The sequence below is a fragment of the Hyperolius riggenbachi genome, chromosome 12 (genome assembly GCF_040937935.1).
Source record: "Hyperolius riggenbachi isolate aHypRig1 chromosome 12, aHypRig1.pri, whole genome shotgun sequence".
Classification (NCBI taxonomy): domain Eukaryota; kingdom Metazoa; phylum Chordata; class Amphibia; order Anura; family Hyperoliidae; genus Hyperolius; species Hyperolius riggenbachi.
The window spans coordinates 12756242-12828330 of record NC_090657.1 but is presented as its reverse complement, the minus strand read 5'-3'; the positions used below and the strand labels follow the sequence as shown (position 1 = coordinate 12828330).

Below are 72089 nucleotides of genomic sequence, written 5' to 3'. Positions count from 1 at the left end.
AATTTTAGTAATGCGAAATTACGAAAATTTCGGCTCAACTCTAGGCAGGAGCTTTTGCAGGTGTGAGGGCTGGGTTATAGGTCAGTCATATGGCCATACAAAAGTTTTTTTTACACTTGCGCTCAACAGTATAGTGTTGGCCCTTTAAATGTACCCTCGGTGCAGCTCTCTTGTGCTGGATGGAGCCAGTCACTGGTAAAAACAGAAGGGTAAGGGGAGACAGAGAGCGCTCCGATGGTGCATTACCACAAATATATGTATTAAGCACGCAACAATATATGCACTTACAATATGTAAAATAATACTGCGCCTTGTATAGCCCGTCAGTCGGTCGCCTCAGTACATTCCAGCCTGGCCAGGGCTGGAGGTGTGGATGGAATCACACAGGAGCGTCCTTCTGCGGGGAACGGTGCGCAGTGACTGCTGTCTGACGTCACTACCGGTTTCGGCGTAAGTCCATCACCTGAGGAAGGCGTGGACTTACGCCGAAACCGGTAGTGACGTCAGACAGCAGTCACTGCGCACCGTTCCCCGCATATGGCCATACAGTCTGACTCACAGCAGGTGACCAGACAAGCCTGACACTTGCCTAGGGCACCATTTCATCTTAATCCATTTCTGGATCCAGTAGCAATTAAAATCGCATTACAAAAACGCATGCAGTGCAAAACAGCCTTTATTGAAACACAACGCATTACGCCGGACACACCTGTCTTCCTCAGATGACTTCAAAAAAGGTACCAATAAGGCAAATAAATATCACTTTCTTGCTATTAAAACTACTACAGTATTTGCGTAAAACAACAAATATGGACCAGTTACTTAATACAAACTGTACTTACTACCGGGACCATATTTGTAATAAATAAAAAGTAGTTTTATTAACAAGAGTTGTTTATTTGCCTTATTGGTACCTAAGGTACCCACACTTCACAACTTTTTGACATAAGAAAGAGGGACACTTAAGCTGATCCCCTGACACACCCCTAGTAGTGCGTACCAGAAAGATTTCATAAGAAAAATGTTGTTCTATAATTCAAACCCCACTGGTCATTTCTATTCTTGTTCATTTTCCTTCATATTAACATATGAAAATAAGAAATATATCTATTTAAAGAATGGGAATAAAGTTTAGAGTTAAACAGATTTTCAGTAGAAACAAATATATTTACATAGATCTTTACATCAGTCCTGAAAGAGGGACAAATGAGGAGGAAAGAGGGACAGAGGGAATTGGTTCCCAAAGAGGGACTGTCCCTCCAAAAAAGGGACAGTTGGGAGCTATGACTGGTACCTTTTAGGCCCAGTGCACACCAAAAACCTCTAGCAGATCTGCAAAACACTAGAGGTTTTTGGAGCAGATTTCAGAGCGATTCTAGGCATGTGCAGAGAGATTTTCTAAACATGCCTGGCATTTTTTGGAGCGTTTTTGTGTAGCAGATTACATATATTGTTGCAGTAAAGCTGTTACTGAACAGCTACTGTAACAAAAACGCCTGGAAAACCGCTCTGATCTAGCATTTTTCAGAGCGTTTTTCCACTTTCCTATACTTTAACATTGAGGCAGAAACGCCTCAGAAATCTAAAAAATGCTGCAGCCCCCCGAGTTTGCGTTTGTGGAGAAAACGAGCCGCTCTGGTGTGCATCATCCCATTCACTTTCATTAGCCAAGCGGTTTTCCTCCTGCAAGCGTTTTAAAAAACGCTTCAGAACTGCTCTGGTGTGCACTAGCCCTTACATGTACATGAATCTACCACTAGAGGGCGACAGATACAAAAATAAAGATTCTTCTATGAGCATAAACTCTCAGATGAACTCTACTAGAGATTGGTTTTACAAGGTACTATACCCCCGGGTGCTCTTAGTAGAACCCAAGGGGAATGTGAGCTGGCAGGGGCGTAGCAATAGGGGTAGCAGCGGCAGCGACCGCATCGGGGCCCTTGGACCAGAGGGGCCCCAAAGGGCCCTCCCTCAATTGCAGTATTAGCGCTCTATTGGTCCTGTGCTGGTAATAATCACTTCTATAGACACTTTGAATAGTGGTAATCATTAACAAACTGTTCCCCATCCCCTTCTTGCACCTCTGACACTGTAGTTGCCATTGGCAGGTTTTGGTGCGCCATATCAATTGTTATGTATAGAGTGCTTGGGGGGCCCCATTGTAAAACTTGCATCGGGGCCCACAGCTCCAAAGCTACGCCACTGTGAGCTGGTCATAGTCAATCCATTGCTGTAAGTTTAGCCATTAAAAATAAATATATAAACAGGACAAACCATTCTGAATAAAGACTTTTAGTCCTCTGAAGAAATATATATGTGTATATGTGGCAGGGGTGCCCCCAGGACTATTGCTACACCACTACACAGCAGGGAGTACTTAGCCAACTGAGTCAATAATAAAGGGGTACATGTTGTGATAATGTTGAGAAACACTGCTCTGGAGCCTCAACAGCAAACCCGTGACCATCAATAGAAAGATTTTGCTATATGAAGATTACCCAAGAATATTTCCAAAAACAGCATTACAAAAGTCTTATTACAGTACAACAGTGGAAGAAAGCCAGGCACATGGTAAAATCTCCAGGCTTTATGGTTAATTAAAGGACTCCCGAGGTGACATGTGACATGATGAGACAGACATGTGTATGTACAGTGCCTAGCACACAAATAACTAGGCTGTGTTCCTTTTTTTCTTTCTCTGCCTGAAAGAGTTAGGGCCCTTTCACATATATGTAGGTAGAAAAAACCAAAGTCTTGTAAAAGTAATACCTTTTAATGGCTAACTGATAAAGTTAAATAATGCAAGCTTTCTGGGATCTAGTCCCCTTCTTCATGCATATTTCTAGATGTTAGCTGTAGTAAAACACTGATGCAGGGAAGCTGCATGAAGATGGCAGTTGTACTGGTTGCTGTTTAGCAGTTAGATGTCAGGTGATCAGCACATTTCACATAAAATACTTCAACGCAGAGCAACACACATCAATGCAAAGTCTGTGCGACATTCACAGTGCACACGTTGAGTTTGTGTGTAACGTGTAGCGTTATTAGAAAGTGCTGCATGCTGTGCTGCGTGAATATGCTGCGTTACTTGTGTTGCACATGCTCAGTCATTTTTTTTTTCATTTTTTAAAATGTTCCGCATGCGCCGTTTTCGTTCCACAGTAAATACATTTTGTAACATGCGACTTTAACGTCGCACTGTGAAAGTGTACATGCGTTGCGTTAGGGCTGCGTTGTGCAATCTTATTGTCGCATCAAACGCAACGTCCTACTGTGTAAGTAGCCTCAAATATCAGGTATGTAAGTCACTGACTCAGTCCTGACTCAGACAGGAAGTGACTACAGTGTGACCCTCACTGATAAGAAATTCCAACTATAAAACACTTTCCTAGCAGAAAATGGCTTCTGAGAGCAGGGAAGAGATAAAAAGGATCAATAGTTCATAGATTTTAGCTCTGGCATAATTCAATGAATGTGTCATTGAGCAAAAACAATAAAACAGTTAAACTTAGAAAGTAAATTTAAACATAAAACTGTGGAATATCTTAAAAAGTCATTTTTAAGCTGGCCATTAACGGTCCAATTTCTAGCGAAAAATCGTTCGAGCGATCAGAAATTCGGATCGGATGAAAAATCGTTCACTACACCATCAACTAACCAATCATTGCTTCCTATCTATCACGACCACCAAGAAAATCCAAATTTTCGTTCAACGAAAATTCATTTGGGCGACATTTTTTTTCACTCGTTCATAATCGATTGTGTCCATCAATGGAGATTATTTACAACCAATCCGATCAGAATTTCTGATCGCTCGAACGATTTTTCGCTAGAAATTGGATCATTAGTGGCCACCTTTAGGAGAAGGAAGATAGATACAATTGTTTATTTCATTAGTTTATTTTTGCTTTGGGGTAAAGGATAAGTGGTAAATACGGACAGGATTAGGACAGCAGGGAGGGTACAGAAAGGGGCCCGACAGCCGTTTCGCAAAAACGCTAAGATCTATCTGTACCTTCACTGATGTCCTAGTTATCCTGTCCGTCTATGTGCCACTAATCCTTTCATTGCTGCACTAGTACTACAGGGCAATGAAAGTCTATGGGGAAAATCACATTACCTGCATCGTGGTGCGGTGTGCCGGGAGGCCTCAATCTGACATGCTTCCAAAACTACGTTACCGCCCATACCTGCGTCGGACCGGAAGTCATTTAATGGCGATGCGTGTCAGAGTGAATACCCGCCGCAGGTTTTACAGGTTGCACATGTGCGGAAGCATACATTTTGCAATACGCTCCCATGCCCGTCATCGCTTGGCCGACAGGAAGTGAGCGTCATTTCCTGCATGGCCAGATACCAACAGGAATACGACATAGTAACAGTATTTCCTGAAGGCCTGTTTTTGGCACCGCAACGCTGCCGCCAATTAACAGTGTGAAACCAACCTAAAGATTCCACGGTTATTAGTTTGTAGCTCACTGTGAGTACAGGTATACAGGGCTTAAAGCAGTAGGATCAGCCATACTATGCCAGGGAAAATAAACACATATATAACTAGATAAATACTTGATCTGCTTACATAACACATGTATTGTACTGTCCACGTTTTGATTTCAGTGAATGTTATATAGTAAATGACGAGAATTCTGTTCCTGGTGGGAACCATGTCTTTTGCCCACAGTTTAGGCTAAATCCTGATGTCATTTCTGCCCTTTACTTTTTTTTCTGGTCTCCTCCAATCGCTGAGTCACCTCAGCCTTGCTTGTAAACACAAGTGAGCAGGGGATTGGGTTTCAGATAGGCAGCTAGGCAGGGAAATAAAGGGAAGAGGAGGAATATATTATAGATAAAAAGAACACCCAACATGCAATTCTTTGGCACGACTACTAAAGGGCCAGTACTCCTTAAGTATGTGATAACTCCAAATCATAACAGCAGAAAAAGTTTTGAAAGTTTTGAATGCAGGATTAGCATCTTTATCACTTAATACACTCAGACCAGTTGCTGCTGAAATGTGATTTTTATGGTGACGATACCGCTTTAAAGAGAAACCGTGACCAAGAATTGAACTTCCTCCCAATCAGTAGCTGATACCCCCTTGTACATGAGAAATCTATTCCTTTTCACAAACAGACCATCAGGGGGCGCTGTATGGCTGATATTGTGGTGAAACCCCTCCCACAAGAAACTCTGAGGACCGTGGTCCTGGCAGTTTCCTGTCTGTGAACCTTGCTGCATTGTGGGAAATAGCTGTTTACAGCTGTTTCCAACTGCCAAAACAGCAAGCAGCAGCTACATCACCTGCCAGCATGTGATAAATGTCAGAATGTAAATCAGGGATTTAAAAGATTTTACAATGGGCAAACACTGACTAAATCATTTATACATAATTATTGTAAAAATGAAGAACTTTTTTATTACATTTTCACTCTTTAAAGTGGACACCCCACTCTTGGTTCTAGGAGTTTGTCTTGTTAATGTATACAGATACCTGGGGCCAGTTGGCGCATGCGCAGTGTGGCCAAGCGTTCTCCCCCATCTCGCTCCTGCGACTGGGAGCACTCTGCACCTGCACAGTAGTACTGCACAGGCGCAGAATGGTCCCGGCGATGGGAGCGGGGCGGACGCATGCGGCTGTACGCCTGACTGGCCACGGATAACAGAGCTGCTACTGGAGAATCTAGGAGGCTTTGGACCACTGCAAGGGAGCGATCTGCGCGGAGGTGGCTGGAGGAAGCCCCAGGCATGTATAAAACGTTTATTTCCCTTCGTCTCAGGTTCAGTTTAAAACCCATAACTGCACATGGGCAGAATGCTCCCGGTCACATGAGTGCGATCAAGTAGGTGCGCTGCTGGGTCAGAGCATGCGCAGTAGTGTGCAACTTCGCTAATTCTTGGACTGTACCGGGAAGCACAGCGGATCATGGAAGGGGACCAGGAGGCCAAGGCAAGGGACCTGCAAGACTACGGGGCTGGAAGAACCTCCACCTAAGTAAAAAGGGACACTTATTACGCCTAAAAGTGTATTCTTCTTCAGTTATACATAAAGGAAGTCCTTGATAGGCTGATTCCCGTCTTCTGTGACATCCGGAAGTGGTAAAGGAAATTAATTAACTTCCTCCAACAGAAGCACTGACCGCAATTAAAAAACATGACAGACTCTCTAACCTCCACATAAAAAATTGTCACTTTGACTGCATATTAGGGGAAATCCTCCCACACCTCTATAAAAACACAGAGTGTGAAATATGTGGACCAAAGCAGCAATACTAAACTTGGCAAAAACTGTATTTCAAGAGACTTACGGATGTCACGTCGCATGGATTCACTCCTACCGCCATACACGCTGCACACACATCACCTCAGCCCACCCGCTCTGCTGACTGACGGCAGAGCTCTGTGTTCTGGTCAGGAGCGGATTTCATTCACAGGATCAATGTAAGCCAATGGGATTTTCTCACATCGATGACAGGGTCAGGAGCCAATGAAATCGTCTTCTGACTGGCTCACGGAACTCTGCTATCCTACCAACAGCAGGGCAAGTGAGCTGCGTCGCGGAGAGTGACGCGATTGGCGGGAGCGGCGACAACGCTTGGCGGCGGTGAGTGAAATCTACGCCCTGGCAGGAATAACAGCCTCCAAACAAGGCGTAGATTTCACTCAACGCCGTCTGGAAGCGGTTAATAACTTACTCTCCATTCTAGCCTTTTCAAACTTATGTATTCCTGGTGTTTGCAATACTGCACTTACCTATAGGATATATTTAGCGCTTTAAGTTGTTAAATAAGTTTTTGTTCCCCTATAGACGGAGCTCCCCTTTACATATGCCAGATTGTTAATAAAGATAAGACATTCAGGTTGTGGATCCTATTGTCTTCAGTTGTACCCAAAGCCATAGACTAAGCACTTGTTTATTGTCATCTGGGGATAGCACTCAAGGAACAATCCACACGACTAAGTATGCAAACATTGCTTTGGGCACAGGAGTGACCGCAGAGAGGGGGGCAGGTGGGCTTTTGCCCCAAGGCCATTATGGTTTGTTTTCATCCTTAGAAGAACAGCAGGACAGTCAGTTGTTGGACCTACAAAACAAAATCTGTTTGTCAAAGTCCTTTCCCTTGATAGATCTTTCTACAGGCATGCGGACCCAGTTCAGCAGAGCGTTCCTGTTTGTGCTTATTACACTGAAGCTAGCGGGCATCGGAATACTTACCTTTACCAAACACACTGACGCCAGCGGGCATGAGAATACTCACCTTTACCAAATACACTGACGCCAGTGGGCATGAGAATACTCACCTTTACCAAATACAGTGACACCAGCGGGCATGAGAAACCTCCCCTTTACCAAATACACTGAAGCCAGCGGGCATGAGAAACCTCACCTTTACCAAATACACTGAAGCCAGCGGGCATGAGAAACCTCCCCTTTACCAAATACACTGACGCCAGCGGGCATGAGAAAACTCCCCTTTACCAAATACACTGTAGCCAGCGGGCATGAGAAACCTCACCTTTACCAAATACACTGACCCCAGCGGGCATGGGAAACCTCCCCTTTACCAAATGCACTGACGCCAGCAGGCATGAGAAACCTAACCTTTACCAAATACACTGAAGCCAGCGGGCATGAGAAAACCCCCCTTTACCAAATACACTGTAGCCAGCGGGCATGAGAAACCTCACCTTTACCAAATACACCGACGCCAGCGGGCATGAGAAACCTCACCTTTACCAAATACACTGAAGCCAGCGGGCATGAGAAAACTCCCCTTACTAAATACACTGACGCCAGCGGGCATGAGAAACCTCACCTTTACCAAATACACTGACACCAGCGGGCATGAGAAAACTCACCTTTACCAAATACACTGACACCAGCGGGCATGAGAAAACTCACCTTTACCAAATACACTGACGCCAGCGGGCATGAGAAACCTCACCTTTACCAAATACACTGACACCAGCGGGCATGAGAAAACTCACCTTTACCAAATACACTGACCCCAGCGGGCATGAGAAACCTCACCTTTACCAAATACACTGACGCCAGCGGGCATGAGAAACCTCCCCTTTACCAAATTCACTGACGACAGCGGGCATGGAAAACCTCACCTTTACCAAATACACTGAAGCCAGCGGGCATGAGAAACCTCCCCTTTACCAAATACACTGACACCAGCGGGCATGGGAAACCTCACCTTTACCAAATACACTGACACCAGCGGGCATGGAAAACCTCACCTTTACCAAATACACTGACACCAGCGGGCATGAGAAACCTCACCTTTACCAAATACACTGACACCAGCGGGCATGGGAAACCTCACCTTTACCAAATACACTGAGGCCAGCGGGCATGAGAAAACTCACCTTTACCAAATACACTGACGCCAGCGGGCATGGGAAACCTCCCCTTTACCAAATACACTGACGCCAGCAGGCATGAGAAACCTCCCCTTTACCAAATACACTGAAGCCAGCGGGCATGAGAAACCTCACCTTTACTAAATACACTGACGCCAGCGGGCATGAGAAACCTCACCTTTACTAAATACACTGACGCCAGCAGGCATGAGAAACCTCACCTTTGCCAAATACACTGACAGCAACGGGCATGAGAAACCTCCCCTTTACCAAATACACTGACGCCAGCGGGCATGAGAAACCTCCCCTTTACCAAATACACTGACACCAGCGGGCATGAGAAACCTCCCCTTTACCAAATACACTGACACCAGCGGGCATGAGAAACCTCCCCTTTACCAAATATACTGACCCCAGCGGGCATGAGAAACCTCACCTTTACCAAACACACTGACGCCAGCGGGCATGAGAAACCTCACCTTTACCAAACACACTGACCCCAGCGGGCATAGAAACCTCACCTTTACCAAATACACTGACGCCAGCGGGCATGAGAAACCTCCCCTTTACCAAATACACTGACGCCAGCGGGCATGAGAAACCTCATCTTTACCAAATACACTGACCCCAGCGGGCATGAGAAAACTCACCTTTACCAAATACACTGATGCCAGCGGGCATGAGAAACCTCACCTTTACCAAATACACTGACGCCAGCAGGCATGAGAAACATCACCTTTACCAAATACACTGACGCCAGCGGGCATGAGAAACCTCCCCTTTACCAAATACACTGACGGCAGCGGGCATGAGAAAACTCCCCATTACCAAATACACTGACGCCAGCGGGCATGAGAAAACTCCCCTTTACCAAATACACTGACACCAGCGGGCATGAGAAAACTCACCTTTACCAAATACAGTGAGGCCAGCGGGCATGGGAAACCTCCCCTTTACCAAATACACTGAAGCCAGCGGTCATGAGAAACCTCCCCTTTACCAAATACACTGACACCAGCGGGCATGAGAAACCTCCCCTTTACCAAACACACTGACGCCAGCGGGCATGAGAAACCTCCCCTTTACCAAATACACTGACGCCAGCGGGCATGAGAAACCTCGCCTTTACCAAACACACTGACGCCAGCGGGCATGGGAAACCTCCCCTTTACCAAATACACTGACGCCAGCGGGCATGAGAAACCTCGCCTTTACCAAACACACTGACGCCAGCGGGCATGGGAAACCTCCCCTTTACCAAATACACTGACGCCAGCGGGCATGAGAAACCTCACCTTTACCAAACACACTGATGCCAGCGGGCATGAGAAAACTCACCTTTACCAAATACACTGACGCCAGCGGGCATGAGAAACCTCACCTTTACCAAACACACTGATGCCAGCGGGCATGAGAAAACTCACCTTTACCAAACACACTGACGCCAGCGGGCATGAGAAACCTCCCCTTTACCAAATACACGGAAGCCAGCGGGCATGAGAAAACTCCCCTTTACCAAACACACTGACGCCAGCGGGCATGAGAAACCTCCCCTTTACCAAATACACTGACGCCAGCGGGCATGAGAAACCTCACCTTTACCAAATACACTGACGCCAGCGGGCATGAGAAACCTCACCTTTACCAAACACACTGATGCCAGCGGGCATGAGAAAACTCACCTTTACCAAATACACTGACGCCAGCGGGCATGAGAAACCTCACCTTTACCAAATACACGGAAGCCAGCGGGCATGAGAAACCTCCCCTTTACCAAATACACTGACGCCAGCGGGCATGAGAAACCTCACCTTTACCAAATACACGGAAGCCAGCGGGCATGAGAAAACTCCCCTTTACCAAACACACTGACGCCAGCGGGCATGAGAAACCTCCCCTTTACCAAATACACTGACGCCAGCGGGCATGAGAAACCTCACCTTTACCAAATACACTGACGCCAGCGGGCATGAGAAACCTCACCTTTACCAAACACACTGATGCCAGCGGGCATGAGAAAACTCACCTTTACCAAACACACTGACGCCAGCGGGCATGAGAAACCTCCCCTTTACCAAATACACGGAAGCCAGCGGGCATGAGAAAACTCCCCTTTACCAAACACACTGACGCCAGCGGGCATGAGAAACCTCCCCTTTACCAAATACACTGACGCCAGCGGGCATGAGAAACCTCCCCTTTACCAAATACACTGACGCCAGCGGGCATGAGAAACCTCACCTTTACCAAACACACTGATGCCAGCGGGCATGAGAAAACTCACCTTTACCAAATACACTGACGCCAGCGGGCATGAGAAACCTCCCCTTTACCAAATACACGGAAGCCAGCGGGCATGAGAAAACTCCCCTTTACCAAATACACTGACGCCAGCGGGCATGAGAAACCTCCCCTTTACCAAATACACTGACGCCAGCGGGCATGAGAAACCTCACCTTTACCAAACACACTGATGCCAGCGGGCATGAGAAACCTCACCTTTACCAAATACACTGACGCCAGCGGGCATGAGAAACCTCACCTTTACCAAATACACTGACGCCAGCGGGCATGAGAAAACTCACCTTTACCAAACACACTGACGCCAGCGGGCATGAGAAACCTCACCTTTACCAAATACACTGACGCCAGCGGGCATGAGAAACCTCACCTTTACCAAACACACTGACGCCAGCGGGCATAAGAAACCTCCCCTTTACCAAATACACTGACGCCAGCAGGCATGAGAAACCTCCCCTTTACCAAATACACTGACCCCAGCGGGCATGAGAAAACTCCCCTTTACCAAATACACTGAACCCAGCGGGCATGAGAAACCTCACCTTTACCAAATACACTGAGGCCAGCGGGCATGAGAAACCTCCCCTTTACCAAATACACTGAGGCCAGCGGGCATGAGAAACCTCACCTTTACCAAATACACTGACGCCAGCGGGCATGAGAAAAATTTTACAAAAATGTGTGTCTTGAGAAAAACCATTATGTTTTATCAATTCTAATGAGTCAGTGGCCCTTATTCAATTCCTGTATGCTTTCTTCTAGGTGATATTTTCACACGTTATTAATGAAATGTTTTTTATAAAGGAAACCATGGGTGACAGATATCTAGATGCGGACATATTTATTTTACTTTAAACAATGCACATTGCCTGGCTCTCTTGCTTATCCACTGCCTATTTTTATACTGTTAGCCATAGACCCTGAACAAGCATGCAGATCAGATGTTTCTGACAAATATCTTCCAAGATTAGCTGCATGCTTGTTTCAGGTGTGTGATACAGACACTACTGCCCAGACAGATCAGAAGGGCTGCCAGGCAACTGGTGTTTATAACAAGATACATATGGCAGCCTCATATGTCCCTAACCTTGAGTTCCTTTTAAGCCACAAGCAAGCAAGAAAACACTTTGACACAGTATTTTTTTTTTTACTTATTGGTACTTTTCATTAGATGCAAACTGGTGGTGAACAGTTATCTGCAACAAAAGATGAAACCGCAGATGCGATTTAACTGAAATACCAATTCTGTCCAGTAGATGGAAACATCGAGTCATGTTTATTCTGCTCTGCATTTTAAAAATGTGGTTTCTGTGTTATGAGTCCTGTGGGCTTTCTGTATTATGACACGTTTTTGTGTATCATACAATTGTTTAGTTTATTATAAGAAATAGTTATTTTCCCTTATACAATCTTTTAGTTTAATATGGGAATTTGGTTGTTTTGGGTTTTTACCCTAATGGACCAGAGCAATTTTCACCTGTCCGTGCTTCTCCCTTTTATTCCCAAATAACTTTATTACTACTTATCACAAGAAAATGATCTATACCTCATTTGTTTCGCCACCAATTAACCTTTCTGTGGGTAGTACATTTTGCTAAGAATTTTTTTTATTCTAAATGTGTTTTAATGGGAAAAATACAAAAATAATGGAAAAAAATCATTTCTTCTCAGTTTTCAGCCATTATAGTTTAAAATTAAACATTCTCCTTTTGATAAAACCAACACATTTTATTTACCCAGTTGTCTCGATTATTAAACAGTTTAAATTATGTCCCTATCACAATGTACGGCGACAATATATTATTTTGAAGTATAGATGTTATTTTTCTGTTGTTTTTTTTTTGTTCTGGCCATAATTACAAGCCCCTATGTAATAAATTAAAATTAATTTTCCCTAATAAAATATAGATTAAAAAAGCTGAGTCCCTAAGGCAACTATTTATTGATTTATTTTAAGCTTATTTTTTTTTTTAAGTGTTTTTTTTTTTTGGGGGGGGAGGGGGGGGGTTGGAAGTGTAATTTTATTAATTTTATTAATAACGTGTATGTACCTGTATATGTATGTGTTTGTGTGTGTAATATACTTTTTGGCCACAAGATGGCGCTAGTGAACACTCCGGTTATAGGAAGTGATCACTTTTTTTTTATTTTTACACTTTATTTAAACGTAACAAGTTTCCTGTTTTGTGAATGGAGGTGGCCGCTGTTCGCGGTCACGTCCATTCACTCCAGGCATTGCGATTGGGTAGAGGACCGCTCGGTCCTCTTCCCCAATCACTAAACACGGGATCCCGACGGAAACGGCGGCGGTAGCGGCGCGCACACGTGCGGAGCAGCGGCGGGATCGCGCGACGTATTAAACCGTCATGTTGCCGTTAATAGGCTAAAGCATGAAGTTTTAATACGTATGCTAGTCCGTAAATGGTTAAATAAATAATTTCCTTAAACACACATCCCTTATACAATTCTGCAGGCAAATAGTTACTATAATCTTACCGCATCAACCCCTTCCCCTCCCCAGATACCCAGCACCACCCTAACCTTTCACCATAACCTACACCTTTTATGTCCAATGTATAAATTGCGCAAGGAATGTACCATAACCACAACATGTACAACGACATACCGTAACATACGTCCACCAACCGTTAACCCTGGATCTAGAGACAAAAGAGAAAATCTAAAAATTGTAAAATGTGTAACACCCCCCGCCCTGAAGCTTTTGAGAGACAAGTACGACTAGATCTAGTCAGAACTAGAAAGAATCGTTGATAGAGTAGTAATAGCAAGTATGTAATATTCATTTGCAGGCAGTGGCGTAAGTAAGGAGCTTGGGGCCCCGCTGCGGGTTTTACATGGGGCCCCAGGTACTGTATTAATATGGAGCCCCAAAACCTACCAAGGACAGCTGCAGTGTCAGAGAGGTGAATTTAGAGTAAGAAAACAGTGTGTTAAGGCTATCCACTGTACAGTGCACATATAGAGGTGATCATTACCAGTATTACACCAATAAAAAGCTAATAAGATGGATGAAGGAGGGCCCCTCTGGTCCAGGGGCCCCAATGCGGTGACTACCTCTGCACACTATTGGTACGCCACTGTTTGCAGTCCGGATCAGTGAATAATGGCGCACGGCACCTATGCATAAAAATGGCGCCACATTAAAAAGATACGCTTATCGCTATTTATCGTTAGTACTGCATAATAATGGCGCACAGGGAAAAAAAGAAGAAAAACGGCACACACTAACGTTATTTATCAATAGCGCCCCACATAAGCCAAACTGCAGACGTTATTTAACTGCAAAACGGTGAATGGATTTAATGTAACACTGTCATGGTTAGGGTTAGGTACCACCAGGGGGGTGGTGAGGGTTAGGCACCACCAGGGCGGATTTAGGCTTAGGCACCACCAGGGCGGTCTTAGGCTTAGGCACCACCAGGGCGGTCTTAGGCTTAGGCACCACCAGGGCGGTCTTAGGCTTAGGCACCACCAGGGGGGATTTAGGCTTAGGCACCACCAGGGGGGGGGGGGGGGGGGGGGGGGGGGGGTCAGGGTTAGGCACCACCAGGGGTTGGTTAGGATTAGGCACCACCAGGGGTTGGTTAGGATTAGGCACCACCAGGGGTTGGTTAGGATTAGGCACCACCAGGGGTTGGTTAGGATTAGGCACCACCAGGGGTTGGTTAGGATTAGGCACCACCAGGGGGGTCTTAGGGTTAGGCACCACCAGGGGGGTCTTAGCGTTAGGCACCACCAGGGGGGTCTTAGCGTTAGGCACCACCAGGGGGGTCTTAGCGTTAGGCACCACCAGGGGGGTCTTAGCGTTAGGCACCACCAGGGGGGTCTTAGCGTTAGGCACCACCAGGGGGGTCTTAGCGTTAGGCACCACCAGGGGGGTCTTAGCGTTAGGCACCACCAGGGGGGTCTTAGCGTTAGGCACCACCAGGGGGGTCTTAGCGTTAGGCACCACCAGGGGGGTCTTAGCGTTAGGCACCACCAGGGGGGTCTTAGCGTTAGGCACCACCAGGGGGGTCTTAGCGTTAGGCACCACCAGGGGGGTCTTAGCGTTAGGCACCACCAGGGGGGTCTTAGCGTTAGGCACCACCAGGGGGGTCTTAGCGTTAGGCACCACCAGGGGGGTCTTAGCGTTAGGCACCACCAGGGGGGTCTTAGCGTTAGGCACCACCAGGGGGGTCTTAGCGTTAGGCACCACCAGGGGGGTCTTAGCGTTAGGCACCACCAGGGGGGTCTTAGCGTTAGGCACCACCAGGGGGGTCTTAGCGTTAGGCACCACCAGGGGGGTCTTAGCGTTAGGCACCACCAGGGGGGTCTTAGCGTTAGGCACCACCAGGGGGGTCTTAGCGTTAGGCACCACCAGGGGGGTCTTAGCGTTAGGCACCACCAGGGGGGTCTTAGCGTTAGGCACCACCAGGGGGGTCTTAGCGTTAGGCACCACCAGGGGGGTCTTAGCGTTAGGCACCACCAGGGGGGTCTTAGCGTTAGGCACCACCAGGGGGGTCTTAGCGTTAGGCACCACCAGGGGGGTCTTAGCGTTAGGCACCACCAGGGGGGTCTTAGCGTTAGGCACCACCAGGAGGGTCTTAGCGTTAGGCACCACCAGGAGGGTCTTAGCGTTAGGCACCACCAGGAGGGTCTTAGCGTTAGGCACCACCAGGAGGGTCTTAGCGTTAGGCACCACCAGGAGGGTCTTAGCGTTAGGCACCACCAGGAGGGTCTTAGCGTTAGGCACCACCAGGAGGGTCTTAGCGTTAGGCACCACCAGGAGGGTCTTAGCGTTAGGCACCACCAGGAGGGTCTTAGCGTTAGGCACCACCAGGAGGGTCTTAGCGTTAGGCACCACCAGGAGGGTCTTAGCGTTAGGCACCACCAGGAGGGTCTTAGCGTTAGGCACCACCAGGAGGGTCTTAGCGTTAGGCACCACCAGGAGGGTCTTAGCGTTAGGCACCACCAGGAGGGTCTTAGAGTTAGGCACCACCAGGTAGGTCTATCAGGTTCTATTTAAGATGACAATGGCAGCTATTTATTTGTCCTCTTTGTGCTTTCATGTGTTGCCGGGCAGAACTACAAAGCAACATTAGGCCAAGTCTGGTACATACATCCAATTTTTGATTGGCCAATTTGACCACGTTCCTGTAGTATGAAAGCTTACTTACACCATCTGATTGTAGCACTGCATTCAGCACTGCACTACAAACACATGGAATTGGTGATATTGGCCAGTCAATAAAAATTAGATGTTTGTCCATTAACGGTACCATTTTTCCTTCAGATTCAATCTTGACGCGATTTGAACTATTAAAACTAATCGGAAGGCAATTATCGATTGTTCCCATTAATGGAATGATTTAAGAAGGTTTTTCCTTCCGATTCATTCAAAAATCCAACTTTCGGATCATCATTTTTTCCTTTTCAAATCGACCAAAGGATCTTTTCACATCAATTTGCACCACACATGGCAGAGTTTACTATACAATTCAAACATAAAAAATTGCACCGAAAGATTGAATCTGAAGGAAAAAAAATTGTACTGTTAATGGGCACCTTAACAGTCACTGATAAAGATCGTGGTAAATGTAGCACTTGGGCCAGTGGGCATTTGGTGCCGGGGGCAGCATCAAGTTCTCAAAATGGTTCCACCTCTAGGATAGGACAGCGTGATTAGAATAAGATAATATTTAAAACTGTTTAACCCCTTACCTACCAATGGTCTCTACCCCCTTAAGGACCAGAGACCGCTGGTACAAGAAACTGCAGAATACCGAGCGATCGCTGCACATACCAACCGCAATCACCGTCCACCGGGAACCTCAGCCACCCACTCTGCCATCTCTATAAACGGCGGAGCTCTGAGAGCCGGTCAGGAGTCGATTTCGTTGGCTCCTGTCCCTGTCTTTCAATGTAAGCCAATGGCAGAGGGCCCAACCGTCCCGATCTCGTCGGGACTGTCACGATTTGGGGGGGCCTCTCCCGCTGTCACGGTATGAGCCCCCCATTCCCGGGCGGCAGTGGGCAGCAGTAAAAAAAAAAATGATCGAGGCGCCAGCCGCGCCTAAGTGATATGCGGGATGCCGGCCATAGCATTACTACCTCCCTCCCTCCTTCCCTTGAGATCTGCCCCCCCTGTGTCCCCGTTAGCAGAGTGCGCAGCGAGCGGAGCGGGCTGTCATTACCTGCGTCCATGCACGCATACCGATGTCCGGCTTCACTCTGCTTCCTGTGACGTCACAGGAAGCAGGAAGCTGGAGAAAGACATCGGTATGCGTGCATGGACGGAGGTAAGATGACAGCCCGCTCCGCTCGCTGCGCACTCTGCTAACGGGGACACGGGGGCAGATCTCAAGGGAGGGAGGTAGTAATGATATGGCCGCATCCAGCATACCACGCGCGGCTGGCGCCTCGATCATTTTTTGGCACCCATCCTCACCCTCCTCCCCACCCACGGGCACCCTTACCCTCCTCCCCACCCACGGGCAGGGTGTATGAGGGTATATTTAATTAAAAAAAAAAGAATAAGGTCATAAATCTTAATAAAAAAAAAATATTAAAAAAACGATGGTAGGCGTGTCTTGGGGGTGTGGTTAGGGGTGTGGCCAGTGTCCCGGTTTCTTAGTTTAAAATGTTGGGGGGTATGCAATGGGAGTTGCTTACGTTGATAGACAGGGCCTGGAGCCAATGAAATCAGCTCCTGACCTGTTCACAGGGTTCTGCGGTTATAGAGACGGCAGAGCGAGTGAGCTGCAGCGGGGAGACAGCGGCGAGATTGACGCCCTGGCTGCTGCATCACAATCAAAACAGGGCGTAGATTTTCAATTAGCGTCGTCCTTAAAGAGAACCCGAGGTGGCATATGATAATCCTAATAGGACCCAGAGGCATCATTGTACCTCTGCTGCCAGCCCCCGACCCCCCCCCCCCCCTTCCCGAGCCGTGCTGCACCCCCTTAAAAGATCACCAGGCTAGCGACAATCTGCTTGTCGCTAGCTGGCTTTATTTATGTGAGGCTGTCAGTCAGCCTCGTAGCATCTCTGCCTGGATTCCAGCCTCCCTGCCTTTGTTAGCTTCCACCAATAGGAAGTACTTCCTGGGTGGCGGCTTGGCTTTCTATTGGTGGAAGCTAACAGAGGCAGGGAGCGGCGGGGGGAGCCTGGAATCCAGGCGGAGATGCTACGAGGCTGACTGACAGCCTCACATAAACATAACAGGCTGGCGACAAGCAGTTTATCACTAGCCTGGCGATCTTTTAAGGGGGTGCAGCACGGCGCAGGGAGGGGGGGGGGGCTGGCAGTGACGGTACAGTGACCCCGAGGCATGCCATTGTGCACACCACATGCCTCTGGGTCCTATTAGGATTATCATAAGCCACCTCGGGTTCTCTTTAAATGGTTAAGCTTTATTTGTAGGAAGTAAACCTAATCAGAAGAGCCCGGAGTACCTCTTTAACACTACTACTCCTCTCTCCACCTCCTTTCCCTGGACTTCCTGAGGGCCCATTCACACTTGCTGATCGCAAAACGCTAGCGCTTTTGCTAGTGTTTTGCTATGGCGATTGTGCCATTAACGAAAACAAAAAAAATCGCCATTCACACTTGCCAATTTTTTCGCAATCACGTTTACCGCTTCTATAGCACTGAAACGCGATTGCCGGGAAATTGCCTGAAAATGGTGCAGGCAACGCATTTGCGCTTCGCGTTTTGGGGCGATTTGCGCAAATTGCTGAAGTAAGAACTTAGACTTTTATTACCATAGTGCTCTGAAAAGCGCTAGCGTTTGAGCGTTTTGCCGAAATCACCGGCAAAATGCTCAAGTTTTAATAGGCCTAACCCCCAGTACTAGTGACGCTTACCTGCTGGGATGGAGTCTAAAAAATGACTCCAGACTCCGCATAGCCAAACAGTGTTGAAAAATGTGGCCATATGGCTCACTGAGTAAGGGCTGGTTCAGACGGACGCTTGCGGAGCATTTACCGCAAGCGTTCGGAACGTCGCGGTAAACGCTCCCATTCAAGTGAATGGGAGCGTTTACACTGAGCTTTTGCGCGCTTTTACCCGAATGCGGCATTCGGGTCCCGATTTTCGTTAGCATTCGAGCTGCGACATGTTGCTTCCAGGGAGCGGCCAACCGCGACGGCTAATGTTCCCCTAGGGGAAATAAAAACGCGACCGCATCGGAACGCGACCGAAAGCCTGACCGCGCAGCCGCCGCAACGCCCCCAGACGCGACGCCACACAGACATCCGTCTGAACCAGCCCTAACAGAATGTACAGCCATGGAATACATCTTTTCCGCTCCAGTATCAGGAACCCCGTGGTTATAAAAGAACATAAAATAGACTGTTGTCAAAATTAACATTTTCCAATTATTTGAAATGTAGAATGTAAGACAATATCTCCTCACATTACCTCAGCTGTGTTGCAAGCAGAGCGCCATAGAAACCAGAGCAGCCCTGCAGCCATTTTGAAAGGGACTGCGCTGGCAAAGAGACATCCTTCCACCCATACACATACCATGCATACACAAACACACACTGTTTTTACATGAACATCCAAGTCTGTGTTCAGCCTACTCCTCTCTGCTTTCTTGTTCCATTTATGTACAGCACTGACGATCCCTGGAGTATTCCCAGCATGCACCTGTGCGCTGTTTCCCTAGAGCTATGCAGCCGCCATTTTTTGGTCACCTGGGAAGAGCAAAAACAGCGCTTTAGATTGTGAAACACGGCTTCAGTCACTGTGCTCTTTGTTTGTGTCTCTGAGTCATGCACATAAAGCCATCGTGTATCTAGACGCCTGGTCGCCGCATAAAACGTGCGGGCTTTTCAAATGCTGTGCCAAGGGGACCTGTTTACAAAAAGGTGGTATTCTACCATGTTTTCGCTAAAGTTGCGCTCCACAGCTCCATCCACTTGATTGGCGCTCCCTATTGCATGGGTTTTATTCGCCGCTACTCACTAGCATCGACACTTCAATTCAGAAAGTCAATCGGAACAACTGTATAATTATAGTCGTTTAGTGGAAAAGATCTTTTCATTTTCAGTGTTTCAGTTGTTCTGATTCAATTGTTAAAACTTCTTTTTGTTTTTTAAAGGGATTCTGAGCACCTCTCATGGACATGCCTTTAAGACTCCGACCAGTACTGCAAAGTACGTAAAGATGCATACCTTTCTGTAGCTTGTGCTCTCCTCTTTCATTTGATGCCTGAATCGCCGTTCTACGCCAAATAGTTTTTGTTCAATTTCAATTTAAAAATCCCGGTTGCCATCTTGGCTATGTTATAACTTCCAGGTCACCCCTGTCTTCTCTGTTAGAGAAGTGCATCACTGCAGGAAGAGGAAGTGACACGCACGGCCATTGCAAGAGGCTCCTCCAGAGGGGTCATAGCACGACTTTGTTGGAAGTCGTCTGGTTTAAAGGCATGCCCATGAGAGGTGCCCGGAGTCCCTTTAAGGACTGTATTGTGCACGGTTACCTTAAAGGGAACCTAAACTGATAGGGATATGGATGTTTCCTTTTAAACAATACCAGTTGCCTGGCAGTCCTGCTGATCTATTTGCTGCAGTAGTGGCCAAATCACACACCTGAAACAAGCATGCAGCTAATCCAGTCTGTCTTCAGTCAGAGCACCTAATCTGCATGCTTGTTCAGGGGCTGTGGCTAAGAGTATTAGAGACACAGGATAAGCAGGAGAGTCAGGCAATTGGTATTATTGTAGAAGGAAAAATCCATATCCTTCTCAGTTTAGGTTCCCTTTAAGAGGGAACCTGAACCCAGAAAATTTTGTTAAAATAAAAACAGATGCTGTATCTGCAAATAAATATTCTGTACTAACCTCACCATCAATTCATCTGAGAAGCTCGCCATTTGTTTCTAACGGTTCCTTCCAGTTCTGACAAGATTTTGTCAGAACTGAAATTTATCAGTTGCTGTCAGTTACAACTGTAAGGACAACTGATGTGCAAGGTAATGCCCATGTTTCCCTATTGCTCATGCGGGGGATGTTACAGTTTAACAGTGTGCAGAACCGAAGCGGTTACTGGTTCACCACCATTTTTAAAATGGAGGACAGAGAATTCCATCGATCACAGTGGACAAACTGGACGCAGGAGAGGAGAAAGAGATTGACAAGTACACTACACGGGAGGCAAGAATGACGTGTATGTTTATTTTTACTATATATTTTCAGTTTAGGTTTGCTTTAAGTCTGACCTTTCTTTTTACCTTACAATCATGACTGTAAGATCTTATCCAATGATAAATAAAGCTGGGCACACACCTCAGATAAAAATCTTTGCAGACCAAGGAATCAATCTGGCGCATAGATTTGTCAGGAAGGCTTGATCTCTCTAGCGATGCTGTACACATACAAAACGATTATCCTTTAATGCAAAAAAGAAAAAAAAAGAAAAAGAAAGAAAATAGTCTATTTAGTGCCTTCTTTTTCACCCATGCGTTGTGTACTCAAATGGTATCTGGCAATCTCATAAACCTTGTTTAGCGAACGATTGTCAGCAGACCAGAAATGCAGGGATGGATTTAAAGGATTGAGAGACAAACATCTTTCATCGTTATCTTTGGAGGTTCTTTGCAAACTATTTTAGAATGATTATTAGCAGATCAATCGTTGATCTCTCATTTTCCAAATATTATTTCCAACACGTGTACGCACCTTAGGAACTTGCTTACATGGTCTGTTCATATTATCTGTATTTGTTTGCTCTTATACTGTACACTCAAGACTGCAAGGCCAATTTATCCTAGCAGAGTAAGGTGCGTAAACACGCACAATTTCACCTATATTTGTGTTACCCGCTAGGATCGAACATGATCCTGCTGGTGATATTGCTGGGCGCCAAAGCTGTACAAACGCTTTGCTAGGGAACAGCCTAGCGGCACGTTCTGTGTCTATGGAGAGGGAAGGAGGGACAATGGCGTGAAAAATAGAGCAGCTTCCGTGGGCGGGGTAAGGAGGGGAGCAATAGACTCTGCTGCTGATCGCTAAGATCTTTTTGTAAAGTCGTCAGACCTTGGGGGACAGTGGTTTACACACCAGATTCTTGGCTGAGATGGCCCTGGTCGATTGCCTGGGCCAAGAACCGTCTAGCTGGTGTATGGGGCTTTAGTCGTTCAGGCTTTTCATTTAGGCATATTTATTCACAGGGTTTTTTTCGTTTGTTTATTTATCAGAGCCCAGGGCAGGATGATCGCACAGCTCACGTTCCCGTCCATATTACCCTGCGGCAGAGTGCGCAGACATGGTAATATGCATAGCACCGGCACCTGCTCAGGGCTACTGGGCAGGATCTTCAATTTAGTGCTTCTTTATACAGTACCCCATATTATAGTGTGATCTATTATACTCAGCCCCCCCCCCCCCCGCCTCATTTGGGGTGAGCACACAATGGGCTTGATTCACAAAGCAGTGCTAACTAAGTTAGAGACTTTAGGCGTGATAACCATTGCACCACGCTGGGGAAAGGCCAGTTTAGGCGTGATAAGTTTAGGCGTGATACGTTTAGGCGTGATACGTTTAGGCGTGATACGTTTAGGCGTGATACGTTTAGGCGTGATACGTTTAGGCGTGATACGTTTAGGCGTGATAAGTTTAGGCATGATAAGTTTAGGCATGATAAGTTTAGGCATGATAAGTTTAGATAAGTTTAGATCGCGCGCAAAGTCCCGCATGCAAAGCAGCGCCATTAAACTCTATGCGAAGTGCACCAGACTTTGCTGGCACAAAACTTTTGATCAACTGTGCACTGCGGTGCTAACCCAGTTAGTGCTTAAACTTATCATGCCTAAACCGCATGGTGATTGGCTTTCCTCCGGACTCATTGAAATTAACAAGAAAGTGGAGAGGAGATGCGATCATCAGGGACTAGGTAATGTATATAAAGACACCAAAGTGCGCCCCTTCATCCCTCCCCCCCAGCAGTTACACACTGATTGCTAGACTAAGAGGTGTCCCAGGCCCCTCGACTCCCCCCGCCCAACACCTTAACTATTTCAACCTCTCGGACGCAGGTCTCATGTCTACGGCTGGTGCTGCTGCAGCCGCAGAACCGCAAGACTCACATCCGTGCAGTTTGCAGGGCTATGCGTGCAAATGTGCAGACGGAAGCCCGCGATCGTGATGGCCCGACGACAGGGGGGATTGGTGGCAGGGGACAGAAGTTCCCTAAGCCAATCCGTGCATGTCCGGTGAGAATGATCACTGTTTTTGTTTAAAAACCGTGATCATTCTCAAATGGTGCCACCGCACTCCCTTCCGCTTGCTCGTTCCCGCCACGGATCATTAGATTAATGAATGGGAACTTTGGGAACACCTACAGACATTAGGGACTAAAATGTTTTTAATATGTATGTCAAGAGGGTTTATTATTTTTGCTTTTAATTATGTGCTTTAAATTGGTGATGGATGTAAAACTAAAAAAAATGTACCTTTATTTCCAAATAGAGATGGCCCAAACTGTTCGCAGCGAACAGGCCAAAGGGAATGACCTCGGGTCATTTCCGCATTCATCATACTACGCATTACTGCGCAGACGCTTTCCCAGTGGCTGTGCATCATTGATCGCGCATCTGCAGCCTTTGCGCAGTAATGTCTAGTATGATGAATGCGTAAATGACCCGAGGTCATCCCCTTTGGCCTGTTCGCTGCGAACAGTTCGGTGAACAGTTCGCGACATCCCTATTTCCAAATAAAATATTGTCACCATACATTGTACCAGGGATATAATTTAAACGTTGCAATAACCGAGACAAATAAGCAAATAAAATGTGTAGCTTTTATCCCCAGTTTTACTAGTTTAACTATAATGGGTGAGAAGTGAGACATAATTATTTTTTTTCCATTTTTTTCCCTTATTATTCCCATTGAAATGAATTTAGAATAATATAATACTTAATATAATACTTAGAATAATGTATCACCCAAAGAAAGCCTAATTGGTGGTGGAAAACTGTAATAAGTAGTGATAAAGTTATTGGGAAATGAAAGGGAGAAGCACTGAAATGTGAAAATTCATCCATAAGGTGAAAATAACCAGTGGGCTGAAGTGGTTAATCCCAAGTTATCTGGCTTGCAGTGACTGCCATGTACCCCCTTCTCTGTCAACCATCCGTGTCAAAGAACCCTTAGGGCCCGTTTCCACTATCGCGAATCCGCATGCGTTGCCCGCATGCGGATTCGCACAGTCAGTACAAGTGGATGGGACTGTTTCCACTTGTGCGTTTCCCTGCACGTTTTTCTGTGCAGAAAAAATCTGCAGGGTAGGGGCCTCAGAATTCGCCTGCGTGTGGAATGCAGGCGAATCGCACGCAATGTATTTAATAGGGAAATCGCATGCGTGTTCCCCATGCGTTTTTTGCCGCGATTTCGCATGCGATTTCGCATAGGTACCCATGTTAATTCACACAGGCAGGGACATGGTTAAAATCGCATACAGCCTTACCTATGCGAAATCGCTGCAAAAAACGCATGCGGAATCGCACCCGCATGCGATTTGCCTGCGGTGATTCGCCGGCGATTTCGTAACGCTATAGTGGAAACGGGCCCTTACTGTTGCAGGCGATCTTTACTTTAAACAGCAGAGGTTGCAGCAGGAAGAGATTGCTCAGAAAACCGAAAGCGGAAACGCCAGCAATCCAGCATGGACCATCTGAAACTAAAATCATTTCAAGAGCTCACTTGTTGTTTGTTCATATGGTAAACTAAGTGTCTTCCCTACCAAAATGACTCTAGTAGGGGGACATAATATCCTGGAAATCATAATAACATTTATAATGTGTTTCAATGTCTTTTTCTACTTTTTTTTTTTTTAATCACGATTTTGTCATCTTTTGCAACCAACTTACCCAGTCTAAGGTGGGAAGCAGCCCAAGGAGAACAACTCATATTTCCTATCATAAAATAATTTCAGTTACAAGAATATTTAAGGAGGAAATACTGAATACAATTGCTTATGGTTTACAACAAATTTATAGATTATTTAGTCAGTGTTTTCCCATTGTAAAATCTTTCCTCTCTTTGATTTACATTCTGAAATGTATCACTGGTGGTGACATCTTTAGCTCTGCCAGGCGATCTGTACGGAATGTTTGTTACTGAGAGTTCTATGCACAGAGGGAGATACTGCTTGCTTGTCAGTTAGAAAAAGCACAAATGCAACGAGGTTCACATACTGCAAACTGTCGGGACCAAGGTCATGACATCACACTGTGGGAGGGGCTTCACCACAATACCAGCCATACAGACCTCTCTGATAATCTGTTCCAGAAAAGGTAAAAATTTCTCATGGGAAAGGGAATATATCAGCTACTGATTGGGATAAAGATCAATCCTGGGTTATAGTTCTTCTTTAAAAGAAACCTAAAAAGAAAATGAGTTTCACTCACCTGGGGCTTCTACCAGCCCCCTGCAGCCATCTTGTGCCCTCGACGTCACTCCCGGATCCTCTGGTCCCCCGACACTGGCTAGTTTCGTTTTTGCTGACTCAGTGGGCCACTACGCGTATCATTACACGCGTCACCGTGGTTACAGGATGCTATAGCAGGTGTCAACACGTATCTGTACACGTTGACACCCGGTATAGCGCCCTGTAACCGTGGTAACTTGTGTAATTATATGCGTGGCGGCCCGCCGACTTGGAGTCGGCAAAAACGAAACTAGCTGACGGCGGGGGACTGGAGGCTCCGTGAGTGACGTCGAGGGCACAGGATGGCTGCAGGGGGCTGGTAGAAGCCCCAGGCAGAGCTGGGACAAGGTCCTCCAGCACCCAAGGCTGAGACACCAAAGTGCGCCCCTCCATCCCTCCTACCCCAGCCGTCACACACTGATTGCTATTACACTAAGAGGTGCCACAGGGCCCACAACCTCCCCAACACCTTAATATCTAGTTATATGGCGTGCAGTCACTGGAATGTATCCCCTTTTCTTATTACTTTCTGCTTCAAACACAATTAGGAATGACAGCTGAATGAATCCTGCGCCCCCTCCTAAACTGCACCCTGAGGCTGGAGCCTCTCCAGCCTATGCCTCGGCCTGGCCCTGGCCCCAGGTGAGTGAAACTCGTTTTTTTTCAATTGGGTTTAGGTTTCCTTTAAGCCAGGGTACCAACCTGGCACAATTGTGCGCGGTTTCACCGCATCTAATAAAAAAAAAAAAAGGACAATGACAATGTAAGTCAATGGGATGATTTGCACTCAATTTCGGAAACGTCAAAAATGAGAACAGCCTGCAACTTACAAGTGTACACCGGGGGGCAAACGCCCATCCACTTTCGTTTCTTTTTCATTAGCCCCGGTGGATGACTTGCATTAAAATGCGTATTGTAAATGAAAAATTGTGCGTTAAAAAATGCGTTAGTTTTCCCACACATGCTATAAACCTAAGTTTTTTTTTTTAATAAAAACTACCGAAGAAAACAAAAGAAAACATTTTTTAAAAAGTGAGCATAAAAAAAATAAATATATGACTTTTAATATCGTTATTTATATCGTATTCATTTTGTAGTTATTATTAAATCAGCTTTTCTATAAAAAAAAAAAAATACTGGATAAACAGAGGATATACACATGCTACAAACCCTAACAGGACTAAAAACGCTCATAGAACTGACATAATCAGTAAAAAAAACACACGAAATGCCAGTCTGTGAGAGTTTTTCCACTTGGTATATTTTCTTTAGAACAGTTTACAGTTTTCAGCCGACACAGAATTTAGAATTTTGTCTCCCACGTGAAGTTGGTGCTATTTTAGCAGAGACACAACCGATGTACAGTATAGGTTAGCTTTTATTTTATATAGATAAATATACAGATGCAAACGTTCCAGTATATATCTGTTTGTGTGTGTGGTTTTTTTTTTTCTTCTTTTTGTACTGACAAGAAGCTGAGCCATAAATATAGTGCTGGTGAAGAAATCTGTTTTGCCTGCAAGGCTTTCCTCCTGGAGCCAATAGGAATGCATGACCCTCCCTTCTCTACCCTATAATTATGGAGCAGAACTGGTCTGTGAAGTCTTTGGTTTGGCTTCATTGTACACACAGAAGTGCGAGGGAGCTTAGCAGGGATGTTCGTGTGAATGCCTACTGAGATATCGCCTTTGCTCTACGTAACATGAGTGGGACTTATGAAAAGAAGATGGCCGTATTAACCGACCTGAGTACCTCTTTGAGTTGCCATGCCGTATCCAAGGACTCGCCCACCTTACCGGAGTCCACCGCCACGGACATGGGCTACTACAGCAGCCCGATGGCTGGCGGGCAACCTGACTACTACCAGAGCCAAGCGTACGCACAGTCTCTCAACCCCTACAACTACCACCATCATCCCCAGTTCAACTTGGGTGGGCTGATGGGGGCAGAAGGCTTCATGCCCAAGGATGATTATCAGTATGGAGGTGGATACCGGTCCTATGGACATTACCGAGAAGCTGCAGCTCAGGAACCAGGTATGGAAAGGAACTGGCTTGTGTGGTTGGGAAAAAAAGTGTCCAAGGACAGAAAGATATATCAAACAATAATAAAACAAAAGAGAACCGACTGTTTTTATAGGTCACTATGGTAAACCTTCAATTTTGAAGGACAGGAGAAGACGGGAAGGATGGAGAGACTGGCAAGTGAGGAGAACTGACATTAATAAAAATTGAAAAGGAGAAGGGATGATGGGAGAAAACAGAATCTGGGGTTTTTGGAGAAGAAGATTATGATAAAGTATTGATGATCCCAGAGAACGCGAATATGAAGGATAGAAGGGTGTGGGAAGAAAGTGGCCAATTTGACCAATGATGGACAACCTTATGAGACAATTTAGAGGGGCCTAACTGGGCAGTCACTTGGAAAAAAGAGGGCAAGCCACAGGGTAGAGGTGTGAATCAGATAATCTCTTGAATGTCATTGATAGTCAATAACGAGGGCATAGATGAAAGTAAATAAGAAAGGCATGTAGAACATGAGTAGAGAAGAAGATAATAAGTTGGATGGAGGGCATAAGATGACATAAAGTTCAGGGTAAAACAGTAGCTTACTAGCTAGAGAAGAATAGCATAACACAGAGAGGGTAATTAGCACAATAATAAGAGGTAGGCTGAGGTCCATTGTAATGAGACAGTTCTATTCAACAGGCGTTTAGCTGACAGCATCGAGGATACCAGGCTGTAATGGGGAGGTGGTGGTGATAGAGGAGGCAAAAGATATAAAAACAGAACAAGCTCAATAAAAGAAAAACTACAGAAAATGTGTCTGCTTAGCGCACCTATTTAGGAATTAGTATTATTTATGATAATATATTTTGTATATAAATTTTTACCAATGAGTTATGTAAGTTTTTAGGAGACCAAGCCATGGACTGAAAAAAAGCACATTATTATTGTAGTCGCTGTAGTTTACTTTTTTCTTTAGCATAATACAGCTTATTGTAGCTCTGCAAAATCATTTTGATATTTACTTCACTTTATGTTGTCCCTGCTAAAATATACCATACCGTTGTCAACCTAAACACCTAATAACAATGGGCTGCTAATATCCAAGGGAGAGATCAGTAATCACTAATGTATTTTTAAACAAAAGTTTATAATAGAAAGATATTTTTACCAGTTCTCCTTTTCATCAGATTTACATTTATTTTGCTTTATTAATTAGCAAAATGAGCATATTACCCCGAAAACAACTCACACTATTTGTGCTTTATGCTAATAGTTTTTATTTATTTGATGGTTTTTATTTCTTTTTATTGCCATTTTTGAGAAGGAATTTGATGGTATCTAACAACTGTAAGGTACTGGGAAGAGTTAATAATCTTTACCATTCCTCAAAAATATTTTCATTTACGTAATTAACCGCAAAATGGGAGACGTTCTGCAACTTGACTGCGATTTCCTGGGTTTGTATCTTGTAGTCATTTGATGTGACACTTTTATGATGGTGTAAGGGTCCGACCGTGGGTTTGAGTGACACCTCATGAAGGGGAAGGGGCTTAGCAGGATCTGTCTGCCTGTCTGTCCATGACTATAATCAGAGTGAATTTATACCTGTAGCAGGATGATTTTGGTTACGTCCCTCCCTTCCTGTCTCTCCGCTAATCCTCAGCTCCTGTTTACCTGTCTGCGTCTACCAAAGCTAAATGTCTATCTATGGTACATCTAAGCTGTGGCTATGTCTGAGCCTAACCCAGCTGTCTGACCAGATCTGCCTATAGCAAAACTGTCTGTCGCTGGTTAATCTGGCTGTCTCTGTCTATCTGTAAGGATGTCTGTGCTGCTATCTAAATCTAGGGTCTCTCCTTAGCTGCAGGGCCTTGCTGGAATTGACTAAACTTAAGGGATAACTCCGCCACTGTACATGGTACTGGCTAAGCTTGCATTCTAATGCTGGCCACAAAACGAATCAAAAGTGATCAATGGGTTGCGACTCCTGAATCTGTCTGATTTTTGCTCTTGTTCTCCCCTTTCACAATCCAAATATCTCATGGTGTGGTAGCTAAGGAGCTATGGGCCCCAGTGCAAGTTTTACATGGGGCCCCCCAAGCACTCTATATATAAAAATTGATACGGCGCACCAAAACCTGCCAAAGATTTCCACAGTGTCAGAGGTTCAAGAAGGTGATGGGAAACTGTTAATGATTACTACTATTTAAAAGCCTCTATAGAAGTGATTATTACCAGCACAGGGCCAATAGAGAGCTAATGTGCTTGAGGAAGGGCCCCTCGGGGCCCCGCTGACCCAAGGGCCTCAATGCGGTCGCTACCTCTGTAACCCCTATTGCTACGCCACTGCATAGAACCTTTAGAAAAGTATAAGGGCCTAAAGAGACCGAAAGTCCTTATTAAAAAGCAAGGCTGAGTATCATTTTTCCATCTTAAAACAGAAGGTATTTGCTATAATCCTGTTTTACATGAGCAACTGTGGTTTCCCATGGAGACATATCAATCCCTGCCATGCACTGATGAGGACCAACAGTCTGAAACAGGCTGTGTGCATTTTGGGTTGATGTGGCTCTGTAAAATGTATAAGCTATAAGCTCACTATACACCAGCGGTTCTGGATGCGGGCCAAGCTTTCAGGGAGCATAAAGAGATGATTTGCATATTTGGCAGTGATGCATGATGGGAAACCACAATTGCTTACATTATACGGAATTATACGGAATTATCGCAAATACTTTCTGTTTTAAGAAGGCAAAGTTATATTCAAGGTAGTCAATCGTTCTTAAGGTTTTAACATACGTATTAGGCATTTAGTAACTGCTAATCATATACTGTATATACTGGATGAAATATGGCAATATCTTGAAAAGGCGTAAATAAAAATATCAGGAACGTAAGCACACTGCATTACTGAATACTGATCAGGGCCTCGTTTTAATCACACTTATGTACAAGCAGAGTTACACTTTAAATCCCAACTACAGAAACTTACTCATTCTAGGTTCGAATAGAGGGAATAGGGCATCAAACCTCTTGCGTTTTTTACTGCTGTCTGGACTACTTTGTGGTTTGACGAATATGGATGAATCAGCAGTGATGTCATTTACTGTTCCTCAGCACCACCAGGGTTCACATTGCAGTCCTCGAAAGGTCTGTGGAGGTCCCACAGACAGGACAGGGAAAAGGTAACGCCCAGTGGTGAAGCAGAAAGATACAAAACACAGTGTTGCATTGTGGGAAATAGCTGTTTACAGCTGTTTCCAACTGCCAAAAAAGCATGCAGCAGCTACATCACCTGTGCCAGCAGTAAAAATGTCACCATGTGATCCATGTCAGAATGTAAATCAGGGATTTAAAAGCTTTTACAATGGGCAAACACTGACTAAATCATTTATAAATAATTGTAAAAATGAAGCACTTTTTTATTACATTATTTTCATTGGAGTTCCTCTTTAAATTGGAGTCTCAAGCAAGCAGAAGGACACACTTCTACGACATCAGCCAATCCTCACCAGATAACCAAGACTCTACTGTATTTGACTGGAGTTAGATTTTAAATTCTAATTTCACATTGATATAATGCTCTTATCGAATCACTTGTTTTATCAAACAAATGCTGTCTTAACCACGTCAAGACCATAGGCTTACACTCCCCTAATGACCAGGATATTGTTTACAATTCAGGGCTCTGCCGCTTTAAGAGCTTGCTGCAAAGCCATACAGCTTAGCACACATATGACCCCCCCTCCCTTTTTGTTCTGCCCACCAACAGAGATTTCTGTTGGTGGGCTCTGATCACTGCTGGGATGTGTATTTATTGTTTATTTGTACTTTTATTTTTAATAAAATTGGCTATGTTTTATTTTATTCCCCCCCCCCCCCCCCCCCAGCCCCCAAGGACAGCCAATCCCAGCAATCATAGACATCAGCCTATGAGAGCCGATCGCTCTCAGAGTCTCCCCAGGGCACAGCCGATTGACACGGCTGTCCCCAATATAGCACTGCCGTAGATCGCAGTGCTGTACAATGCAAATAGACAGCGGTTTCGCCGTTTAACAGTCTCCTAGCCGTGATCACCACTGGTAGACTGATGACGGAGTGGACTGATGACGCGCGCATCGGCACGTGCGACCCCCAGCAAGACACACCCCCATCAGTTCACGCCAAATGGCGTTGCGCAGTCCTGGGGGGGGGGGGGGGGTGGTTAGAACAAGATACAATGTAATTTGTATTGTTAGCTTATACAGAAAGTTTCAGCTGTGCACACTCACAATGTGGTCACCATGTGGACACTTTAGAAGCATTGTGGAACTTTGTAAACTTTCCACAGCTGAGTAATCTTCATCGCATCAATCAAAGGAGAGAATTCAAATTCAGGTAGAGCAGAATGGACGCTACAAAAGTGGACTGACCTAAACGGGCAAATGCAGAAAGTAGAGCCCCGTACTCACTGCTAGATAGATCGGGGAACGTTCAACGACGCAACACGACAAAACAAGGGTTCCCCGATCCATCTTCCTACCTGCGGTTACACGCGACTGGCGTGAACGGGTGTTCAAACGGTTGTGGCACATTGCACGCGAGCTTTCGGGGATCTTAAAGAGTAGATATCACCGCACATCGCAGAGAGGCTGTTGCGGGAAAAATCGCAACATTAGGACCAATTTTCAAAGCGGATTTTTTGACTGACCTGCAGCAAATCTGAAGTGAGCAGGATACGGAGACTGCTATATAATTTCCTTTTAAACAAAGCACATTGCCTGGCTTTCCTGCTGATCCTCTGTCTCTAAGGCTAAGTTCACAGTGGGACGTTAAAGGGACTCCGAGCAGTGCAGAAACTATGGAAAGATGCATATCATTTTCTTTCTCCTCTTTCCAATGATATATAAACCGCCACCCTACGCCTTTTAGTTTTCGCTATTTTTGCGATTGAAATTGCCGCAACCGCGATTTCAATCGCGAAAATAAAGAAAACTAAAAGGCGTAGGGTGACGATTTAGGTGTCGCCAGAAAGAGGAGAAAGAGAGCTTTAAAATGATATCCATCTTTCTATAGTTACTTGTATTACACAGGACGACACTTTCCCCATTGTCAGCAGCTCCATTCAGCAGAAAAAGTCGGCCTGTGTAATACAATGTAACTATGGAAAGATGCATATCATTTTAAAGCTCTCTTTCTCCTCTTTCTGGCGACACCTAAATCGTCTCCCTACGCCTTTTAGTTTTCTTTATTTTCGCGATTGAAATCGCGGCCGCGGCAATTTCAATCGCGAAAATAGCGAAAACTAAAAGGCGTAGGGCAGCGGTTTGTATATCATCGGAAAGAGGAGAAAGAGAGCTTTAAAATGATATGCATCTTTCCATAGTTTCTGCACTGCTCGGAGTCCCTTTAAAGTCACGCATTAAAACAGCATTTAACGCAGAATAACTCACTGCAATGAAAAATCAATGCCCTGTTCACAGTGCACACGTTACGTTAGTGACTAACGCTGCACGTTAAGTAAAAGTACTGCATGCTGTGCGTTATACACGTTATTAGCTGCGTTGGACTGTTTGCACATGCTCAGTAATGACTTGGAAGCATACTTTTCATTGCCTGTATTTTTTACTGTATCTGCTGTATGTGATGGTAACGCTGCGTTGCCACTTTTTGGGCGCGTTGCGTTGTAAGCTTGCGGTGCGACTTTAATGTGGCATCAAAACGCAACGTCCCACTGTGAATCTAGCCTAATACTTTCAACCATAGACCCTGGCAGGTGCTCTGACTGAAGTTTGACTGGAATTTCGACATGCTTGTTTCAGGTGTGTGATTAAGACACTACTGATGCATGGAAGATCAGCGGGACTGCCGAGCAACTGGTATTGTTTAAAAGGAAATATGGCAGCCTCCATATACCTTTCAGTTCAAGTGTCCTGATCAACTTTCACTTGACAAAGCAAAAACATTTGTGTGACTTAGGGCCTAATCTTTCATTGATGTGGTACCTTAATCACCACTAGTGAGGATTGTAATCTGTTAATTACGATTATGCGAAATTACGCGTACATTTTCGCAATTACGCATATGCGGAATTACATATTCGTAATTCAACTGACTTTGTACACTCATTTGTAATTACGTATGAATTCCCGCGTAATTTACATGTAATTTTGTGACGACTTTGGCGGTGAATAGCATAGGCCAGCATACATGCTATTGCTACCAAAATTGCTACATATGTCAAAAAAACAATTTTTCCAAAAGACCTTGTAGTTTGCATTTTGAAAATCGATTTTCTCAAAGAAAATGGTTTGTTAAACTCAGAAAAATGATGGTTTAAAAACTATTTACTTTTGTAATTTTAAAATCGATTGTCTCAAAAACTACAAGGTCTTTTTTAACAATTCTTTTTGTAAGTTGTACCCACTGTTCTTAACCTATGTACCAATTTTGGTAGCAATAGCATCTATGGAGCTTTGCTATTCACCGCCAAAGTCGGCATGAAATTACGCGTACATTTTGTGTAAATTCATGCGATTAGGAACAATTAACTGCAAAATGAATTGTGCTACCGTATTCCCCCCTAAATTTCACATTACGATTACGATGCGTAATTACTTATGGGTGTAATTTCTTCTCATCACTAATCACCACAACAAATATTACTAGGAAGCGAGCAGGATTGTCAGACTGCTCTGAAGTTACTTATAAACACCAGAGATTTACCACCCTAATAGGGTCCAAGTCCTGTTTGATTATCAACTTTATAAGCTTCAGCTTCTGTCAAGCTGGAAGGACCCAGTAAGGGTGTCCAATGGGCCTGTGATGAAATTCTCGATTTGTTCACAACGGGTGAAGCTGAATCGTTTTTGTTTGCGGTTTTTAGATGCATAACTGACAGGCACTTTTAAAATGTGACACAGTCATGTGACTAAGACACCTCACAACAAAGAGGCGACACCCGTCTCAAAGAAGTAAGAAAATGTAAACAAAAACGTGGAAACAGCTGCACCTTCTTGTTGGAAACATCACTGGGATCATCTGATTGGGGATAGGCCCTTACACATCCGTTGATGACTCATCCCTGTGTTTCTATAATGATGATCGCCAGGGGCATAGCAATAAAGGTTGCAAATGCATCGGGGCCCTTGGGCCAGAGGGGCCCCGAAAGCCCCACCCCCACCTAAACTGCAGTATTAGCGCTCTATTGGTCCTGTGCTGGTAATAATCACTTCTATAGATACTTTAAATAGTAGTAATCATTAACACACTGTTCCCCATTCCCTTCTTGCACCTCTGACACTGTGGTTGTCCTTGGCAGGTTTTGGTGCGTCGTATCAATTGCTATGTATAGAGTGCTTGGGGGGCCCAATGTAAAACTTGCATCGGGGCCCACAGCTCGTTAGTTATGCCACTGCGATGACCACTATATTCGGTTGGTGCTGTGTGATGTAGCAGAGTAAGCAGACATCTTCAGAATTCACAACATGAACATGGATAGTAGAAGATAACAGATGACTTACTCACTTTTCCAACTTGCATGTAAATGTAATACAGGTGACTTGAAATTAGCCCCATCAAAATCTGCAGCAACTGCGTATGACTGCCGCAGTCCTGGACTGTATACAATTTGCATTATATTTGCATGCTATTTGGGTAAATTACCATTTCACTCAAGATCTCTAATATAAAGTATTTAGTTGCTGCATCAACTGCCGCACTACTGAATTTGGCATTTGTAATAAAAAGTTCCCAACTGACAGCTTAGAAGAGAGCGTCCAGATGATTGAGAGAGGATGAAATGACAAACTATAGCCTGGTACACACTGTCAATTATGATTGGCCAATCACTGACCAATTTTACCACCACCATGTAGTATGAGAGTCAACAGATATCGGATACTACGAGTAGATTGTCTAAGTAAACCCTCATACAACATGGAGGGGGTAAAATTGGTAACTGATTGGCCAATCAAAATTGAAAGTGTGTACCAGGATTAAAGGACCTCTGTTGCTAAAATCTTAAAATTTAAAATACATGTAAAAATACATAAAAAAGTAGTATGTTTCTTCCAGAGTAAAATGAGCCATAAATGACTTTTCTCCTTTGTTACTGTCACTTACAGTAAGTAGTAGAAATATGACATTACCGACAGATTGTGGACTAGCCCATCTTCTCATGGGGGTTCTTAGAGTTTTCTTTATGTTTAAAAGCACTTAGTGAATGGCAGTTGCACCCTCCAACTGCCAAAAAAAGTGTACGGTGCGCAGGGAGGCTGGCCAGCATCATTGTATAAATCTTTTTCAGGTAATGTCTTTATAAAGGCTATGCTGAGAATCCCCCATGAAGAGATGGACTAACCCAAAACTTGCCGGTTCTGTCAGATTTCTACTACTTACTGTGAGTGACAGCAACATAGGAGAAAAGTAATTTATGGCTCATTTTACTCAGGAAGAAATGTACTTATTTGTATGTGTTTTAAATTTTAAGATTTTTCCTGACTGTACCTCTTTAAAGGAATACTGTAAGGGGGGGGGGGAGGAGGAATATTAGTTGAACTTACCCGGGGCTTCTAATTGTCCCCCGCAGACATCCTGTACCTGCGCAGCCACTCACCGATGCTCCGCTTTAGTTTGCTGACAATCGCCGGAGTTTCCAAAAAATTTGCCAGTGGGGGACCTGCTAGTGCGATGGCCATTATGGTTAATCACAAAATATGCAGAATTTTGATTGTGTTTGCGCTCAATGCTACATATAGTAGATCTGCAAAATCGGTTTCAGGGCCCATTCACACTAGAAGCGTTTCTCTGAGCATTTTGCGATTGAATAATGTTTTTTTAAAATCACTCCCATTTTCATTTCATTACCCCGTGTGCGAAAATCGCTGCGATTTTTTCAGCAACGTGATTTTAATGAACGTGAATGGGAGCGATTTAAAAAAACGCTCAGAAAAACTCTTCTAGTGTGAATGGGCCCTGAAAATTGATTTGGGGGGCTGAGCGTTTTGAGTGTTGAGTTTCCATTAGGGGGCGGGGCTCTGGACAAAAGCCAGACACATGGTAAGTATAATAAAGTTTATTTAAAAAAAAAAAAAGTAACGTTAACGCTTGTGAGATTTAAAAGTGCCGCAGCGATTCCTAGAGGGTTCCAGGCCTTAGATTTATTAGCATCTTTTTAACCATCTCTAGTTAGGAGTCTTCTCCCTCTTCATGACTCAGGGTAGGACCACGCTAGGCAGAATCACATGTGTGTTTTCCATTATGTGCTATGCACTGCATTAATTGCTATGTAAAACGCATATGTGATTCTGCCTAGTGTCTTCCTACCCTTAAAGCCTGGTACAAACCAGGGATGGTCGTAGTCAGCCAACTTTGCTATGCTGGAACTACGCGTAGTATTACGCAAATACGCTTCGCAATCTACGGCTACGAAATCAGAAACTTCGGTACGTTTGCATTACGTAGACTACGGGTTAAAATACGCAAGCCTCGCGTAGTGCGAAGCGTAGTTGATGCGACCGCTTATGCCCTTATGCGGAAACATTTCTGCAATAATCTGCTACCTATGTGCATCTATAAACTAATATAAGCGTACATTCCACCTTCCAATGCGGAATTGTATGCGTATAAAAGGGCAATGATATTTCTGCGCATGCGCAATGACCCATATAAATGCAGTTACCGCACGCGTAGTTGACTTCGCAATACATACGTCAACTACATGTAACGGGGCGAAGCTTCGCATAGCGGGACTACGACTACGCGGAAATGCGTACGTGTAGTTCTTAAACTTCGCCTACGAACTAGGATGCGTAGTTGCATACTACGACGCGTAGATTCGCGCTGGTGTAGTTTACGAGCAATCCTGGTACAAACATCCAATTTTGATTCGTCAGTCATTCTCCAATTCTATCACTCCCATGTCGTATGGGAGCTTACCCACAGGGCCGGGCCGAGGCATAGGCTGGAGAGGCTCCAGCCTCAGGGCGCAGTGTAGGAGGGGGCACAGGATTCATTCAGCTGTCATTCCGAATTGTGTTTGAAGCAGAAAGAAATAAGAAAAGGGGATACATAGCAGTGACTGCAAGCCAGATAACTAGAGATTAAGGTGTTGGGGAGGTTGTGGGACCTGTGGCGCCTCTTAGTCTAATAGCAATCAGTGTGTGACGGCTGGGGTTGGAGGGATGGAGGGGCGCACTTTGGTGTCTCAGCCTTGGGTGCTGGAGGACCTTGTCCCGGCTCTGCTTACCCACACAATCTATTCCTAATATTTAAAATTAAAAAGTTAGCCAAACAAATTTGGATGTGTGTATTCACCCTAATACAGTCCAGAAAAAAAATGTATTTCCTGCCACCCTCAGACTGTATTCACAGTGGGACGTTGCGGTTTAAAGAGACACTGAAGCGAAAAAAAAATTATGATATTATGATTTGTATGTGTAGTACAGCTAAGAAATAAAACATTAAGATCAGATACATCAGTCTAATTGTTTCCAGTACAGGAAGATTTAAGAAACTCCAGTTCTCTCTATACAAAAAAGCCATTAAGTTCTACGACTTTCAAAGTCGTGGAGAGGGCTGTTTTCTGACTTATTATCTCAACTGTTAGTTAATTTTTTACTTTTCCTCTGGCAGAGGAGAGGTCATTAGTTCACAGACTGCTCTGAAAGAATCATTTTGAATGCAGAGTGTTGTGTAATCTGCACATATTAGAGAATGATGCAATGTTAGAAAAAACACTACATACCTGAAAAAAATATGAGAATATTTTCTTTGCTGCTAATCTTCTAGTAATTATTCATAGTACACAACCAATTCATTATGTCTTTTTTTTTTTGCTTCAGTGTCTCTTTAATGCGACGTTAAAGTCTCAAGGTGTCTGCGTTAAGAGGTAACGCACTGCAAGCAGTGAGTTACCACAACGCAACATATTTTTACGGGACTTTAACGTGGCCCTGTGAAAGGCCCATAGGATTAGCATTGCAGTGCGGTAAGCTGCGTTATAAGACTTTATAACGTCCCACTGTGAAGGCGAACTCACCTGCATCATATCAGATCATAGTCAGAGTAACTGATTGGTTAGTATGTGTGATTCTATTCTCAATATACACAAGCTAATCTGAACTAATAAAAGAAAGAATGTCTCATGGGTTTATTAAAAAACAACAAACAAAATTTGCATTGTAGGTGCGCGCATGATATTCTAAGTACACGCCTGCTAATTTACTGACTTATCAGCCCCCACTATGCTTCCCAATGACCCAGGGAACAGCTCTCTAATCTTTTATAAAATAGACCAATATTAAATTCTATCTAGGTTTGACGGTTCATTAAGTATCTCCCAGCTGAGAGATCTATTGGATCGCTGGAGAAGTCTTTCCCATTTGGATACAGAACCTTTAAAATTTGTGCAAATTTTTTGCTCTGACCTTGTCCGATTCTTTTTTCACCATCTGTATGGAATGAGACTTCAGCATGCGTTTCCCCCTTCAACAAGCTGCTCCCATTGGCCGACTGTCACCACCTCTAGTCATGTGATATTGGTGACATGAGTAGTGGCACTCCTGTACGCCATGGAGAATAGAGGTGTTCATATAGGAGGCTAGAGTTAGAGGACGCCCCAAAGCAGAGCTCTGTTTACGGTCTAGCCCAAGTAGGCTTGGCGCTCTACCGGTCAAACAAAAGATATGTGCGCATTGTAATGACCTGTCGCCTTAATCTTTAGAGATCACTTTGGTCGGTTGCTGCGGAACAATTGTTGTACAGACAGCTGAACTGTGTGTACAGCTCTATGGAGAGAGGAGGGGGGAGGTGTATGAGACTTTATGCTGCAGGACAGAGATGGATTAGGAAGTAATGGAGCTCTAGGCAAGGTAATCGATTTGGGGCCTACTTGTGGTCCTTTTGGTAAGATGGAGAGAGGTGAAAAAAAGTGGCAGGTTTTGACACCCACTAAGACCCCAAGCAATTGCCTAGGTTGCCTGGTGGATAATCCTGCTCTGCTACAAGCCCACCACTGCTGCTGGGAGGGACGCTCTTCACCATCATGGCCGCATTTTGATTTGTGAACATACGCGGCCATGCTGTGCAGGCGCGAGTACGGTCTGAGCATGCCCAGTAGTACAAAGCCGCTTGTGCATGGAGGAAAAAGTATTGCTAAGTGAACTAGACTACTTTGCAACAAAGACATATTGGACTCTTCAAAGGAACTTTTCTAGGCCAACATAAAAAGTCAAATGTGGACAATTTGGAAGAGGCACAATATAGATGGTAGCTGCATCTAATGAGAAGACTGTAGTGAAAAAAACATAAAAAAAACAACAAAAACAAACAAACGAACAACACTGACTTCAGACTCTCATAAAACAGCCATCTTTTTAAGTCTTGTAATCATTTTCATTTTTGATATTTTCATTAGCTAATATTTTAGTTACACTTTATACTTTTAGGAGTTAAATGAATGAAGTGGGAGATTTAAATTCATTTATGAATTGTCTTGCAAACCCTGCATTGTCATGTGACAAGATTACTGGATTATTTACATATCTGGTCTGTCATCTGCATGTCTAGTCTGAATACCAGTAATTTGGGCACAGAAGGAATAGTACAGATGGCAGTGACCGGGCCTGATCTATGGATCGGCAGTGACCGGGCCTGATCTATGGATCGGCAGTGACCGGGCCTGATCTATGGATCGGCAGTGACCGGGCCCGATCTATGGATCGGCAGTGACCGGGCCCGATCTATGGATCGGCAGTGACCGGGCCCGATCTATGGATCGGCAGTGACCGGGCCCGATCTATGGATCGGCAGTGACCGGGCCCGATTTATGGATTGGCAGTGAGTGACCAGGCCCGATTTATGAATTGACAGTGACCAGGCCTGATCTATTTGGCAGTGACCAGGCCTGATCTATGGATTGGCAGTGACCAGGCCTGATCTATGGATTGGCAGTGACCGGGCCTGATCTATGGATTGGCAGTGACCAGGCCTGATCTATGGATTGGCAGTGACCAGGCCTGATCTATGGATTGCAGATAACAATTGTTCTGCTGAGACAATTTGTTCTGCTGCACATAGACGTGGGCAGGAGCAGGGAGAAGCAGAGGAACGTGACAGACATGCAGCAGTGCTGGTGTACGCTGTCAGCTGGAAACAATACACTGCCAAGAGATGTACGGATCTGGTCAGGGGAGTAAAACCAGTAATACATTACCGGTAACTGCATTATGGATCTGGGACAATTTGGAATATTTAGGTTATTCTTCCAATGTAAATATTTTCAAAGTGTGTTGCTGTTTAAATACACAACAGACAATGTACAATATCTCCTTCTGTAATTAACCCGATGTTCTCAGCACTACATAATCAACTCAAAGTGGATCAGTCAAAACCAGTCTTATCAGTCTTTCGACAGCCTGTACTCACGTGCTACTGTTGGCAGAACGACCACCCCGTGAGAGGGTCTGACAGCCTGTACTCACGTGCTACTGTCGGCAGAACGAACGCCCCGCGAGAGGGTCTGACAGCCTGTACTCACGTGCTACTGTCGGCAGAACGACCGCCCTGCGAGAGGGTCTGACAGCCTGTACTCACGTGCTACTGTTGGCAGAACGACCACCCCGTGAGAGGGTCTGACAGCCTGTACTCACGTGCTACTGTCGGCAGAACGACCACCCTGCGAGAGGGTCTGACAGCCTGTACTCACGTGCTACTGTTGGCAGAACGACCGCCCCGCGAGAGGGTCTGACAGCCTGTACTCACGTGCTACTGTCGGCAGAACGAACGCCCTGCGAGAGGGTCTGACAGCCTGTACTCACGTGCTACTGTCGGCAGAGCGACCGCCCCGCGAGAGGGTCTGACAGCCTGTACTCACGTGCTACTGTCGGCAGAACGACCGCCCTGCGAGAGGGTCTGACAGCCTGTACTCACGTGCTACTGTCGGCAGAACGACCGCCCTGCGAGAGGGTCTGACAGCCTGTACTCACGTGCTACTGTCGGCAGAACGACCACCCTGCGAGAGGGTCTGACAGCCTGTACTCACGTGCTACTGTTGGCAGAACGACCGCCCCGTGAGAGGGTCTGACAGCCTGTACTCACGTGCTACTGTCGGCAGAACGACCACCCCACGAGAGGGTCTGACAGCCTGTACTCACGTGCTACTGTCGGCAGAACGACCGCCCTGCGAGAGGGTCTGACAGCCTGTACTCACGTGCTACTGTCGGCAGAACGACCACCCTGCGAGAGGGTCTGACAGCCTGTACTCACGTGCTACTGTCGGCAGAACGACCGCCCTGCGAGAGGGTCTGACAGCCTGTACTCACGTGCTACTGTCGGCAGAACGACCACCCTGCGAGAGGGTCTGACAGCCTGTACTCACGTGCTACTGTTGGCAGAACGACCGCCCCGTGAGAGGGTCTGACAGCCTGTACTCACGTGCTACTGTCGGCAGAACGACCGCCCCGTGAGAGGGTCTGACAGACCCCTCAATTGTAAAAGTACGGCGTGTGTACGCACCTTTAGTTGAACAACTCTCCCAAGATACACACAGCTCAGACTACGCAAAACATAATACCGTTCGGATGCAAAAACTTATAAATTCGTTAATGTTGCTGTGTGCTTGCGTGCGCTTGGCCTTGTTCACATTGCGTTCATCTTGCGTGTTCATCCGTGGTGGGCTTTTTTTCCCGCGTTTTTATAAAAGTTTTTTCCGGCGATTTTCTGAGCATTCGCTCGTTTTTGTGAGCGCTTTTGCAGAGCGCTTCCGTCTTTTGATCCGGAAAAAAAACATACAATGTACTTTTTTTAAAAAAAAACGCTCACACAATCGCTGTGCCAAAGTGATTTTGTGAGCGTTTTGCGTTTTTCCTATACCTTCCATTGAGGCAAATTGCCTCAAAAATGGCCCAAGCGGATCGCAAACTAACTACTCTGAAAGGAACTCTGTCAGAGAATCATTGCACAAGTGCTTTCAGGGCAATTTTGAAAATTCCTGCGCTTACAAAAACGCCTATAGTGTGAACAAGGTAGGGGTGTGTGTAGGTGTTTGTAGGTGTGATCAGTAAATACTTGTAAACTACAGCTGTGAAGTGTGTCTTTACAGCACTTGTGTAGTGCAGCATCAACTGAACCACCGAGCAATGATCATTAAGGGCAACATGGACTGAAGGTGTTTGTACATACCTTAAAGAGAACCTGTACTGAGTAAAAATATTTAAAATAAACACACGAGGTAACTTCAAATGAACATTGCATAGTTACCTTGCTATCAGTTCCTCTCAGAAGCTCACCATTTTCTTCTGACAATAATCCCTTCCAGTTCTGACAATATTTTGTCAGATCTGAAATATATCAGTTGCTGTCAGTTATATATCAGTTGCTGTCAGTTATAGCTGAGAGGAAAACTGATGTACCAGGTAATGTCCATGTTTCCCTATGGCTCAAGTGGGCGATGTTACAGTTTAACTGTGTGCTGACCAGAAAGCAGTTATGGGGTAATGGCCATTTTCAAAATGGAGGACAGAAAATTCCCTTGATCACAGTGGACAAACAGGATGCAGTAGAGGAGAAAGAGATTGAGGAGTAGACTACATGGAAGGTAAGTATGACTTGTGTATGCTTATTTTGACTTTAATTTTCAGTTCAGGTTTTCTTTAAGTTTAGTGTTTAGTATATGTGTAGAAGAATGGCAATTCTTACTAGATTCCAGAATGGTTTCTCAGGTTGCCGCTCAGTAGCTCTGCATGTTTTAATGTGAACTCTGCCTCACTTTTGCTCTCAGCGGTTAGCGAGATGGGAGTTTTTACTCCAGAACTTGTATTCACAGAGCCAGCATCTGTATAGATATGTAGGATTAGGATACCTCTTCTCTGTGAAATGAACGTGTCATTGCTTTAAACCCAGCAAAGAAGTCAAGAAGTACAGAGATGCAATCCATTTTACTTCCTGCTTTGTGCAGAATTAACAATCAATGAGACAAAGAGATATGGAGTATGCTATGGAGTATGCTAATTTCTAGACTCTAGGTGTGTCCAACTCACCCACTCCCCATCTGAGTGGTGCCGACCTCACCCACTGAGGTGTATCCACCTCACCCACTCCCCATTAGCTTGGTTTCACAAAAGCAATGTAGGTCTACCACGCAGAGACTGCAAGTGTTAAAACTAGCGCGTGTTCCTGGCAGCGTAGGCATTCGATCCGTAACATAGTAGCGGCCGCGCTAGTGGATTAGTACGGTCAGGCTACGAACACATCACAAGGAAGTTAGGGGGACTGCAGGGGAATTAAGGAGCGCATACCCGGTGCAGGTCTCTACACTGCCAGGACCTCATTGTCTGTGTGCCCGCTAATTTTAAACACAGGCAGTCTGTGCGCATAGATGTACCATGCTTTTGTGAAGTTGCATATCTACGTGGATAACCAGCACAACTGCCATCTATGTGTTTACTATTTACCTGCATCAGTGTTTTACTTCAGAGAAACATCTGGAAATATGCCTGAAGAAGGGGACTAGATCCCAGAAAGCTTGCATCATTTAACTTTATCTGTCAGCCATTAAAAGGGATTACTTCTACAAGACCGTTTTTTTCTACCTACATATATACGTGGGTAAATAAACTGATCAGCCAAAACATTAAAACCACTGACAGCAGGTGAAGTGAATAATAGTCCTGGTGTTTTAAATTTGGGATCTCGCATTCGTTAACCAGAATAATGCCGAACACTTCAGCACCCACGCTAGTGGACAGGGTTACGGGGAGGTCACTCATGTGCGGTTCACCCCAAGCTTCTGGTGACTGATGTCTCCACTATGTGGACCACAACTCCGTGACCCTGTCCACTAAGCTTGGGTGCTGAAGTGGTTGGTATGATTTGGGTTTCCCAAGGCAGGATCCCGAATTCAAAACCCCAACACTAGTGAATAACATTGACTAGATCAAATTTGAGGCAGTAAGTGAACGGTTGGTACTTGAGTGTAATGGAAGCAGGAATGGGCAAATCATAATTCAGAGTGGTATCGACAAGGGCCAGATAGAGACGGCTAGACAACTGGGTGTCTTCAAAACAGCAGACCTTGTGTGGCGTTCCAGTGTTCAGTGGTTAGTTCCTACTAGTTGTCCATAGAAGGACAGCTGGTGGCAATAGATAGGGTCATAGGAAGTCTCAGTGATGCTCATGGTGACTAGTGGCTGGGCTGAATTGTCTGATCTCACAGGAGAGCTACACTGCACCGCTAATTGCTGAAAGACGTAATGTTGGCCATGGGAGAAAGTTGAAGGGAGAAAAGAGGCACCCAGATAGCGATAATATTTTCATTAAAAACAATAAAATGAAAAAAGAGAGTTGAGATGGCTTACCTCAAATGAAGACAAATTCAAATAATCAATGAATTCTATTATGCAATGGCAATGCATTTTTTAAGTCTAAGCCCACTTCATCAGGCCAAAAAAAGCAGCAAGTCAACATGGGAGAAAGTTGTCAGAACAAACCGCGCATCTCAGGTTGCATCGTAACCTAGTGCCCATCCTGACTCCTGTCCTCCCAATGTACTGCCACAAGTACCTACAGTCGGGGCTGGATCTCTGAAAAGGCCACAGAGGCCCTGGCCTTGAGCGGCTGTAGCTCAAGAAAGCACCTAGACATGAAAAAGGGGTTGCTCTTATGAAAAAAGAGGCAGAAATTGTGAGAAACATGAAAAAAGGGAAACTGATGCCCAAGGGAGCTGTTCATGAAAGAGACGGGCTACAGTACATGGAGGAAACGCATGGAAAAGGGGGCTGCACATGAAATGGGAGGGGGGCTACTGCACATGAAAGCAGAGCCACAACATACTTGGCCTAGAGGCACAAAAAGCATAAATCTGGCCTTGCCTACAGTGGACCTGTGAATGCCACAACTGGACCATGAAGCAATGGAAGACGGTGGCCTGGTCTGATGACTCACATTTTCTTTGGCTCCCTAAGTCCCCAGATCTTTATATGTGGGACGTGCTGGAAAAACAAGTCCATGAAGGCCTCACCTCACAGCTGACAGGACTCGTAACATCTTGGTGCCAGGCACCACAAGCAGGATCTATTTAATATTAAACAGGTGGTTTTAACATGTTGGCTGTTCAGTATATGACATGAGAAGAGCGAGTAGTAGGTGGGGACTTGCCTGCTGTAATTATGGCTAATGGAAGGAAGAAGTTACAGGTTCAGAAGTCGAGCAGAGCACGAGGGTGAAGTCACGTCAAGAGCAAAATGGAAGTACTGGTCAGCAGTGTGTGAAATTTTGAAAATCGCCTTGAGGCCTCTTGCACACTATATGCGATTTTTTTATACGTCCGATTTTTGATTCCGATTAAAAAACGTAGCAGCATGCAGTACGTTTTTTTAATCAGACTCAAAATCAGATCAGATTAAAAAAATCGTAATCGCATGTAGCGCGCAAGAGGCCTAGAAGCGCTTGTGCAACAAATCCTTATGGGACTGTTCATATCAGCGCATTTCGTCAGCTTTTCGCTGACCAAAGCGCTGCCTGCACCATTTTTTGTTGCGATTTTGCTACAATGGAAGGTATAGAAAAAACGCAAAACGCTCACAAAATCGCTTTATGCGGCAATTGCGTTTGGACTTTTAAGAATAAATACATTGTATTCTTTTCTGGGTCAAAGAGTTCACTTCAGGAAGTGAAAAAAGATATCGCTCTGCAAAAGCGTTTTGAAAGGCGCTTTGCACAAAATCGTAGCGTGCAGGTAAGCACCAGGAGGGGGACTAACAGGAATCCCAGTGACATACTTCACTAGCTGGGGGCGGGGCTATGCATATGACCAAGTCACCACACTGTGGCGCAGGGTCAAATGAAGGCTGATTTCTACAGTGCGATGCCGTGTTAGCCCCACATCTGGCTGCAATTAATAGGTGTGCAACCGGCCTCGATATGCTATGCCTGGTACGCACGATGCAATTTTCCATCAGATTGACGACTGTCGAATCGACTATTTCTGACAGGTCTGATCTGATTTCTGATCATTTTGATCATTTCTATACAAAAATCGCACACGAAAACACAAAAAATTAGATCTGTCAGAAATAATCGATGCAACCATCAATCTGACGGAAAATTGCATTGCGTGTACCAGGCATTAGGTGCTGTAAATGACAGCTTGACCTTTTGTTTTGTATGAGTTCTTTAAATGCCCTCTCACCCCAGGAACCTGTGTTTTGGGGAAAACAAGGCATAATGAAGGCAGTTAATTCGGCTAATGTGCATATTTACACATAGAAAGCTTGGTGGGTAAGGCAAGGGTTGACTAGTAGGCCATCTTTAGCATGTGAATTCTGCCATTTACAAGACAATAGCACCTCCTCTCCTGTACTCATTCTTCTCATTCTCCCCCAGCAGTGTCAATAAAAGAAGAGCCAGAAACTGAGGTTCGAATGGTCAACGGCAAGCCTAAAAAGATCCGAAAACCGAGAACAATCTACTCCAGTTACCAACTGGCAGCACTGCAGAGGCGTTTCCAGAAAGCGCAATACTTGGCACTGCCAGAGAGGGCGGAACTGGCAGCCCAACTGGGACTGACTCAAACTCAGGTAATAATAAACAGTTATATAAGAACAAGTTAAATCGCTAACTATAGAACTTATGGAGGAGATATAGATCACTGGGCTATTGAGCAATGACTCAGCAGCCAGTGACATCTCGCCTGTCAGCTATATACTGATTGACTGATTTAATTTAGTAGCAATAACTGGTTATGGACTGTCAGCCTGTCAGACTTTGGATTGGAATGATATAATTCATACATATGCTACCTCCAGTATTGAGATCTCAATATCAGGGCCAGTGCACACCAAAAACCTCTAGCAGATCCGCAAAATGCTAGAGGTTTGTGAAGCAGATTTCAGAGCGATTCTAGGCATGTGCAGAGAGATTTTCTAAACATGCCTAGCGGTTTTTGGAGTGTTTTTGTATCGTATATCGTTACAGTAAAACGGTTACTGAACAGCTTTACTGAAAAGCTTTATGGAGATGACGATTTCATTCTTCAGCACGACCTGGCACCTGCTCACAGTGCCAAAACCACTGGTAAATCATGGTTTACTGACCATGGTATTACTGTGCTCAATTGGCCTGCCAACTCTCCTGACCTGAACCCCATAGAGAATCTGTGGGATATTGTGAAGAGAAAGTTGAGAGACGCAAGACCCAACACTCTGGATGAGCTTAAGGCCGATATCGAAGCAACCTGGGCCTCCATAACACCTGAGCAGTGCCACAGGCTGATTGCCTCCATGCCACGCCGCATTGAAGCAGTCATTTCTGCAAAAGGATTCCCGACCAAGTATTGAGTGCATAACTGAACATAATTATTTGAAGGTTGACTTTTTTTGTTTTAAAAACACTTTTCTTTTATTGGTCGGATGAAATATGCTAATTTTTTGAGATAGGAATTTTGGGTTTTCATGAGCTGTATGCCAAAATCATCAATATTAAAACAATAAAAGGCTTGAACTACTTCAGTTGTGTGTAATGAATCTAAAATATATGAACGTCTAATGTTTATCAGTACATTACAGAAAATAATGAACTTTATCACAATATACTAATTTTTTGAGAAGATCCTGTATATACCTAATCTTCTGCAGCAGCCAGCGGTAGAGTCTTCCTCTTCTTCCGCTGTGACTACATGGAGAGTCATGTGACTAGTCACATGATGCGGACGACGACGGAAGCCTCTACCGCCGGCTGCTACAGAAGATTATGTATAAACCCTCCTTTACCTACCCGCCCGGCTGCTGCACCCCCTCACGCTCCTGTCGCTCAGGTTCGCGTCGGCACATCGCCCCCATCCCCCGTGGAATGGTCCGTTTCTTCACTAGTGTGAAGAAACATTCCGTTTCCCATTGTTCCAATGCTGCAGCATTTTGTGTCCGGATCCGTTCCGCTAGGCAGAACAGTCCGGAAAATTAGGGCCTGCAGCAATTTTTAGATACGGGGACCGGAACCTACGGAACGTATCCGTACCAACGGACGCATGTGAATGGATCCATAGGTTAACATTGGATCCTTTCACATCCGTTCCGTTTGTACAGTATAAGTTCCGGTTACGATCCGCAAAAAACGCAAATGTGAACTGGGCCTTAGCGGTTCTGTGAGCTTTGTGAGGGGCCACATACAATGTCTTAGGAACACGGGAAATACATGAAATTCTGAGCAATACACCCGTAACATTCGGCGACACAGATGGAGGTTTTGCCGTAATCACCTGTTAGTCCCATGAGGCGGCCCCACTAGCATGAGAAACCCAAGACTCAAGGGGACAGTAAATTATAGGGCTCCATCTGTTTGCTGAGTCCCCCATCCCCCCACCTGCTCTGTTATTAACCAAAAACCCGGCTGCCTCTCTGACAGTTTGTATTTACCTGCCACAAGCTCTGGCCATGGTAACTTTTCCATGACAAAGAAATCAAGAAGAGAGGGGATCAGTTTACAACTTCCTGGCACATGGGATGAAGCGAAAGCAACACAGTTTAGTGACCATGAAATACACCTTACAACAGTAACGCTAATGGTACCTCTATAAATTCAATTCCGGGACTGGAGTAGATGTTAGACTGTAACATGGAAATAAGTTAAGTGAGCACTGAGCTCCTTATTGGTTGCTGAAGCTATACATTAAAGTACCAGTAGGAAAACTGGAAATGTTGAGGGGAAAGGCTTTCTCCTGACACAGATCTCTTTCACAAGGGTGTAAGCTCTGTGCGTGCGTGCGTGTGTGCGTGCGTGCGTGCATGTGTGTGTCCTTATCCTATGTTCTGATACGGGCCACCCTTTTAGAGCACTTGTTGTTGTAGCTACACTTATGATTGGGTGGAGTCATAATGACCACACTGGTTGAGGCGTTCACACTTGAGAGACAAACCTTGGCTGGTGAGCATCCTGGCCATAGGCAGGGACGGATCAAGACCAAGTTACGCCTGGGGCAAGGTCAGGTTTTGGCACCTAAAAGTCAGGTCTTGGTGCCTAAACCGCCATTCATTTTGCCGCCTTTTTAAGAATTCAACAAACTGCGCCTGGGGCAAGATACCTGCTTGCCCCCCCCCCCCCCCCCCTAGATCCGTCCCTGGCCATAGGGGTCACCATAAACAAAGAGTGGGGACTTTTGCCCCCCCCCCCCCCCTTCATCATATCCTTTATACCAAGACAGTGCTCAAATAATGTGATTATATGACCAAAAACAACTGTACAGAGGCAATCAGCAATAGGAGCTATGGGCTGGGCTAGTGCTGTTTAGACTGTGTCACCAGACTGTAAGAGGCAACACAGAGACAACATTTTTGGAAAGACTGCAGCCTATAGCTAGTCTGTGGTACAGGAAGTCGCCATTTTTTAGGTGGGTGCTTTAAAGTGAACCTAAAGTCAGGGGGAAAAAAATGAGATTTACTCACCCGGGGCTTCCCTCAGCCCCCTGCAGCAGATTGGTGCCCTCGCAGCTCCGCTCCGATGGTCCAGGACCCGGCGGTGAACACTTCCGGTTTGGCCGTCACCGGCCGACAGGCATGGGAACGCGAGTGATTCTTCGCGTTCCCAGCCTGTATATCGCCCCCTATGCTGCTATTGCGGCCAGGAGGACCATCGGAGCGGAGCTGCGAGGGCACCGATCGGCTGCAGGGGGCTGAGGGAAGCCCCGGGTGAGTAAACCTCAGCTTTTTCCCCTGACTTTAGGTTCACTAAATGACCCCAATGCCCCCCGCAGCTCACACATCACCCCAGTACTGCAAACTCTTCACTGGTTGCCAGTAAAATGGAGAATCAATTTTAAGATCTGCCTGCTGACATTCAAGGCTCTACACCACATGGGACCCAAATACATAGCGGATCTATTGGAACTTTATGCCCCTCCACGCACCCTCCGCTCTGCCAACAAGATGAAGCTGGTTATTCCCAGGATACACTTAACATTTGGTGCTCGGGCCTTTTCCTATGTAGCCCCTACTCTATGGAACTCACTTCCACAATCAGTACGAGAGGCTTCTTCTCTGGACAGCTTTAAAAAAAGGCTAAAAACTCACCTCTTTTCCCGAGCCTTTGAGACTGCATAATGCAGGGTCACAGCGCTTTGAGTCCCCAGGGAGAAAAGCGCTATATAAATATTACTGTTATTGTTCACTTTAAGAGCTAAACCAAAAGATCAGCATAACAGCCAGGCTGCTGACATTTTTACAATAGAATTAAGATGTCCTCCTCCATGTTCTTTTTAGGTACCATTTATAGCAACATAAACTAATTATATTGGGCGTTTTGTGTAATAGATCAGCTAATATACAGTACATATTACCAAGCCCTGCAGAGCTTGAAACTGAGGCAAACATCTTTCCATTTAGAAAACTATGACCATTTTCTTTAAAGTGAACCTCCAGGCTAAAAATCTACTCAGCAGCACTGAAAAGACTTGGTGTTTCTTTAACAGTTTCACGGCATCAGAACTTTGTTTTTCTTACCAAAGCATCATTTTAGCTGCATTTTTAGCTAAGCTCCACCCAACAAAGAAAACTGCCCGGGCTTTTTTACCCTGATGCTGTGCAAAGCATGATGGGATTTCTTATGCTGTTATTCACGTTGCCTAGCAACTGGGAGGGGTGATCAGCACACAGGACAGTTGGAACTGTGTCTCATGCTCCCTGTCACCTACTTTCAACCAAAAAGATGGCTGCTCTAATGAAATCAAACATTTGCCTGTTTTTTTAAAACAGGATGGGTAAGAGATTATATTACCTATCGATTTTAATTAACATAACTAATGTAACTTAATGACAGTATGTTTGTTTAGGCTCAAGTTCCTCTTTAATGTTAAAGGGGAACTTCAGCCTAAAAAACACAGTCATTAAGCTACATTAGTTATGTTAATTAAAATAGATAGGTAATATAATCTCTTACCGACCCTGTTTTAAAAGAACAGGCAAAGGCTTGTGATTTCATGGGGGCAGCCATGTTTTTCATGAGGGCAGCCATCTTTTTTGTTTGAAAGGAGGTGACAGGGAGCATGAGACACAGTTCCAACCCTCCCAGCTGCACGTGCTAGGCTTCAAATCTGAAATTCAAAATTTAAAACAAAAAAATAATTGCACCAAAACAGCAGAACGAGAACAACATCAGAAATCCCATCATGCTTTGCACAGCATCAGGGGACAAATGCCCTGGCAGTTTTCTTCTGTGAAGCTAAAAATGAGGCTTGGGTAAGAAAAACAAAGTTCTGATGTTGTGAAACTGTTAAAGAAACACCAAGCCTTTTCAGTGCTGCTGAGTAGATTTTTAGCCTGGAGGTTCACTTTAATAGCAAGACACAAGGCCCCACTTTTACATAAGCTTGTGTAGGAGATTTAAAACAAACCTGCAGCATGAAAACTCACTTCTGGTTAGATACCTATGGAGAGGAGAGGCTCTAGATCCCATAGTGCTTTCCAGATCCTCCTTTCCGTCCCACCATTCCAACACTGTCCCTGTTCAACCTTCAGAGCTCCACTGAGAGCTTCAGAAGCTCTCACACCACCGAGTGCAACCAAAGACGGGCAGATCCGTACTGTGCATGCGCAAGCCCGGACTCGCACATGCTCAGTACAGATCCACTCGTCTTCAGAGGTACTCCGGGACACCAGCACTTCCAAAGTCTGCCCGAGGAGGGGCGGAGACGGATTTGGCCAAGCTGGTTGAAGAACGTCTCTGAGGGACAGCAGTGGAACAAGGGCATAAGGTGAGGACTGGGGAGGCTCTGTGGGTTCCAGAACTTTCCCTCTACAAGAGGTGGATAAAGATGTAATGAAGCTCTAGCAAGGTAGTAAGTCTGGGGTACCCTTGTGGTCTTTTTGGTAAGCTGAAGTGGTGAGAGGTCAGAGAAGGTGACTGGTGGGCCCCTCGACACCCATTAGGCCCTAGGCACCTGCCTAAGTTGTCTGGATGATGATCCTGCTCTGCCCTCGTTTTATAGTATAAAATAAAGAGCTACCTTGTAAAACGTTGGCTATTTCAGGCTTTCCTGTGTGGTAAACCCTTGTCCAAGCTGAGCAGTTAGACCAGTAGATTGGCTTTCTGCCCCGCCCACAACTCTGTGCAAGGGCCTGCCCATACACAGCCGCGTCATCCTGTCCAAACGTCAGCAGCCAATCATCATGCACCTCAAACTTACATAGATAGAATGTTCCGTGCTCAGATAATCCATGGATGCTAAAACTATTAATAAAAGGGCCAGTTAACGGTCTGAGTATTCTGATCCCCGCCTGAAGCTTTTTTTAGGTCAGATTTCTGTGTAGGTTACATGTAGTTGTGTATTTTTGTATTTGTTTGATCCAGTTGTTACGCAGACAGGCTCAGGTGTGCTCCGACCTACAGAAATTCATGCATTACTCATATCATTTGACAACAAAGCAAGCCTAAGCTGTAGCTGTCAAAACAGTTTGTCTGTGTTGTGCAACTGTGTCTGTTTGTACTGTATACACTACTGCAGTATCTGCTGGTGAAATAGTACCAGTCTACAATGTATCCTAACTGAGCCTTCAGAGGACTGCCTGGGACATGCTGGAGGGTTTTTGGCCAAGGTGGTCAGTGGTACCCAAAGCAGGATCATCTACCAGGCAACCTAGGCAGGTGCTTGGGGCCTAGTCTGTGTCAAGGGCCCTACCTGCCACCTTCTTTGACCAAGGACCGCAACGCATCACATCTGCACAGCACTCCGCCTCAAACTGCCACATAAAGGATTAATCTTGATACCTGCAGGTGACAGTATTAGGACTAATTTCTACTACAGGAATATTTCATGATGTATTTAATGAGAACTATTTATACTGAGATCTTCTGCAGCCTCCATAGTCATGTCACTAACTGTCCCTTTAGAGGCGTTCATAATCTAATTCCTGTACTATAGTCCTAATCGAATGCATAGTACATAGTCACAACACACAACACAAGCAAACATGGAGAGAACATACAAACTCCATGCAGATTGTGTACTGAGTTCAGTTTTAATGGACTCATTTCAGCCAAGAGGTCATTTCTAAGTGGCTGAGGTGGTGATCACATTTTTTTTTATTTCCTTCCTTAAAGGAAACCCCCACCCATTACCATTTGGTAGTGTGGGTAAGCGCAGATTAGCTATGAGTAAGGACTATTTTGGTCTGAAACATGTCAGCTACTTCATGCTAGTGTTCGTTTGGACATGTCCTAAGTAAAGTCTGACTACCACGATTGGACAAGTGCGGATCCTTCTTTTCTTTTTTTTTTTAACAAGTGCAGATACTGTATGTTTCTCATACATATCTGTTCAGCAGCCATCTCTCTAATTATTTGTAAGAAAGAAGGTCCCCTGTTGGTTTTAGCATCATGTGAATCAATTTAGTCGATTGACTGCAGACTCCCGTGGGAGGTCATAGGCAATCATCTAAAGGATCCAGACAGGAGTGCGAGGAACCATCTTTAAGCAGCTAGATTTGAGGAGGGGGGTGGGGAGTGGAATATACTGCATATGCATGCACTCATTTCCACAACACACTATATATATATATATATATATATATATATATATATATATATATATCTCTATCTATCTCTATCTATCTATCTATCTATCTATCTATCTATCTATCTATCTATCTATCTATCTATCTATCTATCTATCTATAGCAGTGGGTGGATTTCCTTAAAGAGTAACGGTTCGGCATAACATCAAAAATCTATTCTTTATTTTTATCTGGTAAACAAGTAATACGGATGCTAACCAGGCAATCCAAAAGTTAAAATCACTATTACTTTTCTTGTTGATAAATGATCATTCCCCAGTTTACTTGACTCTTATTTGGTACACTCAAAACTTGGTACACAAAAAGGAAGTTGCAGGGCATGCTGGGTTGTCCTTCTTTGCTTCTCTACTTCCCCTCAGACTTAACTAATGCAGCCTGATTGGCTGAAGCCTCTTTCCCTCCTGTTTTCCCCTCCCACACCTCTGTTCCTCTCTGATTGGCCAATATTTCTCATGCTGAGACAATGCACTTTCTATAGTGAAAGGCAGGCTATGCATACACAATCAGGCAAAGGAGAGTAAGGGAGGAAATGACATCAGGATTGGCTTCAAAATAGCCACAGTTAAAATGGGAAATGCTAAGAAGGATTTTCTCTTTTTTTACTTTAGAAAAATCACTAAAATCAAAACATGGTCAGTGTAATACATATATTATATAAGTAGAACAAGGATTTATCTACTTATATATGTGTTTTGTTTCTGAGATAGTATGGCTGAGATAGTATGGCTCCTCTTTAACCATTTTAAAATATGCAGGCTGTCCCCTTAACCTCCCTGGCGGTCTATTAAGATCGCCAGGGCGGCTGCGGGAGGTTTTTTTTTTAATTAAAAAAAAAAACTGTTTCATGCAGCCAACTGAAAGTTGGCTGCATGAAAGCCCACTAGAGGGCGCTCCGGAGGCGTTCTTCCGATCGCCTCCAGCGACCAGAATAAACACGGAAGGCTGCAATGAGCAGCCTTCCTTGTTTTGCTTACATCGTCGCCATAGCGACGAACGGAGTGACGTCATGGACGTCAGCCGACGTCCTGACGTCATCCGCCTCCGATCCAGCCCTTAGCGCTGGCCAGAACCTTTGTTCCGGCTGCGCAAGGCTCGGTCGGCTGGGGGGACCCTCTTTCGCCGCTGCTCGCGGCGGCGATCAGGCAGCACACGCGGCTGGCAAAGTGCCGGCTGCGTGTGCTGCTTTTTATTTCGCTCAAATCGGCCCAGCAGGGCCTGAGCGGTGACCTCCGGCGGTGATGGACGTGTATAGTCGTCCATACCGCTGAGGAGGTTAAAGTGAACCTGAACTCTTACACAGTACAGAAGGATAAAATAGAGAGAAATGCAGCCTATATGTATTTAGAGTTTAGCCTGTCTAATCCCCCCTGATCTGTGACTAATCACCATTGTAATTTGATCTCTCAGCCGTGTCAGCAATCACCTCTGCCATGGCACAGCAGCTAATTTGTAAACACAGGATGTTAACAATATGTCTGTTTCCATGAAAGCAGGAAATAGACACACTGCAGATGTATTGCAGGATCTGTATCAGCTGTAACAAAGCTTTTTTTTTTTTCTTTAAAGATTATGTTGTTGCATATCTTATAGAGCAGAGAAGAAATTCTGCTTTCTGGTCCGCTTTACAGTGTTCCCGAGGCAATATGTGACATGATGAGATAAACATGCATCTGTACAACTCTGTTGCTATCCAACGCAGTTACAGATTCAGTATAGAGATTTTATTTGAGTACCCAGTCAGGCTTATGATTGGTTGTTGGAATTCCTGAACTTAATTGGCTATTCAGAGCGACAACAGGCCAAGTGACAATGCATCTGTCTATTGAGTCAGGTATATAATGCATCTGTCTATTGAGTCAGGTATATTTCTGTTGGGATTCAGGAAGTCCTAGTTTGTAGGTTCCTTGCCCAGCTAGGGAACATATGTCAGCCAACCAGTTCTCCTGCTTTGTCATTTATAAATAATTAGACGTAGGTAACAGCATATCTCAGCATGACCTTGTCACGGACATCAGGGAGAGATGGAATAAGTCCCATCAACCTGCAGGCAGAATCCACAATCTACGTACCACTAAAGGCCAGCCGAGGTATGGTGAAGGGTGGGAGATGTCAGGGTGGGGTGTTTATGGTCTGGGAGGTGGTATCCCCCAGGCTTCCTCATACCAATTTACAAAACACAATGTTGCTGTGAAACTGGGCTTGGTCCTTTTGGAGAGGAGCTTGGGATGAGTCATAGGGCGGGGAAATTTGGGACAGAGGTGTAGAGCAAGTGTGGGGGTAGGAAGGATTTGGAGAGAAAGCAAAACACTTCCCAGAAACACATCAAGATTGAGATCTGTGACTTCGTTCCACGCGGTTATCTTTGCTAAGAGGTCAGACCTGTGACATTCAAGATCTTTCAGGCTAGGAGGACCTCAGTTTCATGGACTGTCCTGTTAGTGCCAATATGTGTGTGCATTCCCAAGTATCTACAACTGTTACTGAAGCACAAATCCAAACTAAGAACATTAAAAGGGACTCCGAGCACCTCTCATGGGCATGCCTTTAAGACTCCGATCACTACTGCAAAGTACTAAAAGATGCATACCATTCTGTAGCTTGTGCTCTCCTCTTTCATTTGAATCGCCGTTCTGCACCAAATAGTTTCCATTCGATTTCAATTTAAAAATTGCGGCTGCCATCTTGGCTATGTTATAACTTCCGGGTCACCCCTGTCTTCTCTGTTAGAGAAGTGCATCACTGAGTGAAGCAGGTAGAGGAAGTGACACGCATGGCCATTGCATGAGGCTACTCCAGAGGGGTCATAGCACGACTTTGTTGGACGTCGTCTGGCTTAAAGGCATTACGTATGAGAGGTGCTCGGAGTCGCTTTAAATGAATTATGGTGATGATGATGAATACTGCTTAGTAGGGACGTTAGTAGACGGTAGCGTTCCATCAGGACCATGGTGCTAACCTGTGAAAAATCAAAAACAAAAAGAAAAAAGTAGCCTGTAAGGAACAAAGCACATGCTTTGTCACCAAGCCTCTTCATCTAGAATAAGTCAATTGTAAAGCTCACTCAGTACACATGCTAGACTGGTCATTGGAAATGGACGACGAATGACAGGTCGGCCAATAATTTTTTGTTAACATATGCCCTAACGATGGTAAAAGATATCGATTACCGTCCATGTAGACTGATCTGTCTTGGTGGAGCAGTTCGGACGATAATCGCCGTTAGATTTTTGTACCAAACATAAAGGCCTCAGGTCGCACCGCAACCGTATATATACAGTGAGAAACCAGCCTGAGGGTTCTGGGTATTAATTAACTAAACAATAAGCATGATGAAGATCAGAAAAGTGGTGAACCATTAAAGCGAAAGCCATTTTTATAATAGATCGCCATTTTACTGAATCGCCTCTTAATAGGCTCTATAATCTTTCCTCGGAATTAAAAACTTTTTTTTTATCGCCTAATTGCTGCACAGATCACCAAAAATAAGTTACCCGTGGCCACAACATCAAACAATGGTGGGGCAAAAACTAAATTTACAACTTGACCTATTCATAGTAGACAATGACTAGGCTGTCATGGTGAACCTTTGGCTTCAGAGTCACACCAGCGACAAGCATGCAGCCAGATTAGACAAGGTGATGTCATAGCATCAGATCAGCCTGCTCTTTCTGGGTCACTAACGTCACCAGTCAGCAGGCTGGCATTGGCTGGGGGAGGAGGGGAGGGGTTTGTACAGCGCCAAGCAATGCTAAAAGCTGAAGTCAGATATGAAGTGAAGGCCGCCATCTGCTAAATAGACACGATCAATAAGAATCTGATAGTTCTAACATGCATGCAAATCGTATGCAGCTTGCTACTGGGCCAATCATATGCATATCCTGTCAAAATCCACTTCCGGTCCATCAGATCCACTTCCTGTTGAATTTGATTTGCCCAGTTCCATGCTGCATAGAATCTGCATTTAACATTTGCATGGAATAGTAATTGTAAAGTAAAGAAGGCTAAATAAGCCACAATAGGTACAAAAATGAAAACAACATTTATTTGTGGTACATAATCTCTATATAAAGCTATTACTAACAATATCCACTCATATACACTATAGAAAAACAAAGAGTAGGTGGGGGCTGGTCTCCTAGCATTCCCTCTCACACACATCCTAACTAGCATGATATTAGCCACAGCATATAACACTTCAGTTTCAGCTGGTTAGTATTTCATGCAAATTTATGCAGTTAATAGGCCAGTAGAGTGGTAGCAAACGTTGCATTCAGATTCAAAGTGCAGGCTTCATAGCAGATGAACATACAGCACAGCAAGCATGCTGTAGGCATTTCATTTAGCAGCATGCAAATCTATGCAGTTAGTAAGCCAGTAGAGTGGCAGCAAACGTTGCATTCAGATTCAAAGTGCAGGCTTCATAGCAGATGAACATAACAGCACAGCTAGCAACGCTGTAGGCATTTAATTTAGTAGCATGCAAATCTATGCAGTTAGTAAGCCAGTAGAGTGGTAGCAAACATTGCATTCAGATTCAAAGTGCAGGCTTCATAGCAGATGAACATAACAGCACAGCAAGCTGTTAGGAATACTTACAGGAACACAGAATTCAGCCACTTGTAGTCACCTTAAAGAGGAACTCCAGTGAAAATAATTTAATAAAAAAAGTGCTTCATTTTTACAATAATTCTGTATAAATGATTTAGTCAGTGTTTGCTCATTGTAAAAGCTTTCCTCTCCCAGATTCACATTCTAACATGTATTACATGGTGACATTGTTACTGTGGGCAAGTTATGTAGCTGTTTCTAGCTGCTCTGGCTGTTACAGACAGCTTTAAACAGTCATTTCCTGTCTGTGAACATTGTTAGATTGTGGCAGTTTGCCCAGAGTACCACGGTATTTAGAGCCTCTTGTGGGAGGGGTTTCAGCACAAAATAAGTCACACAGCGCCCCCTGATGGTCTGTTTGTGAAAATCATTCTATTTCTCATGTAAAAGGGGGTATCAGCTACTGATTGGGATAAAGTTCAATTCTTGGTTGGAGTTTCTCTTTAATACACCACAAGTGATTAACTTTCATTTATGTTTACTACACAGTTCAATATCAGTAATCCAAAGGTCCTGTGAACAACCACATATGCAGTACGCCCATAAAGCATGGGACATGAGACTCTGCACAGGCTCCTCCCACCTATGCATTTCACCCTATCAGGCTTCCTTAGGGTGTGGCCTATCACTGGATTTCCCCAGCCTTTATAATCTGGTGTTCATCATGTGATCAGGCCTTGTGGCCACCATTTTAGATGCTGGTAAATACTTCCCATTCTCTGCAAATGACTTTTACATCATCTTTTCACTGGTTGTCTCATTTTACACGCAAGCCAGAATTTATAATCCAGCAGAGATGGATTGTACACAAACTAGAGTAAACTTGGCCATGGCAATTGCTAAAGACCGCCTCTGCCAAGAGTCTATCACAGGTAGTGACATATTTAGTCCTGTCAGTTGCATCTCTGTGGAATGTTTGTTTCTGATAATTCCAAAGCCAGTGAAAATAATGGCCGGTCTCCTAGAGTGCCCTAGGAGTAGAATTCCGCATAGCTAAAAATTCCTGGGCTAAATTCAATATACAGCAGTATATAGATATAGAAAGTTCTTCTGATGCCAATACCAGGAAAATTACCATAAACGTGGGTATCCTGACATTCTACTATATGTCACTACAGTACCACTTTAAAGTGTTGAGAGGGATATGGAGGATGTCCTATTTATTTCTTTTTAAACAATACCAGTTGCCTGGCAGCCTTGCTGGTCTATTTGGCTGCAGTAGTGTCTGAATTATCAGAAACAAGCATGCAGCTAATCTTGTCAGATTTGACAATAATGTCAGAAACACCTGATCTGCTGCATGCTTGTTCAGGGGCTATGACTTTGACTATGTGCGTTCCTAGCCGTTTTTTATAGAAACGGCTACCAATGTTTTCTAATGGCCTCGTTCACATGTATGCGTATGCGACGCATACGTTTCTCATCCGCATTGCTGCACGCAGTTCTGTGCGCCACGCACAGAAACGGGAGCAATGAAAGTCTATGGATGCGTATCAAAAACGCGTACTATTGCGTTTTTTGCGTACGTTTCCCATTGCTTCCTGCGCGACGCACTTCCTTTCAACATGCAAAAACGCAAGAAAGCGCATATAAACGCGTACATTTTTCAACTTGCGTTTTCTTTGTTTCCTATGCGTTCTGTAAACGCTGACAGTCTGAACGGGGCCTAAAAGTATTAGAGGATCAGCAGGATAGCCAGGCAACTGGAATTGCTTAAAATTATATAAATATGGCAGCCTTCATATCACTCTCTCCTTGGGTTCACTTTAAGTGTCTGCTAATCCAGTCCTGTCTGTCCTGTTTGCACAGAAAGGGTTACCTTTAAAATGACATCAAATTTGCATTTTGACAAGCAGCGTTTTGCTTTTCCTTCAGTTCTGTACACAGACGCGCATTTCTACCCCCCGGCAACGCTTACGTAATGTAACTAAAGAACACAAAGTAAAACGCTGTATTTGTACTGCAAGTAAGATTAACTAAACAAGTCCTTCACTGCTGTTGCTGAACCATTTCTTAGGAAAAAAGCGGGTTGCCTTGACATGATAATACTGCAGTACATCTTGCTTCCTCTCCTCTCTGGGATCAGCTAATGGGCGGGTCAATCAAGTGGGACCATGTGACACTCAAGAAGGAGGAGCAATGCATTCAAGGCTACATTTCTCTGCATCCCAGTAGAAACCATGATATTGATTCATGAAAGTAGCAGCACGAGTTAAAAAACAACTTGCGAGCGATATGCATGCTACGCACGACCGTTCTGCGTAGCGTGCATTTCTTAGTTACGCTGTTTCTTAGTTACGCACGCTCCTTTAACTGTTGCACGCCAACGTCGACGCTAATATACTACACTAATTAACATAGTAGCAGCCGCGCAAGTGAAGTATCGCAGTTGCAATACTTCACAGTGCTCAGCAGTTAAAGGAGCAGTAAACAGCACACATAACTATGCAATGCATGCTATGCAGCATGGCCCTGCACAGCGTGAGTAGAACTTGCAAGCTGTTTTTTTAACTCGCACAGCTGCTTTCATGAATCACCCCCCATGTGTCTGCATGATGAGGCAGGACTAGTAGTAGTTTAAAGAGAACATATGTAAGACCTCAATCAGCTAAAATGAAGCTATCTTGGATGTTGAGGTCTTAAGCCTGTAGGGATAGGTGCACAGCTACAAGCAAGCAGAACTATGCAACCGGCTTTTAAATTTACAGCATGTACAGTTTTTGAATTTACTGTAGAGCATGGTAACGCTCACCCCACAAGTTTCAATCTACTGTGAGGGCTGGAACCCATCAGAGCGATTTTTTTGAGCGTTTAGGGAGCGTGAGAAATTGCTAGCGATTTCCCTAAACGCTCTGCCAATGTAAATGGATGGTGCAAATTCCACAGAAGCGATTGTGATTAGCAAAATCCCAATGCAGGACATGCAGCATTTTGGGAGCGTTAGCGCTTCAATGTAAAGTATATAATCGCTGGCGTAAGTGCTCATCAAAACTTGGACGGATTTTGCCAGCGTTTTAAAGTTACTGCACACTGTAACAAAATTAAAAATAATTGAAAGGACCAATCAGACTTTAAAACGCTAATCGCTACACAACCGCTGGCAAATTGATTACACTTTCTAAAATCGCTCCCTAAAACGCTCATGAAATCGCTTACAAACTGCTCATACAAAATGCTAGCGATTGCAATTAGCGATAGCGTTTTGTAGTGGGTTCCAGGCCTTATCCTAGACCAGGCATGGACAAACTTGGCCCTCCAGCTGTTAAGGAACTACAAGTCCCACAATGCAAGTCCTTAACAGCTCAGCTGGAGGGCCAAGTTTGCCTATGCCTGTCCTAGACTGAGACCAATGTTTTAGGCTAGGTTCACTGTGGTCAGTTGCATAACGCACACGTTAAGTTATAAGGAGTGTGAACTGCAATGGAGACTGGGCATAGACTTTAATACAAAGACTGCATGCAGCAAGATAGAATAACACAATCACAACTTACAACGCAGTGCTGGGAACAGCCCCATAGAACAGTACGGGCAGTGAGTTGAAATGCAGAATTATTCCGCAAAGGAGCACTGAGAGCAAGGCTTTAAAGTGAATGGGAACCACATTTAAAAAAAATGAGACAGATACTTACCCAAGGAGAGGGAAGGCTCTGGGTCCTATAGAGCCTTCCGGCTCCTCTCCTGGTCACCTCGTTCCAGTGCTGGCTCGCCCGGTAGCAGTATTTGACTAAATTAGTCAAATGCTGCTTTACCCGGCCGAAGGAGGCTTCAGAAGTCTTCAGGGAGCCCGAGTGCTCCTGAAGAAGGGCGGCCCTGTACTGCACCTGCGCAAGCACGCTCTCTTGCGCGCTCACGCCTGTGCAGTATGGAGCCGCACGTCTTCAGGAGGACACGGCTCCCGAAGACTTCCAAATACCCTTTCGGCGGGGGATTGAAATGGGGGGGGGGGGGGAGCCAGCACAGGATAGAGAGCACCGAGAGAGGAGACGGAAGGCTCTATATGACCCAGAGCCTTCCCTCTCCTTAGGTAAGTATTTGCTTCATTTTTTGAAAAATGCGGTTCCCATTCACTTTAAGCATACATCATATTTATTGTGTTTAGCTAAATGAATACATTAGAAGCTTATTATGACATATTATAACACATTTTCTGGGCTCTACCTGGCATCACGTCCATGTTCTCTGGCATGGAGTCCATTTGTTATAAATCGAAATGGTGCACTGAAATTTACAAAAGTTTGGAATTATGGATTGACTACTTTTACTTTGTGTAAAATCTGGACATACTACAAACGATTTGCTAGAGAAATAACGTGTATTTATGAGATATTAATTAGCATATCTCAGTCACTACTAATCATTAATAATTGCTTCTTTGATGACGTATCCATCCAATAACTAGATCCTCACTATCCCTATTTCATGTCTTGATATTGTACTTGTTTAATTTGACTCAATTTTGATAATTATTTGGAATTCTCAGTACATCAGAATGAGTAACAGGGGGTGGGGCCAGGGGCGTAACTAGAAATCACTGGGCCCCTCTGCAAAACTTTGGATGGGGCCCCCTCCTGCCAAAGAATAGGGTAGAAAGACTGGGGGTAGAACAGTGCTGTACACAAGACCCTGCTGAACGCTGCATAGGGACTGTCTACAAATCTTTGTCTGCAAAACTTTTTATGATTTGTAATCAGTGGCAGAGCAGATGCAGTTGTGCAGAGAGCAGAAAGTTCTTTCTCTCCTTGCCCTTAGTTATCAGTCTCACAGGATGGGGCCCCCTGTGGCCTCTGGGCCCTCCTGCAGCTGCATCCCTTGCAGGGTCTATTTTTACGCCCCTGGGTGGGGCCTTTTTTGGTGATCTAATATAAAGATCTTTATATACTTGTATTCATTTCTTCATGTATACGAATGAGGTAATCAATAAAATACACTTAAAAATGGGAAGATGCCAAAAACTTGGAACTGATAGGCCTTGCGGCTCACTATTGGTCCATCATATCTTAAAGGACCACTATCATGAAAAATTTTAAACCTATATTTACTTGTATGAGTAAAATTTGTTCCATTTGTTAAATAGTAAAATGCACTATAAATTCCTTTTTTCCTATTTGGCTGTCGCTTAACAGTAGTAAAAATCTGACAGATCTGACAGGCTTTGGAATAATTATCTCCTCATGGGGATTCTCACGGTTTTCTTTACTTTCAAAAGCACTTACTGAATGGCAGTTGCTCAGTCCAACTGCCAAAATAATGTGCTATCATGTAGAAAGGCTTGTCTGGCATCTATATCTATATCTATCTATCTATCTGGGGACAGGCAAAAATGGCGCACAGCGCCAATAGTGTCAGAATGGCGCTGCATTACAACGATATTTATCGTTTTATATGTTCAATTTTTTTAGCAGGGATCGGGCTGGAGAGGCAGCGGGCTGGCAGCGGGGGTCGGGCTGGAGATGCAGCGGGCTGGCAGCGGGGGTCGGGCTGAAGAGGCAGCGGGGTGGAGGGAGGATTACGCAGCATGTGTATATTGTGTATACATTACCTTGTCCCGGCCGGCGATCGCTCCTTCACTTCATAGCTTGCACGAGTCCTGCATCCAGCCAATCACCATGCGGAAACTGAAGCCACATGGTGATTGGCTGGATGCAGGACTCGTGCAAGCTGTGAAGTGAAGGAGCGATCGCCGGCCGGGACGAGGTAATGTATACACAATATACACATGCTGCGTAATCCTCCCTCCACCCCGCTGCCTCTTCAGCCCGACCCCCGCTGCCAGCCTACTGCCTCTCCATCCTGACCCCGCTGCCAGCCCACTGCCTCTCCAGCCCGACCCCCGCTGCCAGCCCGCTGCCTCTCCACCCTGACACCGCTGCCAGCCCACTGCCCGCTGCCTCTTCGGCCCGACCCCCGCTGCCAGCCCGCTGCCTCTCCACCCTGACACCGCTGCCAGCCCACTGCCCGCTGCCTCTTCGGCCCGACCCCCGCTGCCAGCCCGCTGCCTCTCCACCCTGACACCGCTGCCAGCCCACTGCCCGCTGCCTTTTCGGCCCGACCCCCGCTGCCAGCCCGCTGCCTCTCCACCCTGACACCGCTGCCAGCCCACTGCCCGCTGCCTCTTCGGACCGACCCCCGCTGCCAGCCCGCTGCCTCTCCACCCTGACACCGCTGCCAGCCCACTGCCCGCTGCCTTTTCGGCCCGACCCCCGCTGCCAGCCCGCTGCCTCTCCACCCTGACACCGCTGCCAGCCCACTGCCCACTGCCTCTCCAGCCTGACCCCCGCTGCCAGCCCGCTGCCTCTCCACCCTGACACCGCTGCCAGCCCACTGCCCGCTGCCTTTTCGGCCCGACCCCCGCTGCCAGCCCGCTGCCTCTCCACCCTGACACCGCTGCCAGCCCACTGCCCACTGCCTCTCCAGCCTGACCCCCGCTGCCAGCCCGCTGCCTCTCCACCCTGACACCGCTGCCAGCCCACTGCCCGCTGCCTCTTCAGCCCGACCCCCGCTGCCAGCCCGCTGCCTCTCCACCCTGACACCGCTGCCAGCCCACTGCCCGCTGCCTCTTCAGCCCGACCCCCGCTGCCAGCCCGCTGCCTCTCCACCCTGACACCGCTGCCAGCCCACTGCCCGCTGCCTCTTCAGCCCGACCCCCTCTGCCAGCCCGACCCCCTCTGCTAGTTCCCTGCATTTTTCAATGGCGCACCGTTCTGCTGTTTTATAAAACGCTATTTACCGTTTTAATGTATTTACATTTTAACGGTAAATAGCGTTTTATAATCGGCAGAACGGTGCGCCATTATTTCCTCCGCGCCATTTTTTACTGTATGCTATCTATCTATCTATCTATCTATCTATCTATCTATCTATCTATCTATCTATCTATCTATCACAGGGGATTTTTGGGTATTCTTTACAAAAGCACTGTATAAAAAAAAAAAAATCTATCTATCTCTATCTCTATCTCTATCCACACATATATATATATAGATAGATAGATAGATAGATAGATAGATAGATAGATAGATAGATAGATAGATATTTTTTTTTATACAGTGCTTTTGTAAAGAATAACCGAAAATCCCCTGCGAGTAGATGGACTAGTCCAAAACCGATCTGTCGGATTTTTACTGCTTAGTGTAAGGGACAGCGACATAGGAAAAATTTAATTTATGGTCCATTTTACTTCTTATGAATATGTATTTAAATTTTTTATGTTTTCCGCAACAGTGTTCCTTTAACTGCAGCGCTTTTCTTAAATTAACAAAACTTGTCCATTAAACCAGTAGGTGGCATGCTAAAAAAATATCACCATGTTATTTATCACATTAAAATATTTCCTTAAATATTTTTAAGCAAATAATACAACGATGGGAAAAAAGGCTGTGTACCGCCCACTTTTGTTGGAAAAAGAAAGCCCATATTACGTTCACTTCCCCTGTAATTATTTCAAGAATCAATGGTAATCCTTTTTTTATGTCTTGCTTATTATGTGCTTATGTGTATAGAAAACTATTATAGCAGATAGGAAATGTTTGCTTCAAGTGAATGGATTAGTGCAAGTGTGGCTATTGAGCAATAGTGGCTTCATCTTTGTGCAGTAAATTCCTCTTGGAGCAATACAGGCAATCCTTACTCCAGAGTACTTTTGCCATGGGTTCAAATAAGTACAATCTACACTGCCAGTTTTTGAACTTAGTAGTTTTCAAATGAAAATGAAAAGACTATTTTTTTTCAACAATGTGGAATTGCAAAAAGACTTGTGCGGTAGCAGTCTGTATGACAAAAGGGGAATTTCACCTTAAAGTGGATCCGAGGTGAACTTTTACTCATTGCATCATTGTGTTCCTTTCCTATTTTTATAGGGCATTTCTCCGGCCAAATACTTTTTTGTTTTTGTTTTAATACTCTAATTCCCTATAAACTAAATAAACCACGCCCACAAGTTTTCAGAGAGCCAAGGCAGTAGCAAGGGCTCATGGGAGCTCAGTCTGGGCAGGAGGAGGGGGAGGTGTTACTGAGGAGCCATTGATTTCAGAGGCAGAGGGGAGGAGGGAGGAGGAGGGTGGATTAGGCTGATGGCTCAAGATGCAGATCAGCTTGCCTGTGTGTAATGTTTACAAACAACATGGCCGCTGTCATTGTATCACAGGAATAAATAATCATATTCTATTAAAACAGTTTGCAGCTAGATTTGCTGTGTAAACTATCTAAAAACTTTACATAAGATATATAGACAAGTTACTTGTTATAGTTAGTTTTTCATCTCGAATCCGCTTTAAGAGGAATACAACTCAAAATAAAATGCCTCCTTGAAAACATTCAACATAGCAAAAAGCAAATATAAAACATAAAAAGAGGATTATTATGTCACTTGAAGGAATATTTATACTTTACTATAGCCAATTGGTAATATTGCCTTTGCATGACAACTTATCAGATTGTCTTGTAATTAACTAATGGCTGTTTAAACAAAGCACAGAAAGTTTTTTTCTGTGTCCCCTTAGAAACAGCAGAAGCTTTTCTGCATTGTTTACATAGCTGAGTACCCCTCAACACAATCTGATCATTTTGGCAATTATATCAGTTTCTAAGTGAAGTGGAAGTTTGAATTATTAACCCATCCAGCAAGTTGGAAACCAATTATATGTTCTTTTCTCTATTCATTTTATACTGTGTTTAATGCTTTAGACCATAGATGAAATTTGAGTTTCGTACTTACTTGTTTATGACTATCTTGAATCAGAAAAGCTGCATTTCAAGTTTTTTTTTTTTTTTTTTTGCGTTTGACTTAATTACTGTTTTTTTATGCTTCTCAGGTGAAAATCTGGTTCCAGAACCGCAGGTCAAAGTTTAAGAAACTGTATAAAAACGGTGAGGGACCTAGTCTGGAATACAGTCCCAACAACAGCGACTCCATGGCCTGTAACTCTCCGTCCTCTCCACCCATGTGGGAAAATAACCGAAGCAGAACCCCTCAGCAACAAAGTCTTCCTCCTCACTGCTCATCCCCGACCTACCTTGAGAACTATAATCAATGGTACAACCAACAGAACCAACCAGGACCACATCTACAACCTCCTGATGCCTTACACCAACCGCCACCTAATCCAGTATATTAAAACACAGAGAAACATTCAGAGTAACTTAAGTGAGTTACTAAATGGCCCACTTCACCTTACTTGAAGGGACACTATGGACTTTAGTTGGGCTACAGACTTAATATTTAAGTGGCATTGCTATACAAAAATTTATGGGATTTTTGTAAAAAAGTTTTTTTTGAAGGAACATCATCCACCACAAACTTGATTTGACTCCTCGAGAAAACTTACGTAGATGGACATTAAATGGAACGACCTAATTATGGATACCAAGATGAAACTACACCCAGCAGTTTCTCAGTTGTTACATACCTTACCAGACCAGATTCTTTTCCAAGATCATAAACGGTGTGTGTCATCGTCAAGCCCATAATTTCATGGAGGCAATCAAACAGCTCATACCTCCACACAGTGAAGTTGTTGGTCACCAAGGTCTATTTTCTTTGTAGAACTTTCAATGAAGCTCTTGCAGATTCAAAAACTGCACAACCAGTACACAATGGGACTGTAGTGTAACAAATGAACGCTCCTTTGTATGTTCTAAACATGTCCAACCACAGTGGCCCAGTAGCTCTATGTTCAGCCATAAATGCTAAGGGTGTCAAGATTTTCTATCAAAGATGAATCTCGTTGGGAGATTTGACATAGGAAAAGTTTGATAAATCAAAGAAAGGAGTGATCTTTGTTTTTTTAAGAGTCTCTTAAACTTTTATGATTTTGGATGCTCCAATTGTCTTTGCTATATTTAAAGAAATTGTGCTGGAGGTTCTAACTTATTTTTGTAATATTTTGGCAAATGTTTGGAATGGGAGGGGGTGAGATAAAGAGGGAATATGAGGAATGTTATTGTGTGAATGCTAATTAAAATATTGTGTTTTGCTGCAGAAGCAGAAGATTTTGAACTCATTGCGTTGACTGGTTTGTTCAAATTTTTTTTTGCGATGCCAAGATGTAGTTTATGTTCGAATGTGTGTGGATAGGTGAATTAATGTGTAGGGTTGGATGTGCTTGAATGACTGTGCTATGTGATGGAGAGAAGGGGGTGTGTGGAAGGTTGAGGGGGGTGTGGAGTTGGGACTATGGTGGTTTTGGTTCCAGGGTCTGTGTGACCAGATGGTGTGACAACAAGGCCCCCAAGATTAACATCCTCAGGTGAGTATATAGGGGTGGGGGTTTGTGGGGTACATTGTGGGAGCAGTTGGGGGGAGGAGTCACAACAAGGTGGAGAGGCACCTATGACGGCAGAGCCATGTGTGTCGGTCAGGAGCCATTTTCATTGGCTCCTGGCCGTGTCTATTAACGTAAGCAACTCCCATTGGTTTACACTGAAAGACAGGGACAGGAGCCAATGAAAGCGGCTCCTGAGCGGCTCACAGGAACTATGCCGTCATAGAGATGGCAGAGTGGGTGGCCCAGTTTCCTGACGTGCGGCGGTGATGGCGTTTGCGGCAGGTATGTGCGGGAATTATCAGGATTCCGCTGTTTTAGTACCAGCGGTCTCTGGTCCTTAAGGGGGCGGAGACCGCTGGTAATTAAGTGGTTCAACTAAAAGTAATGAGGTAGCTTACCTCACTGAAGACACCACTTACAGTACAGTACAAAAATAAATGTTATTAAGCAAAGGCCTTGTGCTTAATAACAACCCTACCTCATTACTTTAGGTTTATTTTTCTATTTTTTTCATATTTTATACTTGTGGGCACCTCTACACCTTGTGACTTCTCACATACACCCCCCTCCTGAGGAGTGAACTCCTCAGGCCCTCGAGCTCCAGGGCCTTTTTTTGCAGAGAGCGACCAACGTAAGGGTTCCAACCCATACCCATCTGGGGACGGTTATTCTCCTCAAGCACTGTTGGATGGTTACCCTGAATTGTAACCCAACTTTGTGAGTACCACATCCAGGGGCAAACCCAGAATTTTCAAGGGGGGGGGGGGGGATTGCTGAAAGGTCTCCCTCAGCCACGCACAATACAGTATAATAATATGGTAGGACATCATGCTGGGTACACATAATGTAATTTCCTGTCCAACTGATAGGATGTGACAAATTATTTCCAGTCAGATCTGCTCCCAATTGACAATTGGATCGATCAGGAGCAGTTTGGATACAGATAATAATGAGGACAGCCGACATTGCTAATGAAGGGGAAAGTGAAGCATTCACACAGCAGGGCACAGGGCTGTGCTCATACCTGACTCTAAGTTCCCCAAGGGGGCAGTACTGTGAGCTGCAGGATGCCTGCAGATATTCTGTGTTGGATACAGATAATAATGAGGACAGCCGACATTGCTAATGAAGGGGAAAGTGAAGCATTCACACAGCAGGGCACAGGGCTGTGCTCATACCTGACTCTAAGTTCCCCAAGCGGGCAGTACTGTGAGCTGCAGGATGCCTGCAGATATTGTGGTGCCTTAACTTGTGCCTGTCCCCAGACACTGCACCGGTGTTGTGTCTGATTACGCTGCCTATTGATTTGCGCTGCCCCGCATGCGCAGGAGGAGACTGTGCGGCCACATTTCCTATTGAATGATGCTGCTGGTGGTAAAATACTAAATATCTCAGCTCCAACACCTCTTACACTCCCCACATTTTCAGGGTAGGGAGGGAACCCCCAGAACAACCTCTATGCCAAATTGCAGCCCGACATGCACGACAATGCATAGAGTGCACTGTCTGATGTTCACACTGCATGCGTTCCGGACCAGTGCGGTCCGGGAACGCATGCTGCACGTATTTTTTGCCAAAACGCACGACTGTCCCATGGGATCAGCCATGCAATGCATACAAACACGGATGGCATGCGTTCTCATGCATTGCGTTCCGCACGCATGGCCGTCTGTGTTTGTAAGGTGTAGGTGATTTGCTCCAAAATTGACAGAGATAGCAAAGAAAACCACGCACGCAAAACAAAATAAATAAATAAAACAACCCCACTGTAGATTTATGCAGTCATATAGTTAGGAGCGGCACACCTTTCCGTATATTGAGGGTGCTGAACCTTAGATGCAAAGCTACATCTATCAAAGTTTCGAACAGTCCAAGGATAGGTTCGCACACCAGCTTCTCCAAAGAGCCACAAGGTAGTTTTTTTTCACCATAATGTGTCAACACAAAGTATGACAATTGTTTCGGAGCCACAAGAGGTCCCCTTCCTCAGATAAGTGCAGACAAACATGTAGATTTAGGAAAAGTTAGAATCCTTTAGTACTATTCATCGCCGTCCCTCATTTCCTGTTCCAGAGACTACTAGTCACAAAACTCACTACAAAAATGATACTTCCCCTTCCACATTATTCAAAACTATAACTTAACTATAACTTTAAAAAAATCCTTGTGGGGGCTTTTACATTAAATAGAAAAAGAGTTATTTCTTTAATTTGAGACTCATGGCTTGGTAACTGATACTTAAAGGGAAGCTGAAGTTATAAGAAAATGGGAGGAAGCCATCTTCATTACCTTATAAACAGGAACAGTTTCACAGCATCAGAACTTAACCTAATATTTAGCGGCGCAGAAGCTAAGCTCCACCCCATCAAAGAAAACTGCCTGGGTATTTTGCCCCTGATGCTGTGCAAAGCATGATGGGATTTCTGAGGTTATTGTTCGCGTTGCCTAGCAACTGGGAGGGTTGATCAGGACACAGGACAGTTGGAACTGTGTCTCATGCTCCCTGTCACCTCCTTTCAACCAAAAAGATGGCAGCCCTCATGAAATCACAAACATTTGCCTGTTCTTTTAAAACAGGGTGGGTAAGAGATTATATTACCTATCTATTTTAATTAACATAAGTAATGTAACTTACGACAATATGTTTAGGCTGAAGTTCCTCTTTAAGGTTAAGGTCCATGAAGCACCATTGGATTAGGAACGCTAGAGAAATAACATTGGCAATCTTTACCGAAATCCTTCAGTTATCACACAAGTTTTTAAGCACTCTTTAGTTGGCTGGCCAGCACACCTATTTAAATCTGGAGAAAACCAGAGAGTTAGATTATTTGCATTACAGCTGCAAAAACATTATTGTTATCCATAACGATAATCAAAACTGCCCTTAACCCCCCTGGCGGTATGAAAAATTCCGCCAGGGGACCGCGCAGCAGTTTTTTTTAATTATTATTTTTTTTAAATCATGTAGCGAGCCCAGGGCTCGCTACTTGATAGCCGCTGCTCAGCGGCATCCCTCCGCCCGCTTCGATCGCCTTCGGCGATCTCCGATCAGGAAATCCCGTTCAAGGAACGGGATTTCCTGGAGGGCTTCCCCCGTTGCCATGGCGACGGGGCGGGATGACGTCACCGACGTCAGGACGTCATTGGGAGTCCCGATCCACCCCTCGGCGCTGCCTGGCACTGATTGGCCAGGCAGCGCACGGGGTCTGGGGGGGGGCCGTGCGCCGCAACGGATAGCGGCGATCGGGCGCAGGCTGGCGGCGATCAGTGTGCTGGCGCAGCTAGCAAAGTGCTAGCTGCATCCAGCAAAAAAAAAATTAGGTAAATCGGCCCAGCAGGGCCTGATCGGCACCCTCCGGCGGCTTACCCCATGTCACACACTGGGTTACCGCTAAGGAGGTTAAGTATCGCACACAAGCCAGGCATGTGAACGGCAGCTGGCGACCCCCAACCCGCGAGTGATCCGCCAGGTAGATGTACTCAACACCAGCAACGACAAACCCCCACTCATCCAGTTGTTCGTGCCGCTTTCCCCACCCACCGCATGACGTCACTCGTGCGTCCCTCGTTGTC

General features: G+C 45.0%; 1 protein-coding gene across 2 annotated transcripts; it reads left to right on the top strand.

Moving 5' to 3' along the window:
* Nucleotides 1-26718: 26718 nt before the first annotated feature.
* Nucleotides 26719-68248, top strand: DLX3 (distal-less homeobox 3). Of its 2 annotated transcripts, none has more exons than XM_068264130.1 (3): nt 26719-27136; nt 46475-46665; nt 67065-68248. In XM_068264130.1, the coding sequence occupies exons 1-3, from the start codon at nt 26803-26805 to the stop codon at nt 67365-67367; spliced, it is 828 nt and encodes a 275-aa protein (XP_068120231.1). In that variant the 5' UTR covers nt 26719-26802; the 3' UTR covers nt 67368-68248. The 2 variants fall into 2 exon arrangements, with proteins under 2 accessions (XP_068120231.1, XP_068120229.1); XM_068264128.1 differs by having other exon boundaries at nt 46472-46665.
* The last annotated feature ends 3841 nt before the right edge of the window (nt 68249-72089 follow it).

Excerpts from the sequence above, each read along its gene's own strand:
- DLX3 (XM_068264128.1), top strand. The coding sequence starts at position 26,803 with ATGAGTGGGACTTATGAAAAGAAGATGGCCGTATTAACCGACCTGAGT. Across the intron at positions 27,137-46,471 it reads AGCTGCAGCTCAGGAACCAG|CAGTGTCAATAAAAGAAGAG; the intron begins GTATGGAAAGGA and ends ATTCTCCCCCAG. Across the intron at positions 46,666-67,064 it reads TGGGACTGACTCAAACTCAG|GTGAAAATCTGGTTCCAGAA; the intron begins GTAATAATAAAC and ends TATGCTTCTCAG.